Source organism: Rhea americana, unplaced genomic scaffold, assembly GCF_003343005.1.
Source record: "Rhea americana isolate MKP2758 unplaced genomic scaffold, rheAme1 scaffold_150, whole genome shotgun sequence".
Lineage (NCBI taxonomy): Eukaryota > Metazoa > Chordata > Aves > Rheiformes > Rheidae > Rhea > Rhea americana.
In genome coordinates this window covers 233,506-304,469 of record NW_028185595.1, presented here as the reverse complement: position 1 = coordinate 304,469, position 70,964 = coordinate 233,506, and the positions used below count along the sequence as shown (strand labels likewise).

Here is a 70,964-nt window from a genome sequence, read left to right as displayed (position 1 = left end):
TTCTGTGTTGTATTTATCGGCATAGCGTTGCTAAAGCAAAATACAGTTGTCTGAGAATTGGGCCCTGGGTGCACTGGCTACTAGCAGAAGAAATACTTCTTGAAGCAAGCCACGGTTGGGTGGTGTTTTCTTCTTTTCCCCCTAGACTGCTATAGGAAAACCCTGGAAGGTAAGTGGTAAGACCCCAAATGTCTTGTGATAAGACCCGAAATGAGAACCCCTGCGTGCGCTGCTGTCGCTGCAGGCAGTAGCTGCWGGTGGCCTGAGGAGCGTGCTCTGGTACAGCTTTGAGAACCAAGAGGCAGAAAACTCCTCTGGCGTAAGTATTACGGAATAAATCCTGATGGCATCGTATCCAGCTGTCTTGTGTGTGGCGTTGCAAGGCCTTTATCGTGGTCCCAGCCAGAAATGCTGTTGGAAAGGGGTCTGGAGTGTCTTTGTGTATCCGCAGGGATTGCCTAGCTGGTGTTGGGCAAGGGCCCTGCTTACGGTACAGCTGGGCTTTAAATTTCTGTGGCTCAACCAGTATTTAGGGTGCACTTTAACTGAAATTCCAAAATAGAAGTATGTTTCTGTGCAGCTGCAAAAGTGAGAATTGTTCCTTTTGCCCCAAGAGGGACCTGCTCCGTTCTGAGTGCGTTTTGGAACCAGTGAAGTGACTGGCTTTTAGACACTGCTCTAACAGCTGAGAATGCCCCCTTCGGTTACCTTCATCTGGAAACTTCAGTTCCTGCTGATGTGTGTTCTCTCCCTTTCTCTAATTCTCATTTAATCAACGATGGACGCCAACAATAACCTTGCTGCCAGAGAAGTATGTTTTTGTTTTGCCAAATCCATTCAAAAGCGAAGTGGTTTTGAACGATTTTCAGAATTCCTCTGCGGTGCTCTCACTACATCTGAAATTTTTTCTATTCTTTTCTCTTGCTTTGCTGGAATTCAAACCTGCCGTTTCTAACCCTGCAGAGACAACAGGTCTGGTCCACCTGGCCCGGAGCCCGGCAACTCTTCYGAGCAGCTCTGGCCGGCGTCGTCTTTCCTTATCCCGCATCCGGAGCGAGCCGTTGGCAGCGCGGGCTGGAGCACCCGCGCTCAGGCAGGGCTTCTCCCTGTTGTCATTGTCATCCTCCTCTTCCTCCTCCCTTGCCCCAGCCCAGCATGATGAGCCCATTTATTGCTATGTGCCTACTGAGTTCAAGCTCTGATTGCTTTTTGCTATTGCTTCTTGAGGGGGAAAAATATATGTATACGTGTATATAWATTTATGTAGAGTTTATGCAAAAGCTTGTCTTTAAGASAGCCCTTTTATTCTGCTGCATGGTCTATTTGCTGCTACAGTCTTGCTCTAAAATGAGATGAATTTGCTTCTCGCGCTCTCAGCGACGTGTGTCGGAACAGTTCTTCACACAAATACAGTATGTCCTTGCCCTGAAAGCTAAGGGAGTCGTCATTGCTAATCCGCTTATCTGCTTTTCTTGTGTCATGCCAGAGTTTGCTCCTGAAGAGTCTTTTGAAGAGCAAATAGAATTTGCAAATTCTATTTACTTTTTCACTCAAATGAGTAGCTTCCCAATGAAGTTAAGCCCTGTTATTGTTCAGAGGAGAATTTGTGGAGAGCTTGTGGGTTTTGCATTAGCTCCGCAAACAAAATGCTTGGCCGTGAGATACAAGCCTAATACTGCTTTCTCCTTTGGTGTTTGTTTTTCTTTCAGTGCTTCTGGGTTTTTTCCATTGTGTGTGTTCTAGGTTTTTTGTTGTTGTTGTTTTTTCCTTTTCCTTCTCTCTGTCTTTKCATCTCCAAAGCCAGAAAAATTTGTTTGTTATTTGCTTGAGTAAGAGCAAAGGACCTCAAGAACTGGCCAAAAAGCTGTAATGAGCTCTAGTGCACCTGCCTTGCTCCGAGTTTTGACTCCGAGAGCAGGGTCTGTTCAACACGATCGCAAATGGGATTGAGAACCTATTAGACCTCGCAGTGATATCCCTGAGAGTGCCAGATACTGGCCTCACCGTCTGTCTGTAATATCATCTGTGGAGGTGACAGARTTGCTCTTGTTGGGTAACTACAGATTTGAACCAGGGATAACTGACTCTAAACAGCAGTCCCTCATTTACCCCCAGAAGTATTTGGACGCAGATAAAGGCTTTGCATCTGTCCTGTTGTCTTCTGAGCTGCTTTTTGAGGCTGCGATRGGCAAACTCCTTGGTTTTAGTTTTCCTCTGTGACTTTGAAATGCGTTTTGTCYTCAAGATTGATCCAGCAGAATGACATATTTTTCCTACCAAAGGCAGGAATCTCTATTTAGGATGAAAAGAATAACCAAAATAACTTTGACTGGCACATGGTGTGAACAAAMTGACTTTTATCTGATGTTTCTCTCTCCTTTTTAGTCTTGGTTTATCGCTCTGTTTTCAGTGTTTCCTCCAGTCTTTTGTTGTTCTCGCTGCATGTTCCCTCAGTTTTGAGGCTTTCTGAAGGATAAGGTAATACAATAGTAGTCAAGGAACAGTGAAGTTCTTTAGCCTGTGGTTTTGAAGAGGGAGGGAAGAAAGCAAAACGCACTGTAACGAATGAGTCGTTCCAAACAGCATTGAAATAACCACTCTGAGGAGCGAATAAAACGAAGGTAGGTCCGTGGGTAAATCTGAGCCCAAACAACTTCCTTGAAGAGGTCGGGCAAGATTAATCGCTGTGCAGACAGCCGGAGTGTGCCCAGGTCAACCGCTCTAGACCTCAGCAAAGCTGACTGCTGGCACTGGCTTCCCTTCAGCCATCAAGGCAACGCTTTGTTTTTCTCTGTTTCCCTACTAGGATTTTTTTCTGTAAAAATATTCCAAAACCTGTGTGTGAAAGCTCTATGAGAGTAGTAGTGGTAATTATCTCTTGGCCTTTAGTTAATAAATAAATAAAAATTAAATCTTTGAGTTTTCCCACTTGTTATGTGCGTAGGCTTAAAAAAAAGCAAGTATTTCATAGGTTGTGTGGATGCTTTCTCCCATTTCTTAGCAGTTTGATAATCCTTTTTATGCCCTGTAGAAATTTAAAGCCCATTTATGCAACATCATCTACAAACTGTGTCATTTATCAGTGTGTGTGKGGGGGGAAATATCCCCAGACTTACCATGGGGAGGGGAGGTTCTCAGGGCTTATTTCCATTTCATTGTAGCTGGGAAATGGAGACCTTGGTGTCAGCTTTACTTCTTGTGAAGTAATCCTACAGTAGAAGAAAGAGTTGAAGTGCCTGTACAGAACATAGCAAGTAAATGCTTTCCTAGTTGATAAKTAGAGGCGAAGACAGATCTGTGGCTTGAATTCTAAGCAGAAACAAGAGCCAAAACCTCATTTTGCATTTTTCCCTCTCTTTAGTGAGAGGAAAGAGAAAAGAGACAGAGAGCGGAGCTGGTAACTCAAAAAGCAGTTAGCTGTGAAGCGGAATTCAGCATCCCTCCCTGCAGCCAGTGGTTTTATGGGGGAGTTGCAACATCGTTCTCCTTGTCTCTGAAAACCTCAGCCTTTAGTATTTGAGTCTGGATTGAGTGATACAAGGGTTGGGAGGTGTGACCAGCGGCTTCCTGTCCCATCCTCCCTGCTGATTTTGGCAAGTGTTGGCCACGCTGGCCAAACAGGGTCCTGGAGAAGCTCTTCAAGGCACCTCAAGATACTTGGGTATTGCTACATCCTGGATGCAGTGGGTTTCCTTGCCCAGAAGGCTCACGCTGCCGGGCGTTGACCTGATCACGGGTGTCTAGTACGGATTAACTAGCCTTGTTCAGGCCACTACTTAAAAGGCATCGCCGTTGTGGGTAACGGCGGCTGGCTCTGGGTGAGCCTGCAGCTGCCGAGCTCCCTTAGATTTTTTGGCGTGGGGACGGCCACGGGAGGGAGCTGGTTCTCAGCATGCAGGGCCCATGCAGCGGCTCCGTGGGACGTCGCTGCCGCCATTCTCACCCTTCTCGGGGCAGCCCCTTCTCGGGGCAGCCCCCAAAAGCCATAGCCCGAGGATGCTCTGGCTGAGGTCGGTAGCTTGTCATCTAATTGCGCTGCAAGTGGAATTAGTTGGAAGGGGAGGCTGGGAGCAGAAACGAATGAAATGAGAACGTGCAACTTCTTAATGAATTAGATTCAAGATAATTAATTGGCCAATTGCAGCGACTTGTTAGTTCCCCAGTACTGGAACTACCTTTCCCCCGGTGGCATCTTTCATAACCAATTTCTTTATTAAAATGAAAATGTTAGACTAGACCTCCCCTAAAGTGACAGCAAACCTGTATCGCAGCATGTCCAGCAACTGATGCCTTGCTGAGCAGCACTGCTATGTAAATAGGACCCCAGTTTGGGCAGTCTCTGAAACAGGGGAGCCAAAAAGGTATTTCCATCCTGGTGGAAGAAATGTGGGAACTGAGTGTGCAAGGGTGAAACTATTTTTCAAAAAAGCAAAGTTACACCAAGGAGACCTGGGGATGAGATCTAGCCTTATCCCAAACAGCTTCCTGAAAGTTGTTTTCTTGGATTAAGGCCACAGTTGATGGCAGTGTATGTTTAGTAGCTTCCATTTGTTGTGTTGTATATATTTCTCTTTCTTAATCCTGTTTTAAGACTCTAAATGTGCCTGTATTGTAACTTCCTAGTGTTTCACAGCATTTAACGCATTTATCCTCTTAAGAGCCCTCTGAGGAAGCACCACTAGTCCACTTGCAAAACGAAGGATGGAAGCTCAGAGTTGCTCATGGATATGTACCTTCTTTCTGGGCCCCAAAACTCCTTGGAGGATCTTGATCTCCTGTGGCTTGGCCATGCTTACACAGCTTCTCCCCAAAAGAGCAACCAGGTTTCCAAAGTCAGGTTAGCATCCTACTGTGGACTGTTTTTCCTGTCATCTTCTCACTTTGCCTGTCAGGAGAAAGCAAATTAGAGCTTCTGGCGTGGTGGAGCTTAACGCCAGTTAAATGTGGCCAGTGAGGTGGAGCAGAGAGAGAGCCCAGCAGTAACAGAGTAGAAGCCAGAACATGAGTGACCCAGAACATTTCAGCCAAGCAGGGCATGCTTATTGAGGAGAAAATGTCCACTTCAGTATCAAAGAGCTGCTGACTTAAATATGCCCAAGAGGAAAAAAGAGGACAAAATATGGCACTATCTTCAAAGCCAAACTATAGGTATTCTGTATAGGTATTCTGTGGCTCTTCAGGCAGAATACAGCTGTGCAGAAAAGGCCCTCGGGTATCTCCCAGTTCATGTTGCCAGTTCTGATGCATCTGTAGCCAGCCCTCACCGAGTACCCCCGAAGCCCTCCTGAGGGCTTCATCTGTTTCTGTTGGCGGGACTGAGCAGGAAGAGTTTATCCTGCCCTGCTGGTGCAGGGATATGCTGGTGGGGGTCAGCATCCTTCCCCTAACTCTGCTGRATGAATGAGATGCTAAAGAGACTGCTCCTGTGAAGGCCTGAGCTTAACTTTGGCAGTCTGCAAAGCAGGCTGCAGTCTTTCCCCTCTTCATGGCAGGGCTTTCCTTTCAAGTAAACCTCCTGTTTAAGGTTTGCAGGTTCAGGTTTTATAGCACAGTTAATTCCCCTGTCTCTGTGCTTCTGTGTGCTTTGAAATTCTAGCAAAGAAACCAAAACCAAAGCCTAGTCTTCCCGTGGCCTGGAATGGCGTTGTGCTGTTTGCAAAAGTGCTCTGCTGACTGGGTCAGCGCTGCCCTAAACAAGTGATAACCAGAGTCCTCAGCTGGCAGTTAAACTTACGGCTGTTGTATGGGATTTCCAAGCCTGTGCACTGTCTGCTTACCCCTTGGAGCAGAGTTATTGCATAGACTGAACAGATCGCATTGAATAAATACGCTAACTTCACCGTCRCTTTCTGGAGTAAAAAGAGGGATATTTTTAGTAGATTGGAGATGGTGCAGCAGGAAGATGCAATCACTCTCTTAACCGACTCTCAAGGTACTGTTCTGTTGTTTAGGAAGATATATTCCCCCCCCCCCACTGGAAAATAGTTTATGGCCAGGTCTGAAGAAACATAAATATTAATGCTTGCTGGTACTTAGATGTGTATGAGAGCTTTATGTCCTAACAGCTAGAGACTACCTACTTGGTATTCAGGAGAGAGAGGCAGGAAATGTATTTTGTGCRTGTTAGCACAAAAGATTTTTAGCTTTGCAATCTGGGCAATGAACTAAACGCTAGAAAATTCCTTCCTGTTCAGATCAATTATTTAGCAGAATCCATGCCAATTTGCCTATGTGCTTATGTGTGAAATTGAGTGTTTTTCCACTCTTTCCTGTCTTGATGATATTGGAGCAAGCAGCTGAACAGGGCTTAGTGTGCTGTGTGGAACTGGATGATTCGCAAATCTTGCAAGTAGTTTTYGGGCTCGTAAAGCTAGTTTGGATTCACATTTTCTTTTCATCCTCCCCCAAAGTAATCATGACGAATGCTTGAGATGCAGATAGGCGTGATTCTTTTAATCTGAAAACAATCTTTTTTTTATAACAAGCCTGTATAACAAGTTAGGCAAAGCTAGGTAGGAAGGTGCTAATCTTGCCAGCTGAGCCTTTGTTCAGCCTGTGCCCAGCCTGTAAAAACTGTTTTTTAGTAGGTGAATATCCTGCGGAAGAGAGGATGAGGAAGAAGAAAACAAACAACCAAAATGTTTTCTCAGTAGGGATCATCCTAGTTTCCTTATGCAAACTAAACCTTTACATAGTTGCTTTGAAGAAGAATCCTAACTTGTTTTGTTGGTTTTTCTCCCAAGTGGGAGAAGACCCCACAAGGTCTCTCCTGCTCTCTGCAGCAGAACATGGGTCAGCAGAAACCCCAAAGCATCTGGGGTAACTTCACATAAATGTACAGACAACTTATCAAACTCCTGTCCCAGAAGCCTTGTAGACCACTCCTAGAAGTCTGAACTGGCAGGATGATTTCATGAGCTGCCAGAACTTGAAGCGTTTTGTTGTTCTTTTACATCCTGAAAGTTTTCCTTGCCTGCTGCTTTTTTTCTGCAAACAGAGAAGAGGCCTTCAAATTGAAGGTAACTGTCAATGGTTTTGATACTTGCCTCTTGAGTAAAGAGTTAAACGCTTAGATGCTTTGCCATCTTTTTCTTCTCTGGAAACGGAGGAAAAGCGAGATTCAGCTCTAGAACTTACCAGTGCTTTCATTTACATTTTTTTAAGCTCTAACTGGAGGATAAGTCTTGTATCAAAATGAGTTTATTGTAGTACATGTTTTTCTAGTGATTAACAAAGTGATGATTGTAATTAGCTACTTCCTGTGAATGTAAAATGCTTAAGAACATAGAAAGCTTCAGCCAAGGATTTTTTCAATGTACTGAAGTGTTTTGTGTTTTAGATGAACTAAACGATCGTCTCCAATACCTCCAGACATAATTTGGCATCACTGCTAGATTTTGAGTTTGTTCCCTGCCTGAAAGAGTCTGAACTGAATAAGTACTGACAACTGAAATTCCTTTTCATTTCATCTAAAAGTATTTCCCTGCAGGCCTGAACTATGGTACATCTAAGCAGCAGTGAAGCTTTCACTGATTTATCTAAGCTGATATTTAGTTTAATAATGGAAATTGGGCATTGTACTTTTTTCACAAGAATGTGCCTTGCATTTAACAAGCTGGAGCTTAATTAAAACAGAGGATGGGGGCAGGGAGCAGTGTCCTCCAACACACTCTTTTCCTTTAATATGAATACGTTCCAATCAGTAAATTGACAGGAATGTTTAAGTAGAGGCAGAGATTTATTAAGATCTCCAGTGGATCCTAGGGATCRCCATGGAAATACCTAGTGAATTGGTACGTACGTATTTGCTAAGCTACTGCTTATGAGGATCTTCGGATAGTCCGTAGTGATGTTTTGAGGTGTAATGAACTTCGTATGCTTCAGTTGGTCAAGTTGGTGCTGATAATGGACCAGCATAATTCAGAATGGGATCTTGCCTTTCCTCTGAATACTTCGCATGTGGTTTATCTGATGTTTATTAAGACATAATATAGTACAAATGGTGCGTGTACAGTACATTACATGTACTAAATTTACTTTATATGAAAAAATCTCTATAAACRTACCCACAGAGCAAGCTGCCTGGCTCACAGTGCGGTATGAGCACTAAGGTTGTTCTGAATGAACTCTGCGGTAGGAAATCGAAACAACTGCTGTTGTCCTGCAGGCAGTGGGAGACGGGTGTCCAGCCAAGGCCAGCACCCCCAAAATGCCCTCGGCTCTGCCCGCCTCTTTCCTGGAGCCTGTTTTCCCACGTGCTTCAGCTGACGCCGGGGGTGGCCCCTGAGACGTGGCATGCAGTTGCTCCCGAGGATGGGTGCCTCTATGATAAGACCCGCCAAACCCTTCTGTGAACATTTCTTTTATCAAGGGGTGCTTTGCGAGYGTCACGTACTTTGCTGGAAGCCAGTCAGCACTGAGCTGTGCTAGCACAGGTCGTGGTGGAGCGCTGGGGCCGCTGCGGTGCCTGCGTGCTGCAGTGCCTCCCCGTTCTCTGGTGCTTCCTGGCGTGAGCTCTGTGCAGATCTGCTCCACCTGTGTTGCCCATTGATRTGTGACTTCGTAGTCATACATCTCCTTCAGTGTGCTCTTGCCCTTGCATTTCAGCTGAACTGCTGAGTGTAACTATACTACACAGGAACTATAGTTTGTCACATGCACCTATATTAAAACTCCTCTTTGAGCTCATTTTTCAGTCGGACCTTGGTGCCTCCATGAATGTCAGCTTACCTGAGCTCTGCCAAGGCAGAGCTTTAACAGCAGTGCTGCTAGAGAAACTGTCAGCCACGATTTGTAAATCAGAGGCAGTCCGGTAAACCCGCAAGYGTGACCCCTATAATGAGTGTAACTTAAATAAAACTGCTGTCATGCTCCTAGGAGAATAGTTGGAGCCCTTCTGGAGGGTGCAAAGCGGTCCAGCTTCTTGGGGTCCTCTAAATCTTCTGCTGGTTTTCTACGTATGTAGAGATGCAGTGTAAAATTCTGGCTGCTTTTCAAGTCTTTGTTGCCCACGCTGTACTGTACCAACTTGAGATTATTTTCTGAGAAAGCTTAATTTTTGACACTGGCTTAGTAAGTTTACTGTCCTTTAATTGGTTTCTAGTTCATTGCAAAGTGTTAATTGTTGAGAGTTTTGGTATGTGGCCCAGGATTCCAAATATTTTAGGAAGATAGTTTGAAACTATGACAAATCTAAAATACAGTTTATCTTGTACGCTTTCATAATTCCTCGTATGTTACTCTGATCTCCTAGAAGTAGTCTTATTTTTGTGCTGCTTTTTCAGAATAATTATGCAAATATCCAATTAAACCTTCTTTCAAGCTGGGGGGAAAAACAGTGATACAAATTAGAGATAAAAAAAAAAAAAGATGCATAGGTGGTACAATGAARATAAGATGCCAGTGAAGAAGAGCCAGTGACAGTATTTATAGGTAATTCTTATGATAGACCAATAGGTGAAAGAAATGTGGCATGATTGAGAGGTGTGTGTGCATTTGTTGCTTGAGTCCATTTAAAAATAGGAAGTCCAGAACAGTTCAAAAAGCGCTGAGAAAACATGATTTAATATMCTAGGCAAAGGAACAATATTTTGCAAGCGGAGAGTGTTTTCAGTATTCAAGTCAGTAATGCGTGTATACTGTAACTAAGAAAAATCTATAACTGCAGTATTTTGCATAATTCTCATTTAAAAAGTTCTATATTCTGCTAGAGAATGAGGAAAATAACCTTTCATAGGAATGTATCATACAGACTGATTCTTCAGTTCACTGCTTAAAAACAAAGGAGAACAGGTAAATCATGGGGTGAGAAGTCAGTGTCTTGAGAGGCTTAGGTTGGACATAGGAGAAACCCTTTCATTCGGAGAGGTGTGCAGCATTGGAGCAGCTAACTCAGAGACCCGGTGGGGCCACCATGCTTGGYCTTCAAGACTGGGCCAGTCTGGCAAGTGTTGGGCTGGCAGCAAGGTAGCTCCGGCTCCAAGCAGGAGGGTGGAGCAGATAACATCCAGGGCTCCTTCCAGCTAATGTTTTGGTGAGATTATGAAATGCCRAGAGACGCTAGGAGATCAACATAACTTTAGTGAAACCACCAAGTAACTGTCTRTTCCTCTTGCTATGACTGATGTTAAGATCCTGAGGGATTTTCTGGATGGAAGAAGAGTGCAAGAATAAAGCGTACRGAGGGCTGGGTGGTTTCACAAGTTTTATCCCTCAGGAATTTTTCCTATAAAGTAAAGGACTGGAATGAGCAAAAGACTTGGTCAGAAGGAGTATCTTAYCAGTTGTCAGCAAGCTGACGTGCATTGGAAAGGTGAGATAACTGCATCTATTATTTACAATTTCTGGTATGTTAAATAACTGGGTATAACTGATAAGCAAGTTTTRTTTTTGTTTTCTTTTGTAACCTGTGAGTTGTCCCATGTCAGTTTGCCCTTGCTGTGAACTTTTGATCTTCTGAGTCTTTGGGGGGCAGGGAAACACTACCTGTTTGTTCTCATTCTCATACACCTAATTTCATCTGAGGCTGGAAAAATGCAGTTTATTAGAAAGTAGTCTGAGACCAGAGGTTCTACATTGTTAATCACCTTTTTATTAAAACTCAGAATGAAGCTGTGACAGTCTGATGCCCATGGGAAATATGTAATATGGGGAAAAATCTGCCTGTAATGAGAAAGTCACTGCAGSCAGACTCGATGGCTCTTAGCCTCATGCCTCAACTGCTTCATGACCCCGGACAGTRATTGCTGGGGCCACAAGCAGGAGGTCAGGTCGTCTTTTGCTTGTGGCAGAAATCCAGTAAGTACAAAACTGCAGGTGCAAAGCATGTCTGTCTTCTGGGGAGCACTGCTTTTGGCTGCTGCTAGCTGCARGCAGTTGTGCTTATTTGTCACCAAGAAGAGTGCCCATCACCTCGCATGGGTTCCCGTAGGAAACATTCAGCTGGGATGCAGAGCCCAGTAGCAGGTCAGCRGGATGGGACAGTGTGGTGGCATTTTCACTGTGTGTGGAGTAAACACCAAGTCCAAATTAAGTGTCAAGTTCTTCTGTTGTGCCTACACTTTCAATTCTACATAGCCCAGTCCCTCCTAGAATCCGCTCTTCTCGTTATATTGCCTTGCTCATTGTTCCTTACTTCACACTCCTATACCCTACTGTGCTATTTCTCCTTTCAGCTTTTCTCCTATCCTCCCCCTGCTCGTCTTTTCCCGACAGCATGTATCCTTCTCAACTTCTGTTGTCTGTCAAAAAGCAGGACAAAAACGTCCTGAAGCCCTTCCCTGTATCACACCTTCATCTAACAGCACTGAAAACAAAACGTTCAGTGCTGGAGAACTTCCTTGGGCCRTTCCTGAGGGCACCTGGTGCCCTCCTGCGAGGAAGAAGCTAGCATAGATSTTGGGGAGCCAGCTGGCTTTGGTTTTGCTGCTATGGTTCATGCACCTGTGTTGGTTTATAAACAAAAATTTAGAAAACCAGTGAAAACTAGTAAATGGCGCGGGGGTGGGGGGGGGAATATAACAGAGCCTGGTTGAATTCCTTTTAATGGTATTTTAATAATTGGCAGAGGTTCTTATTACTCTTGCATTAATTACATATGCTTTGGCCCAATTTCAGATAGTGTATAATCCGTGGCTCAAGTTAATCCTTCAAGGTTACATGATTTTTTCCTCTATTGCTGGTCATCATACAATTTGTAGCTTCATGGGAGKCTTCCCGTAACTTTGACATCTCTAACACCGGCTTTTGCTGTTAGGGTGGTGCAGGGTAAAGCCAAGTCCTCTTGCCACAYGTGGTAGCTGCAAGGTAGGGCTTAGTTGTTTGTGCTTCAGGTTGGCTGTGGCCTTGAGAAAGGTCAATGATGTCTTMCCGAGTTTCTGGAATCTCTCTTTCAAAGATAACTTCTGTGTTTTCCAAAGTTGGCCAGTTCGCATTGCTAATTGCCTTAACAGAAGGCTTGCAGAAGGCTGAAGATTGCTAGCTCCAGACTCGACTTAGGGGAAGGAAGTGTGGGCTCCTCCTGTTCCTGCGCAGAACTTGTCTGTGCTTCCTCGGCTTTGTGCTATTGCCAGGAAGCAGGGAGATGTTGATAGAAGCACAGTATTGGCTCCTTTGCGTGGATTGGAAGGACTGAACTGAGGGGGACGCTTCTGGTGGAACTACAGCTTTGTTCCGTTACAGCAGAACGGTTCAATAACGTCAGGACGAGGGTTTGTCTGCTGGTTGCTTTAGGGTGATGACACAGCGAGGCAATGGTAGACTGAGGAACTGAACTCCTTATTCCCAGCTCCCTGTGCAGCACTACCAGAAAGCATCCAAATTTCTCTATTATCCAAACCGAACTAATGAGACCTTTGTGGTTCACTTAACGTTATGCAGAATGCATCTCTAGTGACAAAACTAATAACGGGTAATTAGCCAGGACTTCTAAAAAGACTCTGGACTGGTGAATAAGTGCTGGAAAACACAAGTGAGATATGAAGCCGAATTAATTTGCAGGCAGAGGGGTCGGGATGGGATTGTAGCCGTGCAAATGGGGATGGAGCTGAGCCTGTTTCACCAAATAGCCATTAGTTTAATGGGAAATGGCTTCTAATTTAGACTGGGACCCTAAACAGTCAATTACTTAGAAGAGACCAGATTTGCTAATTTGCTCATAGCATATTTTTTTCAAAATTGTGAACAGGCGTTATCAGTCAATGGCTTTCTTGTTACACCGTTTGCAGATGGCACAAATTATTTAGGGCTAGTCAGAGCCAGAAAAACTTGAGAAATGCAGAGAAGACCCTAAGCCCATGTGGCAAATAGGGCAGATGAATGATTGTTGACCAAGGCAGGTTGATTAAAAAGTTGAAATTTAAGCTGTTAATATYGTTGAGCGAGTCCAGACAAGTTAAAATCGCTCATGAGAAAAGGACCGGTTTGGTTTACTTGGTTTAAAATCAAAGCAATAACAATCCCCTGACCTGTTTATGTGCACAGAAAATATCATATTGGATAAATACATATGGAATAGTAAGTTTTTGATATAGTTGCCTGCAATACTGTGAATGATCTCATTATGCCATTTTTAAAATGCAACAGAAATGAAAGGGCTTCAGAGACCTGTAATGAAAATGGTTGGATTTATGGACAGTAGCCATGGGAAAAGACTGTAGGTTGATTAAATATCAAAAAAGATCCAAAAGCAGAAATGTTCTGGAGATGTAGGAAATAATGAACTGTACAAGAAGAGTCAATCAGATGGTCCTATTTATCCTTTACCATAATACAAGAGCAAAAGAATATTCAATCACAATGTCAAAAATTTAATATTGAGGGGTCTTATACCAGGCTAATAATAGACTATCTTTGGAGGTTTTTTATTACGGGAATATGAGAACATGTCATGCTATGTTTGTTTTAAAACACAGTGAGGAAAATGTGAAAGTTTTCCAAGAGCTTGGACACCGAGAGAAACTTCTGCTACAGGAAGGTTGTGCTGTATTTTACTATAACTTTTGCACCTTTATATTATTTTTTTTTTTTTTTTTTTTTTACTCAACCAATTACAAAGGAAGATTACAGACTACATAAATCATCCATCGGATTTGTCATAGCAATGCTTTTATTACTCCCAACTCCTTTTCGCTATGTGTTATTTTGATTGATCTTTATGAAGTTCCTACTTATGTTCCCAAAGGGTGTGTATTGTGCAAACCCAGCATAAACCTTTTTTGTAGTTAGAGGCATTCAACCCCTTTGCTACGTGCAAGAGAGATGTACACTAGGTATTAGCAAGACCATCTATCTTTATTATCGAAGCATTTGATATTTTAAACAACTGTGGGTTWACGTTCCTCTTTTTGGTGTTTGGCAAACATAAAGCTTTTATTATTGTTTCGCTAGGGAACTTAACATTGTGTATAACTAGAAAAATCTGTATTTTCCAGTTGCTGTTCTACAAAAACTACTATTCCGTAGTTGTGGTAGAAAATGAGGCCTTCTTCAGTTCTAGTTTTCGCTATTTATTTTGCGTGTAATTATAGATAAAATCATTTAGTCCCTTGAGTTATCTACCTCTCTGAGTATACCACTATGTATCTGTATACTGAATATAACAGTATGCATCTTACAACGGAATTACTGTGCGTTTGAGAAGCGTTGATCCAAAAGCTGCTGTAGATCTACAAAATGTTTTCTGGGCTCCTGTATATTTATTCCTGGGAACTCAAAAACTTTGACCCTCTGTTTGGCATTGATTTGGTTCAGAGCTTTGTGTCTGGTCCAGGAGTGGTTCAGATAAAACACCTAATAAATTCTTGATTAATGTTTCTACCTTGTCAAGAGACACCGTATTTCTGTGCAGATTTATACGGGTACACAACACTGAGTAGCCTTTCTTTGGTTTAAATCACAGAGCCAGTATCTGTAACTGATGGGCTAAGATGCAGACTTTTGAGGAAAGCTGGTGTTTCTTGATGTTTCTTTACTTGAGTTCCTGCAGCGGGGAGAACCTAGGTGGTCTTTCTGGGCACACGTGCTCACCTTGCGGAGTGCGTTCCCAACCAACTCCCTGGTCAGTCACTCCTGATGATGTGAATGTACAAATAGCAGCAGAAAGCTGGTCTGTTTTGATGAATTACTCACTGTGTGGTTTGCCAAACTGGTGGGGTGGAGGGACTTGGTGCTCTGTCTACCCTGCTCTAGCAGGTAGCCAGCAGCACCTTCCGTGAAAAGTTAGCACCACCTGACACTGTGTATGTAGGTCCCTAATGCAATGAAATCGTCATTTTGGGGCTGGTGAATGCTAGCTCAAATGACTGGAAGCGAGCAAGCAAGCTCGAGGAACTGAGGAAGCAGCACATAGGGGAGACTGCTGGAGACGAGGAGTGAAGGTCCTGAATGGAAGAAGCTTTTCCTTCTCCGTTTCGTTCCCCTTCTCCCCCCACGCCTGTTCAAAAACTCTGGGTTGGGCTTTCATGACATTAGATACGCTGTCAAATGGATTCTGAGCTTGTGGCRTGAGTGAGGGTTGCAGCTGCAAGGCCTTCATGCAACCAGGTTTTTAGAAATGAAACCCAGTATTCTCTTGCAGTTGCTTATTTTAGGAACAGGGGGTCCACCTGAAACATCAAAAATGTTGGACTTGGCATAAATTATGGTAACAGAAATGATGCAATCGTAAGCTTCTCTTGCTCTCCCCTGTGCCTCTTGCTGAGGGTGCTGCTGCAGGGCTTTAGGTGATACAGAAATGTGACATTGTGCTGGGGTCTGGAGAATTGCAAAGCACATCTGCAGGAAATCGGGTCTTTTATGTTTCACTGCTCATCATAGGTCACTTGTGGTTTGCTTTTTTGAGGAAATTAGTAGACTGAGGGGTTTCGTGCRTTGCTGGGAAGAAGCTTTCTTAGTCTGCAAAAGCTAATATGCATCTTGTGGATAAGTATTCGTGCAAGTAAGCCATGTATGTGGGAATAAGTGGATGAGTGAGGAGGGTAGTTTCCTGCTGTGCACTCTGAGATCAGTTAACACAGGGAATCTGAGAAAACAGTGCAGAGTCCACAGGCAGCTGATAAATCTGTCGGATCTCTCCCTTCCTCAGACAGGAGGGAGCCTGGCTATTTTTGTGGTCAATATCCCTGGCCAAATATAATGTTCTTTATGTTTTTTAATTTTTTTTATACAAAGGGGACATGATAACACTTAGAAACTGAATGCTTTTAGGCCTCTCTATCATATATGATTTTTCTTYCAAATTCTGCTCTCTGTATATGGGGGAGAGACAACGCTGCAGTGATCTGAGTTGCTCTGCAGTTTGAAAGCTGAGCGTGTTCACCTGGGGAACAGCAACCATAACATAACATCACAGCCAGACACACAGGACAATAAAACGTAGAGTGGCAGATGCTGCRCAGTGCCAAACCCCCCGAACAAACAGCTTCGCTTAAAGCGTTCATCARTAGCGGTGGCTTTGATACCGTGCCTTTGAGCTCTGGCTAGGTAGGTACCAGTGAGAGAACCCTTACAGATAACACTTTTGCAGGTGTGACCTGTTCATTGGCCACCTGCACACAGCAGCAAAGCTCAAATTCAATTAAAGTGTTCATTACTTGGTGACTTGATCGCTGAAGTAGCTACGAATTCTCTGCAACTCCAACTTGGCTTCATAGGCATGTCTCAAAAGTGCTTCCAGAGCATCGCTTGGTGAACGTGGTGTATGAAACCCCTTGGTGCTTCTGCACCTGGTGGTGTTACGCAGCTAAGTCAAGGGCAGAGGAGGTGCTGGAATCCATGTGGAGGGGTGAAAGCCAGCCTGCTCTGTTGAGGGCTGAGGAGCAAAGTGCTGCTGCTTGCTCAGGGGCTGGGAGCCCTGGCACTGCAGGGGGACAGGACAGCCTCTGACTCCTGGGAGATGTGAGATTAAGCACCCTGTCCTTGCTGTAAAATGGAAGGAATTGGCCATCTCTGTTCTTCTCAGCATCCCACATGGGGCATACCAGCACCTTCCACTAGCAGCATGCTTGAAAAGTCTGGTCTTTACTGGCGTTGCAACCTTGCACCCATCATCCCGACAAAGCACCCAGCCTGCCAGGTGCTTACTCATCCACGGTGATGGTGAAGAAGTACATGAACGTCTGTCTTCACTACATGATTTTTCTTACRTTAGCGTGTGAGACCGACCCACATGTTTACCCGCTGTAAGCAGCCCCGTGAAGTGCTGCAGGGGTGAGCAGTGTCCGCCGCGTCTGCGTGTCCTTGCCTCCAGCGGGTGCTCCATGGAGTGGTCCCCCCGAACTCCGCGTGTGCGTTAAATCACTGCGTATTGTCAGGCRGCTAAACCCAGCGGGACAGCGCGTGGGGCTGTTGCTTGCCAGCAGATCTGCTGGATGAAGGTGGCCTTGAGGTGCTGGGCTCTACGCTGGCASGTGCGTGGAGGTCGGAAGTGCCTGTGGGTACAGCGTGTGGCGGTGGTACACGCTTCCCCCTCGGTGGCTTGGCAAGCCGTGGAGAAAGGGTGGTGGGTGGTGGGGTTAAGAGGGAAAGATCCTTCACTCCCACCCCTACAGTGCGCCGCGTTCGCTGGTGCAGAAGAGGGATYGACAGAAAGCATCTGCGTTGGCAGAGTCACTGGAAAAATCCCAGCTGCAGAAACTGGATGGTATCAGAGAAAATTAAAATCAAAAAAAAAAAAAAAAAAAAGCGCTGCTGGGGCCAGCAGCGCAGCGTTAAGTTTGCGAGCAGAGTAAACTCTTGGGAGAATTACCCTGAAGTGAAAGAAAATAAAACCATAGATTACTGCTAAACACAGAAATTGCTTGCGTGCTCAAAAAAAAAAAAAAGCCCAAACCAGAAAGGCAGAGCGAGCGAGCGAGCACGAGACGGGGGAAGAGGGAAAGGAGAAATGGGGGGAGCGCGAGGGGGAGAGGGCAGAGCGCCGGGCGCTGCGCGGAGCCGCAGGAAGGAGAGCTTCAAGCCGCCCGCCGGGGGCTTCGCTCGCGGCGCCGCGGAGGATGTGCACGGAGGGCGAGTCGGAGGGGCTGCAGACCCTAGGGATTGTGGTGGTGGTGTGCTCCTCCCTGAAACTCTTGCACTACCTGGGGCTGATTGACCTGTCGGATGGTAAGGAACTCCCCAGTTTGCCAGCTCCTSTTTACTTCGGTTGCAGTGTGTTTCGGTAAAGCCCCTGCAAGAGAGGCTGTGGGAAGTATTTTCTTTTTTAGTGCACTGACTTCTCAGTATCGTCTTCATCTCTTAGTAAGAATCGTACAGGCTGCACGGGTGCAATTTTGCTTTACGCTTTACTGAGGGTTTTTGGTATATTACTATAGCTGGAGAGAATCTTATGCTGTGGTTTTTTAATTTAACTTTTTTTGCCACATGCATTTTATCTCCTTTGATTAGTTTTAATTAATTTTATCTTATTATTAATGCTTCCCCCTCCCCCCCAAAAAAAAAGTTAATCCCAACCTAGGAAAAAGAGAAGTCTCTCTCGGGATAATAGAAGCTGATAATTACATCCATGGTTCCAAAGGGTTACCTAAAACAGCCGTGATGTGACACTTGCGGATTAAAGACGTAGTGGAAGTAAAGTGTTTGAATGGGAATAAAATGAAGGAAACTTTTCTGCATTTGTTATTCCAGACACTTCAGCAAAGTAACCAGAAGCAAAATAACATAGGGAGAAATGTTTCTGTTTTCGAGTATGGATCTGGAGGATTTGATGTCTCTCCGTTTTCCAATATAATGATTTTTTTTCCCCCTAAAGGTTTTCCTGGGGATGTAAGGCGTATATATTTTAACAGTGAAGTCAGCTTCAGCAGCAGTGTTCTCTGTTCTTACAGGGGCATGTGGAACACTGAGAAACTTCAAAAGAAAAGAACTCCTGGGTGAAACAAATGGTATTTTTGAAACAAAATTGATCCACAAGTCACTRACTTTATTCTTACTTAAATTATTAATTGTACTAAGCTTGCCTAGGAAGGGAATAACAAATATGAAGTAAAGTAACGTGAGTGTTTAGAATATAGTAAAGCTGACTTAAAGATTGAATAAAAGTAGAGGAAATACGTGTGTGTGTGTGTATACATATACGTGTATACACACACACATTATATATAAAATATATCTTAAAATACAAGGTTTTACTAGATAATGTTAAAAACAAGGAAAAATGGAATTCTAGCCTTGCCACTATAATATCTGTGCTATCAGAGAATCCTGGAAGGATCAAATAAGAAAACTGTGGTCGGAGTAAGAGTTACTTTGTTTAGGCTTAGAGAAGATGTAAATTTACCATTAGGGGCATGTTGCTATTCCTTATTATGAAAGGAGTATCTTGGGAGCGTTTAGTTTACTCTGACGTAACTGGGCTCTGGTGACGGTCTAACTGTAAATAAAGGTATGTTACAACGGGTTTYCAGTAATGGCAACGGAAGCGCTCACCTTAAAACTGAGCCGTCGAGTCAAACGCGGAGGCAGCTGCGTTGCTGCCTGTTTAGCTGCGAGAACGTTTCTGTACCTTCTTTGCAGAACTAATTACAGTAATTGCAGTGTAACAGCAGTGCCTGCGCTCCTCAGAGAGGAGCCTCCGCCGTGCTTCTCCAGCGAAGTCGCGCAGTGACAGGTGAGACAGTTGTCTACTCGCAGACAAAATGAGCCAAAGTGAGCATAAAATCCTCARTTATATTCAGTGAACAACTCCGGATGCGTTTGTTTGCAAGCCGCAGTCCRTAATCGTTAAATCCATCCAAGTGTAGAGCGTGCCGGTGTTTCCTCTCAAATCCGCGTGGGTGAACGCTGCAGGAATTACTGATCTGCATAATTCCTGATCGCTGATGGATTGGCTGACAGCACGGTGCTATAAACCTTCTCGGCAATTCTTTTTTTTTTTTTTTTTTTTTTTTTTCCTCCTGCCTGCAAAATTGCTGACTTGGATACCAAGCCGTATTTCTGTACTATTCATTTAAATTATATAAGCTTGTGTGTTTCTTCCTTTGTGACTCTACTTGTGCTGGGTATTACTTACATGTATAAGTTGTGTGTTAATAGAATGCAAGCAATAATATTGTGCAGTGCAGATTTCAATCACTTGGGAATCTTTAAAGGTAGCATTAAACTTCTTCCATCTGGTGGGTGACAGCAGTGGGAAGGGTACACTGAGTGTGCATATTACACCATAAATATGGTTAGCATCTCTATATTCACTAGAAATGATCACTGCTTTTATTTATAAAGATCTAGAAATGCCATATGTTTTCTCATGGCTGTGTGCAATAACATTAGACACTGAAACTGGCTATATTCTTGCTCCTTTTTAAAATTAGTATTGTTCTGTTTCCTGTAGATAAGTAGGCTTACTGAAGTGTACCTTTGTACTGCTTAAAAGAAAAAAGAAAAGAAAAACCTGTTAAGTGCTAATTCCTCACTAGTCTAATATAAGAAGCAAGATTTACGGAGAGGGAAAAAGTGTAGAAGGTAGTTCAGTAAATGTGGAATTTTAGAATTTGCTACAGCTGAAGGCATGTTTCCCTAATCCCACATTTTTAGTTAGTTGTATTCCAGAGGTGAGGCCTTGTTCTCAGTTAATTCATGCAGGTAACTGCAAAAGACGGAAACCAGAGCCATTAGTAGGAATTTTAAGATTACAGCCTAGTAACAGAAATTAATCTCGGAGCATGACCTGAACTTGTGTTAAGCATTTTTTACTGGGGGGAAGAGGGTTTTGAGTCCTTTGGTTTCGCCTGAAATGCAAGGAGAGCAACTCCATGAGAACCGATCCCCTAAAACTTCTCCAACCAGGAGCGCTCTGGTGAGATCAGTGCTGGCCCAGCTGCACTGTCTGTGTTTTCCCGCGTTCTTCATTAGTGTTCCCATTTGCTAAGTGCTCGTAGCAGGGAAATCCAACCACTGTGAGAAGAAACTTTGCTTAACTAGAGAGAAAACAAGTTCTGCGCAGTGTGGGTTGACTTGTTTGAACTTAACCAAGAAAGGTTTAACTCAGCTTTTCTATTCCTGTTGTTTTATGCCCCTCTCCCGTTGCCTTGTCTCGGGGGTGGGGGGTGGCTTAGTCTCAGCCCTGCCCTGGCTGCCCTCCTGTGCTTTAACGGGGAGCTGGTGAAGTCCCGCTGTATCAGGTCTCAGCTCCGGTGGTTGCTCCTGCGGAACTGCGCCCAACTACGTCCCAAAGAACGGGCTAAGAGTCAAAGATGGGTTTCCTTAAGTGCAGTGATGCGTCTATGTATAATTGTGYGTATTTAGTGGCATTCAGGGAAACATCTGATGAAATTATATATTAATCTATGGTTGAAGACAGCAAAGCTTCTCTRTAAGGCAAGAGTAAATTCTGGCTGCACTAGAACTGGTTGATGAGTTTGACTTTAACTCAACTCTTTTGCTGAATATTCATCCTTCTTCCAAGGTACCCTTGATGTATTTATAAGTCATTCTTCTTGAAACTGGATGGATCCAGGGCAAATATGAACTGTGCTCTTGGACTAGTCTCAGTCAGATTAGCTAAGACCTATGGCAGGGTCCAAAATCCTGAAAATAAGCAGATTAAATAAAAATATACTACCAAATACATTGTCAGAGATTTAACTTCTTAATGCAAGAAAGCCTATTTTCTCTAGTTCTACTCACTTATTTTCTAACAGAGGATTAGATACAGATGCCAGATATTTTTCCTGAGTGAATGGATTGCTGACTTGTAAATCTATCTCAGATACTTAAGAGCAACATACAACAACCACCATATACATCTGTGTAATTCAGTAGTATGTAGACAATACATTGCCAACCTGTAGAATTCATTGCCACTGAAACAGTTTAATGCAATTGCCAGTGGACTCCAAGTATGTTTTCTGAGTATATCTTTTTTTATTATGCCATATTCAGCCATTCTTTGGAGCTGTTCATAATGAAACAGAGAAATTGTGCAAAACKGGAAGGCAGCTACGTTTTGGCCTGTGCCCATGAACTGCAGTCTCAAGATGCTTCGGGGTTGATGCTGTTCGTGAGGACACCGGGAGATCCCCCTCCCAGGTTCTGCTCCTGTTTCCTCTGGAGCCGAGGARTAGGTGTGGGACCTGTCCTCCGTATCCCCTAAGGAGGGGGAGCTGCCTCATGACCTGTGCCGTGTGGGGGGAATTATGCTCTTACCTTGTGTCTGCAGGAGCTGTCGAGCCCCGGCTCTGGGCAGCAGAGGCCATGAAACAACTTGGTCTTTGTGAGCTATCCCAGTGGATTCGTGTAAAAGGCAATGTCAGGAATTTTAGGATGGGATGTGACCTTAACTTCTACATGAAATGACTCTCTAGCGAGGAGAGGTACTTGGCCTGCAGGTACCTCTGGCAAGTGACCTGTGGGATTTCTTGAGTTATGTCATCAGCCCAGATGCTCCCCATTGCAAATCTGTCCCCWGTTACATTGAGATACAACTTGCCTCCTTCTCTTCTGGCATCTTGCATGCTTTCTGGAATAGGTGGGATAGCAAGTTCAGGTACCTTAGCATTGTTTGTCAAAGCAAGTATGGAAATGCAGTTCCACCCAACTTCACTAGGACAAGTGCTTGCTTGGTCTCTGTTGCGACAAGCATCACCTCTTTGCCCAGTGGAAGTGTCTCCACACGGTGTATTCACCGCATGTTAAATGTAGAGATGTGATAGATACAACTCCCTGTCATACCAAGTAACCTTTAATGTAGTTAGAACTTGAACTGGGAGACTTGTTCCTCGCAGTGCCTGTAGTTGTCACCTCTGATTTGTACAGCATTGCATATGGTACCGTTGTAAGTATTGCAACTGGAGCAGCCCAAGACAAACTTGCCTGTTTGCTGACTTGATTCATGAGGAAGTGTATGGTTTTAAGCAACAGCATGTAAAGGTTAAAACCTTTAAAGAAGAGATCAGTTCACCAAAAAATCTATGAAATAGATATGGCAGAACCAATATGTTTTGCAGGAATGTTACTATAAATTTGAACAAATTTGGAAACTCTAGACAAAATCAGAGACCTTGAAAAAGAGRGAGGAAGGAAGGGAGAGAGTTACCTGATGTGGAGTAGCTGCAAGTCTGGTGATGAGAGCACTTGGGGCACACGTGGAAGACCAGGGCTCTTGCTACCACCCCTTGGGCCCAGCTCTGCAAAAGCATTCATTGCGTAACTCCTGTAGGTACTAGCTGTTCTGCACCAAGGTGTGTATTCTCGTTTTCATCCCCTTATAAGGTCTTGTTTCATCTTGATGTGGAATAGGGATGTCCTTTTAAAAAAAAAAAAAAAAAAAACTAGTGAGAACGTGTTCTTTTCTCCAGTTTCAGATAGAAATTTCAGATCCACTAGAGAGGGAAAGAAGGGAGAGATTTGAATGGACTGAAAACTGGAATCCTTTTCTTTAAGGGATCCACTTATGAAGGAATCAGGTAATAGATATCAAACACGTTGTATTCGGCCTATTGATGCTGCATGGTGCAAAGGCTGTGTCACAGCTCAATCGGCACAGTTTCCTTCCTTCCTTCACTCTGAATTTTTTTTCCAGCTCTTTTTGACCCCCACATAGATTTTTTTTTTTTTTTTTCCCTCAGTCCAAAGCAGAAACTGTATTTGCTGTCTGCTATTTGCAGAGCCAGAGCAAACCTCACTGGTCAGCCAGGGGCAATAAATTTGGCTGCCTCAAGCAGCATGGGCAGCCTGGCTAGGACACCGTGCTGGGAGGAGCTTCCGAAATGCTGTTGAAATGTCCGTGCTGGTTAGGTTTTTCGTTCTGCTCACTCAGATGAGCAGAAAAATACAAGGCAAATTAAACATTGAAGTACAAAGGAGAGTAAATAACACAAGCCATTTTCCAGGAATTTCCACAAATTTTATTTCATGCAGAAAGCACCTGTCATGATGACATGCAGTTGCATACATGCATGAAACAGCTCGACCTTTCACTSTATGAGAAAGACAAGGGCTGATAAAATTTTAAAGCATATGACTTATTATATTTTAAAGAAAAAAAATGTTAGACTAAGGATTGCTGTATCACACTTTTGAATATCCCAGTTAATCATATAATAGATCATAATATTTAGCAGTGTGCCACTTAAGTAAGGTCAAATACATGCTTAATCTGGGTTGGTTAGCTTGGTAGTGGTCCTGCTGTTATGAGTGGAGTATCAGTATTTTATGGACTGTTATTTGCAAGGAAAAGTGGATGTTTTGTGCATGTTTTAGTACAGACCGATAGAAAATGTGTAGTCTAATTAGCAGTGGAAGTTCTGGTTTTGTTACTCCTTGATGAATTTTCCTTTTGCTCTTCTATGCATGGGTATAAGTGTACTGGGCACATTCCTTTYGTCTCATACACAAGGTCATGCAACAAATCACGTTACAGGTTTCCATGTTTTTGTGCAATTTTTAGCAAGGCCATCCCAGATCATTTCCCGTTTATAAGAGTTTTGGGGGTGCGCTAACCTCCCCCTCCACACACAGTCCTCCTAACCCACCCTGCTAGATCTTGTGCAAGTGGGAATTTGAAGGCTTCAGCACTCCGAAGCTGGGTGTAAGCTGTGGTGTTGTACTTGCACAGGCCCTTGCGTTCGTGACTCGGAGCAAAATTAAATGGCTTCCCCACCCTCCCCCTTTTGAGAGTCTGGGGAAATGAATCACTTTGATCAGAATTTTGGGCTTCAGCTTTTATTGCAATTACTAAATCCCAGCATCTCTGCTGTATCTCCCGTTTTTTTCATGGCATGTTGGTGTGAATGAGCTAATGCAGTTATTTACTGTTCAACTGGAAACGATGAGAATCTGGCTCCGAGATAGGTCTGTCAGTAGTAAATTGTGATGAATCGTCATTTTCAGAACTTTATTTTTTTTTGTGGCCAGGCAYGTATCTTGATAGCACTGCGTTCGTGCGTGCCGGTTTGCATAGGCATACCACATTTCTGAGCRCTCGGCTTGTTCAGACTCTTGGTAACTAGCAAGACAAAGTCCCAAGCCCTGAAGGGAAGCCGTCAGAAGATGGGAGAATACCAAAATTATTGCTGCCTGCAAAGTCTTCAGTTCTCCCATACGTGGGCTTGTTTCAGGATGATATTATGCATGTCCATACCATAAAACAACATCAGACACCCATGGGGGCAGGACTAAGGCTGTGCAGCTGGCCTCGACTTGGATGGTTCCTGGTGATTGATGTCTCCTGCATGCTCTTCTCYCACAGGGACACAGTCTGTGTCAACCGGGGGGGGGTACATATGTGCATTTGTAATCTTTCTATTTAGCTTTTTTAAAGTGAGCTAATCACCACAGGTTTCCTGTAACAATCTTTGAATTTCTTGCAGCACTTAACCGCTTTCAAGGTTTCCTCACTCACCTAATTAGATGGCTYCCAGACTTCATTATGCAGCCACCGGCAGAAGCTGCTAACGCTCGGTAACCTCACAGCCGCCCGAGCTGTCGGCTCCCGAGCGGGGAGGGAGCGGGTTTGCTAGCTGCTCGTCGTCTTCTGGTTTCCCAGACCGGGTGACATTTGCTGTGTTAGCTTCTGCCAGTTGCTGCAGACGTCTGGTGGCTTTTCTTTTCACGTCAGCCCTGCTAGGGAGAGGGCTTGACAGGGTGGACTAACTGCAGTCATACCAAACCTGGGGAGCCTGGAGTCTGTCGTGCCCTGCCGTCTCGGTGACGCGGCAGCGTTTCGCGCCCGGCGCCCCTTCAGACAGCGATCCGGGCCTCTTCTCCCGAAGGGGTTTGTTCGGGCGGCAGAGATCCTGCTTCTGCCCTCCGGACCCGCGGCGCTTCGCTCGGCAGCGCTGGACGCTCGTCGYGCCGTGTTTCCACGAGCGTACCGCGCTACAGCCTTTTTTATTTTGAGTTTGTAGTTGCCCCACTGTTAACCTGCCCGCTGAAGCGCCGTTGTAATGCGGCGTCCCGAGTCTCCCAGCTCCGTCAGCTCTGCGCGAGACTGCCGCGCGTGCTCGTGTGCCATCTCCCTCTGCCTTCCACCTCTTCTTTTAGCTCYRATCCCTGCGCGTACGCCGTTTCCCYCGCGGCTGCTCTTGCCGTTGCTGTTCTGCTTCCCTTCTAGCCCTCTCGCGCGTTGGGTTTGTGGCCCCGCGTCCTCGCGCGCTGACGGCCCGCCGCAGAGGGAAGCGCAGCCGGCTACCTCCGTCCTCCCGCCCCGAGACTTCGCCTTGCTAAAGCCCGTCCTCGCGCCTGCTCGTGCTAGTGTTCCTCTGCTTTTCATCAAAAGGTCATAAACTACTTTTCTTTGCACACATCTGCAAACGGGATTTTSCTCTCTYTCGTCYCTCTCCCTGGGACAATTCTGCCTTTCTTGCTTGAACAAGAAAAGTAGATTTTTGCACTGCTTGAATTTCTACATTCAAGCAAGACTAGCGCAAGCCAGCTGCACCAAACGGGTGATGTTGAAATCCCACRTGCCTTTCTCGTGTTGAATTTCCTTAAGGTTTCCTTTGTCCTTAGCACATGGTCTCGGCYGTTGACTCCCCTGTAACTGTTTAGTTACCCTGATTGGCATTTTTTGGCTTTAGCAATCAGGAACTTCTTTTTATTTCTTCATTTGTTGTTAGAGGTGGAATGAAGAYGGTACCCCTTTCCTAGCTCTGTTAAAGCTTGCCTTGGCTGCCTCTCTAGAGGGGAGGATTAAGTACTCAGAACTGGAAAAAGGGAGATTATTGTGTCTCCTAGACTAAATCAAGTAGACCTTGATCTTTATCAAAAAGATTTTCAAAGCTGTTGCCAAAAATTGTAATACTTGTGCAGCTGAAATCATACTTTTCCAATTACTGAGTAATGGTATTGAATTTTTTCTCTCTCAGGCAGAGGGGGAGGAGGCAAAGGGATAAACTGCAGTAGTGATTCTGAGTTAGAGACTAGCAGCTTCTTCCATACCGACCTATGCAGAGAACTATGTAGGAAACAGCTCTAAGTGTTGCAATGGTTCAGTAAGAACATCTTTATTTGGGGTTATTTAATAGTACTGAAACAGTGAAACTCTTAAGGTTGTTATCTAATAAATTTCTCGAGAGAGACATAACAATTCAGTTACTCAGAAGTGTCTGTTTTCCACATTGAAGGTCAGAATCAACAGGTACAAATATCCCCCGAGCACCCTATCAGTTGCACAGGCACAAAACTGAAGCTTGGTTTGAGGCATTTTACTTATCTTGCCATAACCGAGTTTGGTAAAGCTGCAGGTATTAGCTGTTGTTCTTGAGGGGAAAAGTGTGATGGGGAGAAGTATGGAAATGCTCCCTAATGTTACAAGAATGCAGAGACAGGAAAAGAGGTGCTTGTTTTTAAGTGAAGCCAACGTGAATTAATAAAGAAGGAAGATGCATAGCACTTTCTAAACAAAATGGAGTTTGTCCCAGTGCAAAACTTATTTCGGAAAGGCTGCTGAAGCAGAGCTAATTCACCACCTACAAGTGCTGTAAGCTAAAGATTACCCCAGTGCTWCCGAACCGGGGATCGGAGCACTTGTCAGACACGGTGTCTGTGATCAACAGCTACAGACCGGCTTGGATACATCTGGTAAGGTTGGTCTTCTGCTTTCTCGTCGCCCGTTGAGAGCTCTCGCTGGCGTGYTTGGGGATGAGCAGCTCTAGTGGGTGGCGGGAGGTCCAGGCTGGGCTGTRCATTGGTCCCGCGCAGGTTGCTTGGTGCTGCAGGGAGCATGCTTTTGGAGCAGCGCAGTTGCAAGAAGTCCTCCACAGGGTTGAAGCGGGGATAGGAAGCGTGCCCAGGAGGGATTTCATTTTCTCGGATTTTTGTTTTCTCCCTTCTTGATTTATCAGAGCAGCAAAGTTGCATGGTATCAACAGATGCGAGGGCTGTGCTTCCATCTAAGCTCTAATTGTGCTTATCTACTAATCCTCACAGGTATGGATACAATCTTCTGTGAAGCACGTCTTTGCTGATAAATTTAATTAAAAAGAATCAGCAAGTTAGAGAAGCAAGTTGAAGACTTTCTAACAAAAGCTAAGTCTAACCGGATGYCCGCAGATCTGACTTGCTTGCTGTAAGATAGCTTGTCCTATTGTAGGGAGCTAGAAATGGACATTTGAGTTTTGAGCCRCTCCTAAGTCTGGCTGTCCCCTGGCTGGTGGAGCTCAGCAGGAAGGTGGTGGAGAGCACCAGGGTGARGAGAAGCTTTCCAAGAAGCGTCCTGTGACACTGCATCTGTCTGATCCATCTCAAAACTCTTTTAGATAGAACTGGTGTCAGAGAAGATTTCTGAACATTTTCTGGAGGGGTTCAAATGGCAACTGGTTCTGTTTAGAAGGAATTCAGATACCTTTGATCCTTCAAGCTTTATCAGCTACTTCAGATTTTGCAATACATGTAGACTCTGGCAGGGTGCAATCACTTCTCTCTTCTTTTCTGTTAACATTGGGCACTGGTTTATAAGTTGCAGAGGTTCTTGTAACAATACACTGATCTTATTAAGGTTTATTTTGGAGGTAGCTTACTGCGTGTGCTGATGGTACGATATTGTGTTGTGCCTGTTGCAATCTAGCTAATGTGGCTGATTTCCTCTGGTGCAGCAGGGTTTAGAGGACCRCAACCACTCTGTCCGTGAGGGAATAATAAAATCTTCTTAATAAAATCCGAAAATCCAAACAAAATATCACAATAAAYGTGCTCTAGCTACTTCTGGTGTTTGCCTTCCTGCTACTGGGATGTAGCTTGGGAACCGTTGTCTGAGAAATGAAACTCTGGGTAAGGCTTGAAGATCTGGGTTTTAATCCTGGCCTGGTCACTGTCCTGCTGGGTGACTTTCCATGAAGTCAGTCTCATCAGCAAGATATGAGTAATGAAGGTGAATTTCTAATGCGGCTTCTTTATGTGCTGAAAGTATTCATGGAGTTATTTGTCTGAAGCTAGAACAACACTTACTTTTATTTCCCTTTTCATCCTATTCTGGACATAGTACTTAAATATTATCTCTCAGCTTGATCATTTTATTTGGCAATGGCTAACTTTTTTCCTTCTCAAAATACTATTTACATAACTGTTTCTTTGCCTTATGTCAACAGCCTTACMGAAGCGATAGTAAATTTAAAATAGATCTTATCTGTACAAGGCCTGCAACATATAAGCCTTTGCTGACAGATGCTCTTAAATTCTGCTGGGCTCAAGTATGTCTCTATTTAGTGAATGGAAAGACACAAATCCAGAGTTTCCTCATGGAACTGAAGCATAACAGAATTTGGGGGGGATATGAGTGCCATGCAGATTGGGTATGAAGTACAAAAAGAGCTAGTGTTGTGTTCMAGGTTAATGTACAAGTAATGAAAATGTAATTTCCATAATCTTTAATAGTGTCATGATGTTGGCATAGGCTACATGTGACCACGTACATATCTTTTCCTCTAGACTCCTAATTTTTTAATCTGCTCTTGCTGATAACGTAATTCATACTCCATAGTAATTCAAATAATTTATATATACCAATTTACTGTCTAGAAGGTGCCGAGAGCCTTTTGTTTSACCAACCCAGAAATTGTGGCTCCTTCAGAATAAGGTCAAAGCACTCTGCAGTGTTAAAAATATTTTGAACTTTATAGGATAGTTAGTAACGCAGAAAATGGATTCTATATGCACTGCTGTGCGCTGAGGGCCTACCGTCATTTTTGCGCTGTGCGCAGTACGTGTGTAGGCTTTATCCCTCTTGAATTGCACCTGCTCTTTCCACTGGATGCATAAATTGTTAGACTAGTGAATAATGCTGTGCCCCTGAGGAAAAAGGGGTTACGGTGTTGGAATGCCTACTTTTCATTTTGCTGCCTTTCAGAAAATAACGTTATGCTTACGCAGCAACACTGCGATTCCTAAAATGATGTGGTCTTATTTTAAAACYCACTTTGCATTTCATTCACACTAGTTGAACTCCTCTAACTTTTACTTGTTCCGTGTTTACACTACTGAGAAGAGAATCTGGCCCTTTGAGCTATTTGTGTACCTCATAAATTTGCTTTTTTCTGCTCGAGAGAGATGCCAGAGAGCATCAGCTAGGGTGGTGCTGAGCTGTATTTGACACTGYGTAGTGAAGCCTGGGCAAAGCTCACTGCTGATCTGTTCTCAAAATCTTTTGCTTTCTCAGTCATTAAACCTGCCCATTGATCACTGAGGTAGAAAATATCTGGATGATCTTTCTAAAATACCCTCATGGGTGGCACRTTGTCACCACCCCAGTGGCCAAAGAGCGCGTGCAGTTAAGAGGGATGAGGAAGAAACAAGCCTATAAAATGTCTCCTTCAAGAGCTCACTTAGCCTCAAAASATTTTCATCTTCAGCTTTTCCCATACTGAAGGTGAGCTCCAAGTACATGCTAACCCTCAGTGGATTTCTCTTTGGCTGTTGTGGAAGAGCTCARTCCTTCCATCAGAGAAGGAGAGAGCAACTTGGCTTGGCCAGTATAGTAAGCCTCATAAAAAAGTGTAAGTACTGATGGAGGCTCAGCCTCCTTTTGTTTTGGGAAGGTGTGCATTGGAAAGGTTGTAGTGCACTGCGCAAAATGAAGTGGACTCCGGTTGCCACGTGTCTTGTAGGAGCTGTTCTCACAGAAGCTGAAGGAACATGGAAGTAATGACTTGGGTGTCAGCGTATCTTTTTAAAATAGTGTTTAATTGAAATAGTTAGAAGGTTCTGTGTTAACCAAGCGTTTCAGGCTGGGGTAGTGTGATCCTAATTACCAGGAACCAAATTACATCTCAGTGGACCACCTCAAAGTAAGGACTACTTGTGACAGCAGTCTGCAAATTCAGACTATTTGCATTTCTAGAAACAGTCAGGAAAGCCCTTCTGAGCAGCGCTCAGGAACAATAATAGCATTGCTTCTGTGTCCCGGTGACCGGTGAACCTCATTTTACAAGAGGTGCTTTGTGTATAGTTCCTTCCTGGTGGGAGCATTATGAGGTCCAGGTAAAGAAGTGAGGAAGGGACTTTGTACTGGCAGAAGCAGRGGGTTTGTCACCACTCTCCCTACCAGACCTGTTTTAGGCCTGCAAGGTGTGGGATCCACCGGCTGCCCTTACTCTATTGCAGACAGAAGCGAAGGACATTCCTATATTGGAGGAAGCATTTGGTTTGGCTGCATCAAGGATGTGAGATACAAAGGAAGTGGAAGGGGAAGCTCTGTCATGGCACTTAGATCTGTATGTTTTTCTTTCCACATTATGAATACAGGTCTTTAGAGTTTTTATTTCATGTTTCATTCCTTTAGATTCTGGGGGWAAATTCAAAATCTATGAATGATGTTGGCTCCTTACCTTGTATCTTGCTTTTGGAAAACATAGARTAATTCCTACTGGTACTAGGTGACAGGTTTGGGTTATTTCTATCCATGTCAACATTCACATCTGAGCTATGTGGCAGATCAAATGCAAATAGCTAATATTCKAATTAAGAATTAGGAAAGGGAACGCAGCCTGTCTTGGACAACRTTAGGATCCAGGCTGGTCTTGGTGATAAGTGAATGTCCTGGCAACAACAGTCTGAATCAGTTCTGCTTGCACGTAATTGTGCTGTAGTATCATGCGCCAAGTTTCATCACGAAGTAGTAACGTGTATTTTCTTCAAGCCCACTGTACTTTGAACATTGTACTACCAGCACTGGCTCTATCGCTTTTGGGGGGGTTGCTGAAATTCATATGCAGGATCCATACTTTATTTTTAATTTATCTACTGTGAACCTCAGCAGTTTTCCATAGGGAAAGAGTGAAGAAAAAAAAGAATTACTTAGGGAGCAGAAATGTAAAAGCACGGAGATTCTATCTAGCGAATCTTTGTTATTAATTTATAACTCAGCTGCATGGATTTAGTTCAGTATGAAGTTTGGCAGCTTATCTTTCCCCCTCAGAGGGTGCTCCTACATATGAGTTCAATAAAGCAAAACTCTGATTAGCTGCTCTGGAGGGGCCAAACTAGAAATTAGCRATTTGCTGAGTCTTTTGGAGTCACATCCTGTATTAAAAGTGTATTTTGGTGTCTGTAGTGCTAGAGGACTCTAGTGATGTGAATTCTGTGTATTAGAAAGGTGGYGATGAAGAACCCTGGCCAGGGTTGGACTGTCACTGCTCTGTTTCTCTCTCCAGCTGTAAACCTTAAACGTAAAGGTGAGAAGAAAACTTGCCTTTGCTCTCATATGAGGAACTAAGCAGAAAGAGCAGGTAATATGTTTGTGATTTTTCAAAAACAAACAAACAAACAAAAACAAAACCCAGACCCACTTCCTTTATCCTTCTGGCCTTACCCCCTTCTTTTAAAGTGATACTATGAGGCTCTTTGAACCAATTTCATTATAGTTAATTCCCTCTCTCCTCAGGCAGCTTCAGTTTTATGGAGCAAATTCTTATTATACCCAGAAGCTTTCTGCTTGCTAATAAATAATGATGGTAGATTTTTCTATGAAATAAATGTGGTCCCTCATTGCAGCAGAAAGGAAATTAATTCTAAGAGTGTTTTTTGTTTGTTTTTTTTTCTCTCCATAGAGATAAAAACTAGATAGCATAAAAATTATTTTCGTTTTAAAGAGAAGTGGGCCAGGTTAAAAAGTTTTTTTCCATTTCCTTTTTTTATAGTTCCTTGACTTGTGTTATTAAAAATAATTTATGTCCTCATTACATAAAAGATGTTTTTAATCCTACTTGTTTTGAATCTTATAGCTTCCCTCCTCCGTAGCTTTTAATACGGTTTGTGAAATGCAGTCGGTTCTGCTTCCCGTTGAGGGTCTGGCTCCTGGAGCGAGTGTTGGTCCTGACCCAGCTACGTCGGCCCAGTTGTCCCCTCGCTCTTGCAGTCTTGCAAGAAGCACTGTCCTGAACTAACAGCCCATGTTTTTGAAACCCAGAATCATTCTACTTGGCGTGAATAAATTTACAGATGTAGGGGGAAACATTTCTTTTGGCTGAAGAACATCCTTGAGAATTTGATGGTAAGGCTGCTTTTCTTGAGTAAATTGAGTTAGGGAGGTTCGTAATTGGAAAAGGATCGCTATTTAAATAGTCAATATAAATGGAAAATAATTAACATTACTTTAATCCCTCTCCTATGATTCTTAAACCCACACATGGGAACTCTGAATTGAGGATACATGTCCAAACGTGTCTTAATTAAGTCTTAATTAATTCAACCACTTGAGCAGTTAATCCTTTCCTTTTCCAAATGAGATTTTTGCRCTGTGTGAGAAGCTTCCCGTGTCCACCGACTCCGCAGGCTCGGCGGCAGGGGGTGCCCGTGCCTCGGCTGCCRGCCTTTGCACGGTGGCCGTCTCCCTTGCGGGCCTTTGCGCAWAGGGCCTACATACGTATTTTGAAAGGCTCTAACTCCATGGTTTTTCATTGCGTAGGATTAGGCCAGAGATCCCGGACAACCTGCTCTAGGTGACCTTGCTGGAGCTGGGAGGTTGGACTAGGTGATCTGCAGAGGTCCATCCCAACCTCAACCGTTTTGCGAGTCTGATTTATTCAATTTCTTGTAGGCAATTAAAAGGGGGATTGAAATTATAAGGTGAAATCTGAAACATTCAGAAAAGAGAACAAAAAAATTGTTTTAATCTTCTGCGCTGCTCCTACACACTATTAAAATATTTCAAGCTAGATGGTCCCTTCTCCTTTGAAGAAGCAGGAGCGAGCACTTGCACAGACAAGTCCGACTTCGCCAGGTAGGTCCACGGCACGCAGTTGCCGTCAGCCGTCAGGTTATGGGTTTTGGTGCTCGTGGCCTTGACCGTGGTCCCCAGCACCCTGAAGTCGGAGCTCGGAGGGAAACGTGAAGAGCCAGAGGCACTTGTGCACAAAGCTCCGTGTCCGTGATGCTCTGGGGATAAAACTGTGATGAGTTTAGCCGTGGTGGCCCGACCGTTTAAAACCAAAGCTAGCTCTTCTGCCTCTTGCTCTGTTGCACGATTTTCCTGACACAGAGTAGATTAGAGTTGCTCAGCATATGCTGTTGACTTTTCAGACAAAATATCCTAATTTAATACTGATCATGTGTGAGATGGGTCTTTTTCCGGTGTGTGTGGAGGGAGGGGGCAGTTGGGTGGGGTTTTTCTACTGTTCTGTTCTTAGCTGTATTCTTCTATCGCTCTTTCACTTCTCATTTGTGGACTATTATGTGGCTTCCTTGAAACAGAATGGAAGAAATAAAATCACAAAAATCTAATAAATATTTTCACGGATTCTTTAAAACCAAGTCGCTGGTAAGAGCTGATAAATGCAAATGTGAGCAGCACTTGCTCTGAGTGATTTCCAAATCTTGCTCGCACTGCTAGCTGTTTCCCACTACTCGTGGGCATTATCTTTCCTAATCCTCGTTCTGCATCTGTGTTGCTAAATGAAAGTACTCTGAGCCAGCATGAAAATTTTAATAAGATGCATTTTGGTATTGGTCATATCTTCAACTGTGTATTTGTTTTCCGCCTACACAAGTCCTCAGACAACGTCAACTAGAATAGCTCTGGTGTTGACGAGCTTTGATGTTTTACTCTCAAAACATCTCTGCTGGCAGCTTTCTGAATACAGACCAGATCTCTGATTTTGCCAGTATTTTTAGAGGTCTTGATTGAAGGTCAGCAGCCAAATGGGGAGCCGTCCTGTTGTCTCAGGTGCTGCACAGACCCTCTGGCCTTCTCTTCCTGTCCACAGGTTACTGTGTTTCGGGAGCAGGTGGCTCCTCAGATAAGTTAGCGAGATGAAGAGTTCCTAACTTACTTTAACAGGGTGAAGTTTAAATAATTACTTGGTTTTGAGCTGATGGCAATTCGAGTTTATTGGTGGCTACGTTTCCATCCTAAGCAAGGTGTGTGCCAAGAAATCGTGTTGTGCGGTTGTTGTGCAATCTGCTTCTCCTGGTGGCAGCCCCCATTGCCCTCCCAGRAGAAGCAGAGTGAGGAAATCGAGAGATGGGGCTGAGTTCCTAATGCTGTGAGCAAAAGCCCGTCGTCTTGGCAAGGTGTGTGCGTTTCTGTCCTCTTGCTTAGGAGAGGTACTGTTTAGGCTGTCTCTGGAAGAGATCCCCGAAGTACGCTGAGCAGCTCAGCGGGCAACTTTGGGGTCGTAAGCGACCGCTGCAGCCTGGCTGAAGGACGGGAGGGATTGGAAACCCTGGCCGAGAGGGAAGGTGTMGCTAGAAGCCGGCCGCTTTCTTCAGCCCTTCTGTGTAGCCTCCTCTTGATCGAAGGAGAGAAATCACTTTTTAGTAACTGTTAGAAAAACTTCTTAGGGGAAATGTTTAATGGTCTTTTAGTCATTCTCCAAACACTTAAAACTGGATCAAAACACTCCAGTGAGCTTTGTTCTGGCCTCCGTATAAAATTTTAAGCAGCCTGCTGCGTACTTGGCTGCGGGTGAAGTAGCTTCTGCATAACAACCCGCTGTTGGGCAGTGGCTCTCTGGGGGGACTTTGAGTTCTGGTCCTTCGTTTGGAGTCTGACTCGTTTCCTTTCTGTAGAGCAGCTCAAAGCTGAGTTAGGACAGGGAAGGGACTTCGCTGAGCCGTAGACATGGAGCGCAGGGGGGAAGGCGGCTGAGCTCAGCRACTGAAATAACCGACCTTGGGGAAGCCTCCGTGGGCGAGAGGAGAAAAGTAATTGTGCATAAGGAAATCTTTGTTAGATGTCCTGAAACAAATAATTGCTTTCAGGCTGGAAAAGAACCACCAACTGAAAAGAACGACTGGCAACGCAGGAGTGGCTTAGGTGCAGTCGAGTTGCACTGCTGCTTTAGAAACATACTTCTTGCTCATCGTCTTGGCAAAGCAGAAATTAGGGCGCTACCATTTCCTATGAACGCGTAGCCTGTGCAGTATTGGTTGCTTCCATATGTTAGTTGAGATCAGACCTACTTTAATGCGTGTGATGGTAAGCCTTGCTCTCTTAATACCCTACCTACAAAAGCATAACCTGTGCCTGCTGCTGGTTCTCAGTACCTTGAACTGGAACAGTGTTTGATGCTGTTAGCTCTTCTGCAATTAACTACTGTGTGTTTGTGCAAACAGCCTTTTTAAGTGAGCAAATGCATTTTGGTGAAATTCCTCCTATCCTTTTGAAAAATCTGGATGTATATTGGAACAGTATTTTTGAGCAATTTCTTCTTTGCAAATAGATCTTAACAGGTACTTGTATTGTGCTTAATTACKCTTCACATTTTGGAGCAATCCGCCTAACTTAAACACCAGCTTTGTGAAATGGAAAGAATGAATCTTTTGGGTGATGCTGTCTCATTTGGATGTGACCTATAGCATGCTTGTTTAATGACAGTGTTTCATAGCTAAATTCTCTCCTGGTGCCACAGGGCCATGTGAAGGTGCAGGGCACTTTGGCAGCCTGTCTCCCTTGGGTCCCCACAGACTGCTGTCCATACGGCACTAGCTGTGTGCTGCAGTGTCTAGACAAGCTCTGTTCAATCTTCTCACCTAGACCTCTGAGCAGAGGATGATATGGTCTATGCAGTGCTGACTACTGAGGTATTGATCCCAAAGGAGCCTCTTGGGAGGCTCCAGGAYCAGCTTCCCAAGGAGCAGGGGTTAATGAGGTGCTCTGGAGTCACAGCTCTTCAGTCCCTGGCACTGCTGGTGCTCCTGGAAGCAGCAGTGGTCAACAGGGGTTGTGATCCAGCTGATAACTGAATAGGGAGAAAAGGATTGTTACGTTGCTGCTTCATGTCTTACCTTTTGGTGCATGCAGAGCTGCAGTCGCCACGTGTGCTCCCATTGCCCTTCCAGGATAGTTGCGCATCTGCTTTTAAACCAGCTGCCAGGGATCAAATCAATTGTCAGAAAAACGTTTGTGGGTAACAGCCCTAATTAAAATCTGTATTTTCRTCAGCATTTTCTTCCTGTCTGTTATATGAACTCTGGAAGAGTGACACCTTCCATTAAATAGTCTGAAACCAAAGTAGCTTCTGTGTCGCATCTGGAGACTGGGTTCCAGTTCCCAGCCCACTGTCTTCTCTGGGCCCTTCCTGCAACGCCCCAGCTRTGGAGGTGCTCACCAGCAGTGCGTGGGTCTGTTGTGAGGCCAGGTCSTCAGAGGAGCCAAGCATACTTCAGCTTGCCTTGCTTTAGAGGCTGCCGCAGGGCTCTGCCTGTCTGGCTGCACGTAGATACTCCCGTTGGCAGGCTGCAGCAAGGAAGCCCGCCGCAGAGGTGATGGACCTGAGCCGCAGGGGCTGGACCCCGTGCAGAGGTGGCTGTTCCCGCGGGCGATGCGTGCAGGGTGCCAACCCGCAAAGGAGCTGGGGGCAGCTTGAGAGATGCACGTCTGTATTTCTTGCCTGTTCTGCTCAGGAAGCTCTTTAGGTGAAAATCTTGTTTGTGCTCRTTGCTCTTTATGTTTTTCCTTTGGTCACATTCACCACTACCCGGCCGGTACCTTCCTGWTTTCTGTTCAGGAAGATAAATGTTWCTGTCCTGTGCTGGCAACGTTTTACAAACAAGGTGCTGAAAAAAATCAGTGCCAGACGTGTGGATTAGGACRCTTTGGCTGCCCTCGGTTCGGACGTCTGGCAGGGAGCTCTGAAGCCAGGGCGGCCGCCCGCAGCTTGCGGGCTGCTCTGTGCGGGGCTTTGGGGAATGGCACCGCGTGGCAGCCGAGGAGAAAATAGCGCAGGAGCAAACTCTGCCGGGGAAGGGTCCCAGTCATGAATGAAGTCACCTCCGATGAGGCTGCAGCTTGTGATTCCCCACAGCAGTGACCTGGAGCGAAGGTAGATTTGATTGAGAATTGCCTGTGGTTTAGCTTAGATGTTTGGCCTTGCCCCGCTGTCCCGTGTGCGCGTGACCCTACCCGTTCAAAGGGTGCCTCGGAGCGCCGAAGCTCGAGAGGGGAAAGCGTTTGGTCGCTAGACTGCGGTTGAAACCCATCTGAATGCACAAACACAAAATCGCATTCTTTCCAGAATAACCCACAGATAACTCATCCTTGAATTAGGCACTGCACTAATTGTTACTTCCGATTGCTTGATCCTCCTCCGTTGTATGTTCATTGATTATTGTTCTGCCAAAAGCTTTTGTCTGACTGGAAGCTAAAACAGACCAATGTTCGTGGAAATCAGTGTGGTAATAAATCAGAAACTTGAAGTGTCTGATTTGCTTTTCAATGAGCAAAAACTTTTGGCAGCAACAGTTCTTCTCCGAGAGAGTAAGTCCATTTGCATTGGCTCATCAGAGGTTTTTGAATAACTTATTCTAAGAAAGAAAATTAAGTTCAGTTATTCAATTTGTAATTCAGAGCTCTTCTTTAACTATTTCATCTTTTCAGTGCACTGTGAAGAGTTTCTGATATTCCTTCTGAAAAACATCACAGTTAGATGGCTTGATGTATTCTTGCTATTTTCCTTTTTATCTGCTGCTTTAGAAACCAAATCTTGACTCARCCCCAATTTACCCTATATTTCCTAAGCTGAAGGGCTTCTGCCAGAAGACCCTGATTAGGTTAGTTGCTTACTGCTGGTTTTTGAGGAGGTTGCTTTCTTTATTTCTTTTCACCCACATCTTTCCATCTTACCAAAATACCTGCAAAAGAGTCCTACAACTTTCGTCTGTATCCAGGACCGACTTTGAAAAAAATAAATAAATAAATAAATAAAAAATCACAAATGATGGCTTTTAACAGCTGGCTTTCTTTTTTACCTAGCTGGTTGTGATTGAGGATGTCTGTGTAACCTCAGGTCCAGGCCAGGTCCCTGGTGTAACTATGAGCAAATCTCCTGGATCGTGGAGCGTAAGTAAATCAAGTGCACATGAACTGGGCTTGCCCAGGCAGGTGGCACCCGTGGCATGACAGATGAGCACCGTTTGTCCCTGCTGAGCGCTGCTTGACATGTGAACTGGGGGGAGAGGGGGGAACCTCTTAATGCATTATTTGCTGCGGAGATGACAAGCCGTTAGTGCAGGAACTGGCCTTACTGTGTATTTGTGCAGTGGTAGGGCCCTGATGCCAGCGTCACTGCCGTCGCTGGCGGGAGCAGGATGATTCTAAGCTCAGAAGGGAATTGCCCTCTGAGAGCCGAGCTTGGTGGTGCAGAAGCCTCCACTGTGACCGTTGTTTCCTGTGACTATACCAAGAGCTATCCAGATTTCTTCTGATTAAATGAAGACTAAAATYTGTGGAGAAGAATCTTGCTACAAAATACCTTCTATGAGAATGAGAAGTGCATTATTTTTGCTTTATATAATCTGCTTATTTGACTTGGGCAAGAGGAGCAAATGGAYAGAAGCACTTTGCAGAGCAAATAAGCTTGTGATATTATACTTGTGGAGACTAAGGRAGCGTGTGGCTCAAAAATTCACGGAAGAGCTATCTATGCCTTGACTACAAGGGTATCAGCTGTGGATTGGGAAGTCCCACTGAGATTGCTGGGCACCAGGACAGGGTTCCCAGGAGTATTGTCTGTTCATCTTGTTCTCACTTTCTTCCCCGGGTTCAATGAATCTTTGACATTGACCAAGATAGCTCTTTTTAGGTCTGTCCTCTTTTCAAAGAGGAAAATCCTACAAAGTGTGGTTTGATAGAAAAAAGGAGTACTGATTAGCTGAGAATAATGCTGGAAAGCTGTTCCCGGAGCGCAGTGCGGTGGACTGTGAAGTGCCAAGAATTGCAGCTTTTTGGAATACTGTTCCCCACCACCACCACCACCACCTCCTGTCTGCAGACAGTACTTGGCTTTAGTTTTACTGTGGGGTTTGCATAGCAAAGGATTTTTGCTAGCTGAAGTTAAGCACTTGTAGGATATCTGGAGAAAGCCAGTCTTCTGCAGCATCGGAACAGCTCTGTGATCGGAGCCCTCTTAGAGCTGCCTTTAGAGCCCCTGAAGTAACCTTGTCACAGAACAAGCATGCCACAGTCACGAATATTTGTCTTGCTTTTGGAAATCTCCCTGGGTTACTCAGCTTGCTCTGTGAAGTACTACACACATCTTGGGATGAGGTAGTGGTGTTACGTTTGCATAGAAGATTTGTGACTGCTTCAGGTGTTAGTTTGTAACTGGGTTTTTTTTCCTTTTTTTTTTTTTTTTCTGTAGTAGTGGTAGTAGCAGTAGTAGTGGTAGTAGATGCTGGCAGGGTGGACTGTGAGGGAGTTGCCATCCAGTATGTACTGCAAGTAGCTCTGGGTGTATGACAAAAAAAATTGGTGCAGCTCCTTCATGTAGGTGACTATCTTCTCCTTTATTTTATCAAATTCACACTTGCCTTCAGCTCTTCTGTTAGTCATCTTCTGACCTTATCACTCTGTTAGTCTTGGTTGCATTTCTTAGATTGCTCTTTGTGATGCTTTGAGTCGGTTACAAGTAACTACTGCGTACCTCAAGCACTACCTGGAGTTTGACCTGGAAGAGAAATGAAGTCTTGGTCGAGTCCTTGCCATAACTGGAGTGGAACTTTGTCTCGTGAAACAGTGCGAGACCCGAGTACAGAAGTCAGGCCCGTTTGTAACGGGGAGCTGCGTTAGCTGAGGGCGAATGAAGTTCGGGGGACTTGTGTGGAGCGCTGGCAGTACGTGCCTGGAGGCACAAGCCTCGTTATTCCCATTTTACCGCTTGCGACTTCATGCGTTGCCTCAGCACCGCTTGTTCTTCCAGGGCACTGCTGAGGCGTAACTCGCTTCTCCAGCCGGGTTGGAGATAGGTGCCGAAGTGTTCGAACGCTGTGAAATGGCGCTGCCGGGTTGTAATGTGTTACTGCGAGCGGGAACRCTGCTGACGCTGCTGATAACCGTGACTTCGTAAGCTAAAAGAAGCGATCGGAGCTATCAAGCAAGCTGGCTTTTAGGTTGCATTGCAATTCATGTTAGACGTTTCTCTTTTCAAATGCCTGGGCTCTGCAGTTCAAATCTTGCTAAGGATATGAACTGAAATGATGTTTTCACATAAGAACTGATTTGCATAAACCATTTTGTGTGTCCAGTGAAATACTGCAAGTTCTGCAAAACTCCTTTTTTCAGAAGAGCAGTATATTTTAATGTTGGCTTCTTTGATACCCCTAAAGAGAAATGAGGTTACTGTGAGTTCTGCTGCTAGGCCAATAGTGCACTATGAGGATTTTCTTGCAGGGCTTAAAGTTTCCTGCTGGAGGGTACATGAGAAATAGAGAGCAGAGCAAGATGACTTTTCTTTTTCTTTTTTCTCCCACCCTGGCAGTGGTCTTTATTCTCTCTTCTCTCGCAATTCCTTCAGTTTAATTAGAACCATGATTTATTAAGTGCCACTTACAGGCTTTGAAAGAGATTGATTATGGATGCTTGTCCTTGGAGTAATTCTTCAGACTGAGGTTTTCGCAGGGCCTCTGTGGAAGAGAGAGGATCTTCTCTTCAGTGAAGTTCATCACTGGTGACTGGGAAAAAATTCCATGAATTAAATGCTGGGTAGTTTTGAGGGCATGAAAAGAATTTCTAGAAAGTGGTGGAAAATATTGCAAAATACACAAATAGTGTTAGCAGTGGTTTGGACAGAGCACCTTCTAGAGGCGAGAAGGGGGTAGCCCCATCTCCGCTTTAGGGAGCGGAGCTCAATTAGGGCTCGAGATTGGAGGGTCTCGGAGCTGGGATAGCGCTGAAGCCTCTTCCGGTTAGTGCCATGTTTTTACCTGATCTAGGCTTGTTTTATGGTGCTTGAGCTCCACGRTGTAGTAGGCTGCTGTTTTCCTGAAATGCCGAGCGTGTACATACTGCCTTGCACGTAGCGTACGAGTCCTTTTTCGTGCGCCCGTTTGGCCACCCACAGGAGGAGGGTCTTTAAGAAAAGGCTCCAAGGTTTTTACTGTGGGAACGAGCAGTTCTCTTAACAGCCACCGAAGGCTGGAAACTATACCCCTATATTGAACTGAAATTGTATGTATTTAGGAGAAATGGCCTTCGATACCCCCGACAAAACAGACAATTATTTTCTGAATGGGACYGGATATCAGCCTGAGCCGTCTTTTGTGGAAAGATCCTTTAAGCTGAATTAAAGAAGCGATGTTGAGTGAGTAAAACTGAAATTACTGCCAGGCTCCATGGCCTGTAAAATGTATGCATTGCAGGAAATACATTTGTTTAATAAAGCATACAAAAATTGTTCAACAATATAAAATTTGGTATGTAAATATTTTTCTACCACTTTTCTGCAGGGATTCAGGATGTTGCTAAATGGCGCTTCAACGCGTTGTTTGAATTCAGAGTAACGTGCTATGTTCCACAAGAAGCCGGGAAACGAGAGCGCGCTTCCCGCGTTACGCCGTCAGTAGAGTAAAACGCAGCTCCGTTTGTGCCGTGCCTTGCTGYGTTGCGGCAGCGTGGGGAAATAGGACGTTTAAACAACGCGGAGTAACAAGGAGACGCGGGCCGCACTCACGCTCCGGAGAGCGGGTGCCGAGCGCCCGGGGCTGCGGGCTGCGGTCTGATGCTGCCTGGCTGTTACATCCGAGGTCTTTTTTGCCCTTGGCTACTCAGAGAAGCAGCAAATCTGCTCTGTAATTTGAGGGGGTTTTTCACCTCCTTTTCACCCAACCGGAGCCTGCCGAGGGGAGAGCTCTGGCCGTTGGCCTTTTTGTCCTTCCTTCGTGCTGGACGCGACACAGCCGTGGGGTTTTGAGCTTCCACTGGCCACGTCGTGTTTCTGAAACTTGTATTTCTTGCTGAAGTTAATCCAACCCCTCTGTCTCGCGTCAGAGACCAGCCCTGGGGCTATGAGGTGGACTGTTAAACTAGACCAGGTACCCGCAGAATGCGGGAACTTTCTATCTTCTTGTCACTGAAGTGAGGTTTTTTTAACCTCCTTATTCTTACCCCAGTTTTTTTGATAGGCCAAAAATGATTCATTAGAAGAAAAAAAACTCTCCTTTGCTTGAATTATCAAAGTATTTAGCCTGCTTGGGTCCAAGAGGTCAGGAAACAGATAGAAAGAAGATGGGAGAAAGCCAGCACAGGAGCAGCTTGCTCCTTCAAGAGCAGCCCTTAGCTTGCCCCTGTGAGCAAAGACCCTGCTTCTCCCATGCCAACGAGATTTGGACATCTAAGTATTTTGGATGGTTCAACAGATCCAAACCAGGTCAGGCATGGACTCACACCTTCATAGTGTGAATACCAGTTGATGAGCTCAAACATGAGACACTTGGAGGAGGCACGTCTCTCTGCAAAACCGCTTAGGAGTCCTCCTCCCTCTGGGGCCGCGGCTAGCTCTTCACTAYGGGGTGGTGTTTCCTTGGTGGGGACCTGCTGCCATGCTGGAGAGGAGGGATTTCAGATGCAGAGACTTCAAGGCAGCTTCCAGGGAGCACTGGAATCCAGGAAGCGGGAGAGGGCACATTGGATCAAACTCATGACTTAACCACGCTGAATTTGTGCTGTTCTCTACGATCTCTGAATATGGAAGCACACAACTGGCGCCTGGTTTGGGTGGCAGATGCCTTGCTCCCTGGTGGAAGTCATTGCAGCGGCCTGGTGCTGCGGGTACCAGTAGACATGGATGGTTGCTGCTGCCCGTGAGGTCCGTGTGCCCGAGTCTGGGCAGTCTTCAGGGGAATTTGGCAACCTAAAGCATCAGGCAGGTCTGACAGCCTGCTGAGCCGGGGATATGTCTGGGCGGTGGCATCCAGCGGGTGCATTAACACCAGCTCCTCTTTTGGCAGCAGCACACCAGGGTGTTGGTGGGTGGCACGGCGTCGCCAAGAGTTGGGCTCGTCCTCTGCAGCTTACGTTTGTTTGCGGCTCTTCCCTTGCCTGTGTGGCTGCTCTTTACAAGTACAACCCACGCTGTGAAACGTGTCGCGGCTTTTCTGACAAAAGTGAGTCTGCTGTTGAGATATCGCTGACTTGGGAGAGGCTATTCAGGAGGAAATAAACTTCTTTCAAATTAACAGACCCATCTAGAGTCTAGGGCAGGCCTGGCTGTAGTTTGTCGCACCTGAGGAAACAACCGAGCTGGCCCACAAAAAGGGATGGACCCATCCCACGAGGTATGTTTGGCAGTGGGAAACTTGTTTAGAGACCATTTCATATCTATTCTGTTGAGTTCCTTTGAGTTCTTAAAGTCGGTAATTCTTGTTTACAGTCTAATAAAGAAGTGTCTTCTGAGCTTCGGAGCCCTCTTTGGGGAGCTTGTGATAAAGCGGAGGTCTGGGCAGATCCCCCGCGGGGCCAGCTCGCGCTGTCGTCSCGCGCTATAGCCCTCTAATGCTCTGCTTTCCGAAAAGCCAGACAAAAGAATAAATATCCCATTTTCCCGTGTACCGGAGCTCTRCTGTTCAACAGAACTGATTATCGGAATGAAATAAATTCTATAGGCCATGTTCATTTGCTTAGAGAATAGGGTCATAGCCAAGCATAGGCACCGCCGGCTGTTTGTAAACAGACCACCAGCACGTTAGAAATAGTCTTCAAAWTGATCAGTTGAACTTTTTCAAAATTTTTTTTCCTTTTGATTGATCCGTAGTTGCTCAGAGCTGATGCCATTGCTCTGTTTTCTCTGTCCAGAGAGTAATCCGTATCATGGGTGTCATTTTAGGAGCAAAAAAAAAAAAAAAAAATCAGACTCTTTGGAAGAAGTGAGAAAAATACTCAAGTCCTCAAACTGTTTTTGTCTGCTTTAAGAGCAGCTTTGGAAGTGTTGGTAGCAACATTCTGGTTTCTTTTATTTATCCTATTCAATCTGCTAAGTAGACATAAGCACATGAACTTGGATGATTAAGATGTTTTCTGTTGAGCTCATTGAAAAAGTGCAGGTTTTCAAAAGAAGAGCAAATCAGTGTTGAGCAAAAAATAGATTCTGAACCAAAAACTATTCTAATATTCAGGAAGGGAATTAATTTTCAGTTCAGTCATTGCAAGCTGACTTCTGTGAAGTTTTTCAGCTAATGAAGAAAAATGTATTGTTAAATGAGATTTTTAATCTCTTAAGAGTTTTTTTCCCTATGTCTGTAAAGAAAGAAAATATTTGTTATATTCAGAATGCTATCTTCATTCTAAGCTTCAATAACCCCCAAAGTTTCCCAATACAGAAAAGCAGATTGTCCTTTTTATTTTTTTTTAGCACAGCTGTTGTCTTTCTGCTATCTGTTGATCATCTCCGAGTCTTCATCTTTTAAAACCCAATATTTGCAGAGGGACCCTTCCATAGCACTAGCTCTTCTTTTATTCATAGATTTCACCCTTGCTAAATCGGGACGCTATTATCTTGCTTTCTCTAATGAATGGTTGCATTTACATTTCTTTGTTCTTCATGGATGGAAATTAGTTTACAGCTAGTGTTAGAATGCAAATTTAGAACTGTACTTATTAGACTTTAAATGGGAGATTTTTCTCCCTTTCCTTCCTGTCCTTGGACTGTCCTGTAAAGCAGGTTTTTCCAGACAGCAGGTGATCTGATTGCTAATGTTTAATGTTCCATCCCAAAGATTTTTCATTTAATTCAGCTGTTCCTCCATTAAGAAGAAGCAAATTTTCCAACAATAACACTTGAACTGAGAATAATGAAAGAGGAACGAAGTTTTGCTGCTGCAAGACTTGCCCAGAAGGGTGGGGTCTCGAGGTTCTCCATCCACCTGGAGAAAAGCAGAGACAGGTACGGCGYGTGCGGTGTGAGCCCAAGCTGCCCCCACATACATCTTTTCCTTTAGCCTCCAGCTACAGAGAAAACACACATCTCAATGAGAACTGCACAGTTTGAGGGGCTTTGGAGCCTTTTTAGTGCTCAGGAGGCAATGACACTCCTTGCCCAGTAGGTTAATGCGTCAGTAGGGTGAAGTAGGGTAAGGTCCTGTGCTTTGCCAGYGTTGGCAGGGAGGGCTAAGATACTGAAGAAGAAGCGGTACGGTGAGAAGGAGTTTAGGAAGGCTTAGAGGCGTCTGGTGGCACTGACTGCATGGTAAGTAAGGAAATAGTTGAAGCTGGACTGTTGGAAGGCAGGAGCTGCGTAGAGTGGAGGTTGGGCTAGGAGAGCTGCAGGTAGCGGTGGACCAGCCAGCGCTCTTGCACCTTTTGCAGATGGTTGCACATCAAATTGTGTGCTGAATTCTCCAGTAAGAAGAAATGGATGCCAAGAGAAGCCATGTCCATACCTTGAAAATGCAATTAATTCAGTTATTTTTAATCTAACTTGCTAATGAAATTTTCTCCCAGGGATTATGAGGATAGTGTGAAATCACCATGTTGCAAGTGAAGTGGCTCCAAAGAGCAGAGGTTGCACAGACATGCAGACCACCTGGGACTTCTTTGCCTGTACTAATAGTTTTTTATTTCTCCAGCTGCTGAAGAGCTAAGCTATGGCGAGGAAGCAGAAGGTTGTGGGTGCCTCTTGTTGTCAGAGAAACACCTCTGTCGAGACTTCAAAAATTGCATGCCAAGTGCTCCTTATCAGAGCTTCTGGAGTGACTGCTGCACYGCTGTCTTGCCGTACGCATGGGTGATTGCATGGGTGCATGGCTGTGTGCACGCTGCCCTTCACACGGTACCCCAAGTTTCATGGTCACGCAGGGGAAAGGGACTGCTGGTTTCCTTTCCTGCTATTTGGGGTAAGAGACACAGTTCGGGAAAGAAACGCGGGTAAAATACACGTTGAAGCAATCCTACCATCACTGGGAAAGGGCACCCTATGGCACTTACAGATTCCATCCACTGTCACCGTAAAATTGAAGGAAAAAAAGACAAAGTTGTATGTGGTTGTTGCTTTCTTTTTGTTTAAATTTTTTTCTTACTTTTTCCTAGACCCCACCCGATGGTTTTACGTGTATCAGAGAGGTAAAAYTTAAACCAGTTTGACTACATTGGTGATATGATTTCTGTAGCGAGTTTGTTTATTTTAAGATGGGAATTTTAGTATGGGAAACAGCCCCTGTCTCCCCGCGGCCGAGTTTATTCTCGCTCTCCATGCTGGCAGCAAACAAAATGAAAACCTGCTGAAAACTGCCCGAGTCGCAGGGTAGGTGTCCAGCCCGGGGAAAGGCTGAGCACCTCCGGCTGGGTCAGCAATAACGTGCTGGAGATGAAGGTCGTCCCTGCTCTCGCTCAACGAGCAGGCGCGACACCCTGTTGTGTGACCGTGCTAAGGCAAGCGCTTGGCAGTTCAGGTACTCAGTATTACTGGGAGTTTCTAAAATATCATCAGGGATAAAGCAGTTTTCTAATCCGTTTAGTTAGGCTTATTTGCAASTGAAAGTTTCAGCTCTGAACGGCAGCTTGGAGGGAAGCGCTTGTCCCAGAAGAATGTTTTCTGCAGCCTCCCGATGGAAACGCAGCCGAGCACCCAGCCAGATTTCCAGCCCCTTCGACAGAAAAACAGGGTTCCTGTTGCACCCATTGCTACAGAAAGGAGGGGATGCGCAAGGCAAGCAAGGGAGGAAGTACTGTCCCAAGCGAGTTCCACTAGCGTCTCTTACCTTGGGAATGGCCAAAAGAATGCTATCTCCGGCGATCCTGCGAGTTAATACGGTGTCTGCGAAATCATCTGAAGTCGTATTTCACACCGGAGGAAAAGGGCTATACGGATTATTCAGCTAGTGCTAGACCAGAAAGACGTTTTGGAGGTACCCATGGCCTTGGACTACTCCCGTACTGACAGCTGGTCCCTGTGCTACCTTCCCAGTGCTCAATACAGTGAAATCAATTAAAGGAGTAAAGAGGCAGGAGGAAATACTTATGCRTAACTGTTTTGCGTAGCTGATTGCAAGGATTAGCTGAGAAAATCTTAAAATTCTGCTGCTTTTAATCTCAGAATTGTGTTCAAAATCAGGTTTTAACACAGCTTTTCTCCATGGCTGGTGCTGCTCTGGGTTCAGGCGGGCATATCACCCTTGCTAAGCACGGCTGCTTGTGTAATTAATTTGACGTGGGTGATTTAGTGGGGAAGATGGAGCTGAAAGAGTCAAAGGATAACTTCAAGGAAAGGGAGCGGATGTGCAGAGACATCAATTCCTTTTTGTTTCTTTATCAGCTGGAGAAGTCCCTTTGGTGTGGAAATTGATCTCTCCGGCAGGCAATAATAATAATAATAATTTATTAATAAAGGGCTGTTCAGGTTTAATTAAATGTGTTTAATATTTGATATTTCAGTAGGTATTTCAATGCCCTTTTTTATTAACGTTTGCCATGAGCGGATTTGACTTAACCCTTTGTTAGACTTCATGGAGGTGCAGATATACGTTTCCAAGCTGTTTCTGAGCTGCCATTCTGGGAATATTGGTGGCTCAAGCGCACAGTTTTCTCATTATCTGCCCTGCTAGGCTTGTTGTTTGTAAGCACTTGCAGGAATAGGATGTATAAAGACTAAGGTTTAGCTTCTGTCTTGAGGACAGCACRTTAAAGTGCACAGAGATTTTGTTAATGGGTGGACTCCCTTAATCTAGAAGGACCRTTTGGGTTAGTGGAGTTGTGCTTTCTACCAGCCTTCCCCCCAGGCATCTCCAACCACAGAMCTCAAAGGACTTTACAGAAGTGCACATCCTCTCAGTCCTCAAGGGACTCAGGCCTGTACTTATTTCTCTTTATGAAACTTCCAAAAATTTGCAATTTGCCCTATTTCCTGCAGGATTTGGCCCGGTGAGTATCCTTCTTGGAGATTAATTTTGAGGATGTCGTAGATAAACTAGAGTTAATTTTTTCTTCAGGTCATTACTCCTAAAATATAGCTAATGTTTTTTTAATAACAATAAGATGCAGCCTAATAAGTCTTGMACATAATTTAATCCCCTTCTGCTGTACTTGTAAAATTACCCATTTCATCTAATGGTTGTCAGTTTTACAATTAACATCCRACATTAGCCATATTTTACATCTTGATTTTTTTCTTTAAACGAAAAATGAATTTATTATAAGCAGAATGTTTTCTAAAACCCTCCCCTGTTAACTGTGCAGTGTAGCAGGACAGTGCTTCRTCTCACCGCTTTCAGAAGCAGCAGACGGGGGGATGGTTGTGTTTTTAAGTCATTGCTTACGCCCTCCCGTGTTTGGGACCTGAACTGTCCTTGGCCAGCCCCGATGATACGATGAAGCATCTCCATTGCTAGCTAGTCTATAAGGCACGTGGGTTCAGTGCTGAAAACGCTGGGTGTTTTTGCAGGTGACACCATGGGGAAGGGGTTTGGTGGCTTTTAAGCTTCACAGGAGGTTAATGGGTCTGGCCCACCGAGGAGAACCTGTGCTTTTGGGTAAGATCATCTATTTTATAGTATGGAGATATGATGTCGGTGCCTTCTGCGATTGATTTGATCTACTAGCTTATGAAGGAAGGACTGTTGGATCTGTAGAACATTGATCAGGCGTTTTGATATGGAGCTATGGAGGTGAAGCAGGTAGTAGGAGATCGAGTGAGGACGGGGGATCCGAGAAGCACTTCGCCTGTGTGTTGCCAGCAGCACCTTGTCTGCCCTCGACCGCTAGCGCTGGCCAGCGACTGAATGGGTCCGTGGCAGATGTTGCGTGTCTAGTAACCCGCCCTGAGGCTGGGTGTCCTTTGGGCAGCTGACTCGTGTCTGTGCGTTATGTTACCCCTGTGTTTTTGAGACAAGCTGATAACATCTTTGTGYATAACGAGACCAAAAAAATGTGTCCCCATTGCAATGGAATGGAAAGATTTGGCAGGTGAAATGTTGGAGCAGGTCATCTGTCTTTTTAAAATCAATCAAATTACTGTCTTCAACATGGGAAGGAGAAGGAGCGAGTCCCTCTGCCCAGCTCCGTGGTGGACAGCAGCTTTCAGTGGTGGCTGAAAAGCTGTTTTCCTCCCTGATGAAACAATTTTCTCTGTAGGAATGTAGTTGTACAAGCCAGCTTTTACATGAGTATCTTAAATTACTCTGTTTTATCACTGGGAGGAACGTAAATTTTTTCAAKGTTGTTTACTATGCTGAAGCAGAAGACCATTTGTGAGCAGTCTAAGTATGGAAGTTTTCAAGCTGTAAAGATAACAAGATAAAATTAGAACAAATATGAAAAGATGCATAAATCAAGCCTTGTCAAGTAATTTCCAAAGCGTACGTTCAGTTAAAGTATTGATCTGCTTCAACAAAAATTTATTCTCTGCTCTCAAGCAAGCAGCAAACAAATGAAATACAATATCTTTCATTAGTAGCAATCCATAAAATATGCATGTGCGTACAAGCGTTAGGCATATTTTACTTTGTACAGTGAAGCCACTATTTATTTTGATTGATATACAAWATGCGCATATCCTCTGGGCTAAGCAAATAGAGATGATCTGCACAAAAATGTAAAACRAAATAATTCCTACAACCTGGACAGACTGGGGAATAAGATCATCAGAGCTGCTTCTACCAGCCCCAAGAGTTCGTACCCTGTTGACAAAGCAGCTATAAAAATGTGGCCAGAGGCAAATTCTGAGCTGGGGAGAAGTGTTTGCCGTTCCTCCGTTTTTGAGCAGATGGCAAGAAAAACGGCCGAGCAAGGCACGAGGCTCCTCGGCAGCGCCTGCCGAAAGGCCCGGGGGGTCGGCAGAGCTGCCACCGTCCGATATGGAAGTGAGCAAGCCATGGCYGATTTCAGCAAGTGTTGAGCCAAAAAAAAGTCAAGCATCACTTGTGCATGCAAGCAGGAGAAGCCTCTCACTTTAGTTACTGAGCGTATCTGATCAGGAAGCACGGACGGTCCAACAGAATCCTGTTTAGAGATGGGTAACGATCAGTCTGGGCGTATTTGGGAAGGTTCAGGGCTCGCTAAGGCAACGGTGCAGCGCCCAGGCCCTGAGCTTGGCATCTCCGCGTGCCAGCACGTACCTTATCCCAGCACGAAGCGGCTGCTGAAAGCACAGGCTCTGTTTGGTTGCGTCTGTCYGCCCGCATCCCTTGGGTCGTCTCCCAGCAAACCTTAGCTCTGCTCATGCAGTTGCAAACTGGAGGAGGAGGAGGTGACTACTTTAAACTGGTAGTGTGCCTGTTTCCCAGATCCAGATTGCTTAGGGACAGGCAGGCTGTAAACTAGGAAAAAACTGAAGAGAGCATGACATTTGATAAGATATTTTAAGGCCGTGCTTTCCTAGTGAAAACATGTGCTTGTGTGTATATATGTATATGTACTTTTATTTTCACTCATGCACTTCATTCACTTAAATGAGCTTCCGTTTAAGAAAAAWAATGCAGTGTCGGAGGGACTGAGCCAGAGTGTGATGATGCAAATGTATACAAGAAGGAATACGATATGCATGAGAAAAGTTAATGTTAGACAAGGAAGCAACCGTCTCTTTTTGTGGTGTTGGGGCCACTGTGGTTAATTCAGAGTGTGTCAGAGAATGGAGGAAAAGTTTAAAAGAGCTGATGCAAGAGAAAACGGTGAAAGGCAAATAACAGCCAAGAATCTATAGGGGGAAAAGAGACTGGAGACATTGTGCGTGAGAGTTGTGCGTCGAAGACCTTGTCCTTCGGTACCCACTTACAGGTCTTGCCCTTGTGCTACGCCTGCYGCAGGCTTTTACTGGAAAGGGAGAAGGGATGAAAAGAGATGTTGTTGGAGGAAAGTCTTTGAATGTTAGATATCTAAAGTTTTTTCAGTACCTATGTGATGGACATTAGGGAGGGAACATTTGAATGGCGAGGCCTGTTACTTTGGAATRGTCCTAAAAAAACCCAAAGTGATCGTGAGACGCCGCACAAAATAGCTCTTTGTTGGGAAGCGATAGGCAGAACGAGCTCGTAAGGCTTCCGCGCGCTTGTTTACTCAAGTGGAAGCGGGACGAAGGGGTTAACTCACCGGGAAGCGTCAGGTTGGCGGCAGAGGGGTTCTGGGACAGAGGAGGGAAGAACAGAGCGTCCTTTTGGAAGGGCTGAATTTTCCCTAATTTCCGTTCCGCAGTCTGCTCTAAAGGGAAGAGCAGCAGTTTCTCAGCGTGGGGAGCAGAAGGGAATCCACAACAGTCATCTGGCTTATTTTTAACATGAAAAAATGTTCAATCTGCCCTGCGGGACCAAAGCTCGTGACCCGTCTGTTGGAAAAACCACTGCTTGCAGGACCAACTGCAGAAGATGAATGGCACCCTTTTGAAATAGTGATTCACTGGATGAGGCAGCATTATTAAAAGGCAATATATCATTATTAAATTACAGTGTTTCCCCAAGTAATGATTTATGCAAGTATATTGAAGGGGAAAAAAATAATTCCAGGACCCTGTTCGTCTGGATAAGCAAAAGATATAYGAGCTACAGTTCTGTAGCTATTTAAAAGTACCAGGGAGTTAAAGCAATTTTTCCATGAGCAAGAGCTTTGCTTTACTTGTTTTTACACTAGGAACGCTAAATTCCACTGAGTGTTACAGAAAACTRGTTGCTTAAGAAGCACGTTTGTGGGGATTTATGTGCCAAATAATTTCTTTTTTGATGGTTTATCTCAGCTCATCTTTTCCTGCCTCTGCAGGAACCACGCGAACAGGCGCTTTGCGAACACCAGCTCTAAGTGTGACCCAGCAGGCTTTGCTCCGCTGAACATGAGGTTGCATAGGTTGCTCGCTCGCTCTCCTTGTTCAGTTACTTTATATGATATCAAAACTAGGTAGCCAATATTTTGCGCTTACATGTTGTGTTGCCTGAATCTGTAAATGCTTTTGGAGTAGCTCAGTCAACAGGAAGGATCAGACAAAAGCCGGGGATGTTGGCTGGCCGCAAACCAGCRGAAGACTCGGAGCTTGACTTGTGTGTGTACTGCAGAGCCCAAAAGGCATGGCCGTCTGCGAGGTGGGGGAGAAAGAAACACRTGGCAAGAACCACGCRTAAACTGTTCGCTGTTTTGTGGGATGGCAGGGAAACGTAGGGAAAGGAGTTTGGATTTGCATGCTTTTCTTGGAGTTTCAGRTAACTTGTGGTTAACTGAAGGTAAACAAAAAGGTGCTGCTTATACAATGCATGGATTAGCGATGGGTCTCCCTAACCTGGCTGCCTTATAAATTGATTTCCTCTCTCCTTGTTTCCACCACTCATTCTCCTCTCCTCTTTTTAAGGAGTTTCTTCCCCAGTTGTTTCTCTCTCTACAGCTTCTTCTCCTTCCTTTCTTTTGTGACATTTGTACTCTTTCAAAGAAAGCACCTTTTCCCCATTACTTACCCGTTCTTTTTCCTCTAAGAGATATCCTTTTCCATCCGCTTCCTTCTAACAGGATCTGTAATTTYTAGCTTCTCCATGTTCCCTTCAGGTGGTGAAGAAGGTGCCTCCTTCAGATCTCTTCCTGCCATTTGCCAACTTTCAGCTGTTTTTCTACATCATAAATGARTTTTGATACTCTCATTCTGTCCAACGCTGTTACAGAGTCCCTCACCTTTATTCCCTTACACTTTTCATAACCCCCCTCACCCCCAAAAAAGGCATTTCTCCTGGCAGATATCTCAAAAACTGATCCCCATAAATCTCCATGAAGTACTATCTGAGCCGTAGGTAGTTTCCCTAACTTTAGTCTTTCCATTGCCATGAGAAAGTGTTTGAAACCACAGTGGTGAACAGCTTGAAAAGGTTTGTGCTGATCATGCCAGTATGACTGTGGGAACCAGGCTGTGGTGTGACTGAGATGCCTCAAGTCACCACACTAGTGTTTCCTGATAGAAGCATGCAAAGGTGGTTCTTGTGAATTGGACAAGCATGAAGAGGAGGGTTTCTTTTTGTTTTGTTTTCTTTTTCCCTCCATCTCCCCTTTCTGATTAATAAGAAGGAAGTAATTTCTGTCTCACTGGATATCTTTAGAAAAAATTCCTGGGAGGAGAGCCTTTGGTTTTGCCTTTACTCAGCCGTGCAGTTTCTGCTCCGGTTTTTCAGAACTGTGCGGAATCACTGATTGCCACTTCTCCRCTTTGGTGTTGACTCCATAATTGTTGGCTGATGGCAGAGTCTTAAATTTTGCTACTGAAAGTACTGAAATATAGTATTGCTGCAAACCCAGGATCTATTGCTGGCCTATTTGAATCCTATGTATTTCATTCGTATTTAGGCTATGGTCTGTCTCTATGCTCTGAGCTCTTTGACTAGGCTTAAGTTGTTGTTCCAAGAGTGAGTGCCAGCTAAAAGAGTAAGCTGAAGTGAACTTACCGTTTTGCCCAGCCTCCCAAAGCTTTTAATGAGAAGAGCCCTGGAAGGGCATAGTTAAATGCATTGAGCTGCCCAATGCCTTGCGAGGGACCTTGAGCACAATGTTTAGGCCTGGACATTCAGTGCTCAAGGCCACCGCAGATGCTGCCCTGTGAGACTCTCAAACACAGAGGATGGGAGGGTAGACCATGGTGTCTTGAGTATTTTTCTCCCTTGTRGGAGATCTCTCTCTTGAATAAAATACACATTTCACTGCTTATCTTTTTTCCCTAAAGCCTGTACAAACGTAGGTTGGATTCGTTCCAGCTTCAGCAACTTTGGACATCGTTTGAATTTCTCCTAGGATGAAGGTGACCTTTAGGGTCTCCAGAGTGAGCTCTTCGGTTGGCGTACAGAAGAGTTTCTGACACTGTCTGCCCTCGGTGTAATGTCGTTGTCTAATATGCTCAGGCATGGTCTGCGCTCTCACTTACGTTTGCACACCCGCCTTTAAAGCTAGTACTTTGAGATGCCTGTTCCTCCGCGCTGGTTCAGTGTTAGATGAGAGATGCCCGCTGCTGGCTTCTGGAGCACCGTACCTGCTGCCTGCCCGTCTGTTCGTACCAGCAGCTTCTGCTCCGGGGATAGAGGGGTAATGGGGCAGCCCTGCTGCCAAGTGCGAGACACTGCTCTACTCATCTGGCTTTTACTTTACCTTCAAGGGGTTAAAACTATAATGTTGATCAGTTCATCACAGTTTTTTTTTCTCTATTGCTCTTGAAATCCGATTTGTACTATCTATCATATTAACAGAGCAAAAGTAACAAGCTACATAAATATTTTCCTATTTTTTCTTTCAGATAAAATTGAAGATGAATTAGAAATGACTACAGTGTGCCATAGACCCGAAGGACTGGAACAGCTTGAAGCACAGACAAATTTTACTAAAAGAGAACTCCAGGTGCTTTACAGAGGATTCAAAAATGTAAGGGCCCTACTGCAGTGAAGCAACTCGTGCGGACACCCCCACTAGCCTCTCCTGCCTAGATGAGAGCTGCTCAGCTGCATTTCATATCGTTCCCCTGCTAAACATCATGGGCAAGGGGAGCTTGTGCTAGATCTCCTCCTTTCACAACAAAATGAGCTTCAGCCTCCCTCTCCATCCAATATTTGTAACACCATAATGTGCCTAAAACTGAGTTTGGATGGATATTCAGCACATAATATGCCTATCAAATTGCTCCCCAAATGTCAGTAAATACATTGCAATCTCCTCAGCTGTACCTGTAGTTCAAGATAACTTGATTTGTGGTTTTGTGGGGAGTTAGGGTGTGGGTTTTCTGTGGTTTTTGTTGTTTTAACTCTTGTTCTTAACTTGTTGTATTCAAATATAAACTGTGCTATTTGCCTGTGATTAGCTGCCCAGGATGTTTGGTTTTTTCTTTTCTCTCTCTCTCTCTTTTTTCTTTTTCTTTTTTTTCTTTTCTTTTCTTTTTGTAGCTAGAGAAGTCTTGTCCTCATAGGAGATTGCTAGAGCACATTGGGAACATGAAACCCGATGTAAGTAGGGAGCAAGACTGGAATGGCAGAAGCCGCAAAGAAATCAGAAATAAATGGGTATCAAGACTGAGGAGGCAGGAGAGAGACTCTAGCCRTAGGTGAGAGCAGGGAACAGCCAGTTGGTGTGACTGCAGGCTGAGAACCACACCAGACTGGTCTTCGCGAGCATCTCTGCAGCTCCCTGAACCTCTGCTTGTAGACCACCTGTTGCTGCCTTTTGGGGAGTCATCAGAAATAAATAGAAACAGATAGGAGATGTTAAGGCTACAGGGAGCAGATGTTTTATGGACACAGAAGAATGATTACTCATTATGTGGTTGCCTGAGGGTTGGGATTTAGTGACCCAGGTGGTTTGTGCTAGCTGATGCTTTTATGATGATTAATAGATCAGTACTGGGCTAGCCCAATAAACACAGTGAGTTTTTTTTTTAAAAAAAAAAAAAAAGAAAGAAAAGAAAAAAGCTGTCTCACAGGACAGCCCCAACATTTCAGCGCTTTCAGATACCATCACAGTGAAATACTGAGATTTCTTTGAAAGAGCAAATCAAGTGAGCACATAGTGAGCACATTGTCAAAAAAAGCTGAGCTTTGTTTTGTGAGCATCGGATATAGTCGGTGTGGAGGGAAGCCTGTTGGACATTGAGGAGGGCCTCTCTCTTCGACAAGTTCTTGCATTGGTTGAATCGTGGCTCCAGTATATGCTTTGCATCCCTGARGAGTCCAGCGATCTGATCCTTTCTTTCGCTGCTTGGCTAAGCAGACTGTGGCACAGCTCAACTTTGGGGACTTCTCTGTTCAGCGCCTGTGTTCAGRCTTCTTGCACTTCAGTTGCTGACCCTCACATCTACCCTTTGCCCCTCCTGATCTTGCTATCGCTTTGCATTACCTCCCAGGGAAAGAATAGTGATAGGCAACGTCATTCAACTTGTCACCTAAACCATTTCCTAAGACCTCAGTGAAGGCCTTGGGATTAATYTATGGTGCTATCAGGGTCTCATTTTATGTCAGACTGTTCGGCTTGTTACTGTGCTTTTCTTCAGCTRCTACGCACACAGTATGTGTAATGCTTTAAAATTTGAGCTTTAAATTGAAACAAAAGGGCAGCTCTAGCATTTGTAGCCTGTAAATGGTGGTTTCAATGGGATGAGTAATTATGCACAGCAGGCAGGCTGACTCAGCTGCCACCACGCTTGCTTTTGTATCGAACCGTCTGCTTTTGGGCATGATGTTGCAGTGCCATCTGGAGATTCAAATCCCCACGGGAACAGAGCTGTTCTTCCTCTCACTAGCTCGTAGCTGCTGCCTGCTCTTGAGTGATTGCTYGGGCTCCATTTAATTACGAGGCAGCACCCGGATTATTGCAAGGGACGCTCAGCCGCGCGCTCGGTCCCGAGTGCCGTACGTGGGAGCTGGATGCTGCGGCTGAGCCCTGGGTGCATCGGCCGCGGTTGGCCCAGGGCCAGYGGAGCGCAGGCCGGGGGAGCCTCGGAGCGGCGCCGGGCCGGCCGGGGGCACGAGGTGTGCTGGTGCTCGGAGGTGTTTGCACGCACGAGCGCGTGCTCAGCTGGAGCAGCGTAAAGCAGATGAGGGAGGAAGGAACCTGTCTAAAATTACTGGTAAAATGGATTGAGCTGGTCACAGCAAAACCCCCCAAAAAGTTGCTCAGGCGGAAGCAAGCTCTAAAAAACTGTGATTCTGGGACAGAAGAGTTATTTATAGCTTGAGGGTTTTGGAGAAATTCAGAGTCTTTGATCAAGTTTTTCTCCTCATTCAAAGTTACTGCTAGACTTCTGTGCTCTCAGCTGGGTTTCCGTAGCCAGCAAGCTGCTCCGGCAAAGAACTGGAAGACTGACACGTATTTGCCAGCTTTTCTTTCTTCATGTTAATAAAAATAGATAGTGACCATTCACGTGGCTCAGATAGCCCAAATTCTGCAATTCAAAAYGGCAAAAACTAAATCACGGCGTTTTGGCTGGTTCACGCAGGACTCCAAGCTGAGAGTAAGGGCTGCTTCTGGAAGGTGGCAGGATGCGTGGATGGACACAGAGGAGGGTAAAACCTGCTTGGATGGCAGCCGGCACTTCAGCTCTAATAAACCCCAGCCTCACTCGCTTCCCAGGGTGTCAGTGGTCAGGTGTCACGTTCCTGCACCGGACCATTGGAGGCTCCCACCAAACTCAGATCCATCGCGCTCCGGAGAAGCAGAGCCTGCTAACCAAGCTGTTGTCCTTGCTGGCTGCCCAGAGGTCCTCTCTCCGTCTTCAGCCTTCTTTACAGCTGTGAAATAGTGCTGTCCTCTAGCATCCTCTCCAGCTGCCAGGACAAAAGGCTTTGTWTATTTGCGCAGTTATCTCTGCCCCCAAGGTGCAGTCTGCGTTATGCGGAGTAGTCTGTTTTGCACCTGAAGGTAGCTGGTTCTCAGACTGGCAGCTGGGATAAACTCGAGGCGTTTTGTCCGATTGCTGTTGCTGCAATTCTGTAAAAGCAAGATAACAKCGACTGCAAAAACCAGCAGAGCTTCTGGTAGATCTTGCCTTGGTTTAGCTTAGCAAAATAAAATGTGACGCTTACTGTCTGTAAGTACATAAGAAGAAAACTGTTTGAGCTGAAAGGCAGGATTGGCACAGGAACAAAATGGCCATGAGCAAAAACATAGGCTGGAATTAGATGTTTCTGCCCCRCAGAGGAGTGAAGTTTGGGGAACAGTTTTGGAACAGAGGGGAGGAGAGTGAGAAACTAGCCACTTTTAACATGAAATTTGATAAATTGATGGCTAAAGGAGTGACTATAACAGTGACAGAGCTTTGAGCTCAGTAGTCCAACACATCTGTTTTAGACCATGTTTTTAATGACATATTTTCTTCAGAATTCATTGCACGGGTATAAAAATTGGAATTCTTAGGGGGCTGTTTGCCTGTTTCTGGGGGCCTTGTGCAGTTAGGAGAAACAGCTGTTGACTGCAGAGGATTCTTCTCTAATGCTAAACAAGAAGCGTGACCCCACTTTAGTGCAAATGTTTTGGCAAATCTGGACTGACAGTGCATGTAGGACGTGAAGCAATCAGTTAAACCAAAGCAGGTTTGGGGGAGACTAGAGCAGCACGAGCGAGGTGGGGATGTTGTGATGTTTTTGTGATCCTCAAACATACCTGYGTGCGTGGGGGGACCTAGGAAGGGCTGCAGCACGTGCAGTGTTGGGGGGCAGGGGGGCTCGGAGATTTGAATCTGGGTTGCAGAGCCATGCTGAGAGGGAATACACCGGAGCCAGTCGGTACTCCGACCACTTAGCAATAGAAAACGCTTCCAAATTAGCAAAACGCGAGCCCCGAGGACTCCTTTCCGTTTGCTGGCCGACTTACATGACAACGGTCGGATGGGCAGGTAGCAAYACCTTTAGGTTCAGTTGCACGGATAGTCCCTGTTTGTGTGCATTGCACTTCTTTGAAGTAATCAATAAAGCTGATTTCTGATTCCAGCTGAAGAAAAGAACAGCAAGCTCAATTTTTGTTTGCTTTCATGTGGATTCAGCTCCTTTGTGGTTTGGCATTTTAAAAGAAGCCTGAGAAAGACTCATGTAATGCCAGTGCTTGAGAGGTGGTTTTTTGAAAGCGAGGGGTGGTTTGAGTGCTTGACAGTTCCTCCCCCCCCCCCCCAAAAAAAAAATCCAATTTTCTTGTTTGACATTTAAAAAGAATTTGTAGGTTAAAGAAAAGAACACTATTACCTGAAATCTAACCCAGAGCCTTGTAACTGTGGAGGAGGAGGAGGGCTGCACTTCCTTGCAGGTAACGTGTTTGGGTTGAAGGAGTAAAGCTTTGCTGTCTTTGGTGGAATTTATCCTGATGCTAAGCTTACCTGCTTAGGGATTTCTTTGGTGTCAGCTGTATTAAGTCGTGCTGCAGCACTAATGAGGTCTCCTGGGCATTATTTGATTCTTATGAAACAGCATTGTGATCAATTAAGTCCAAATGAATTGGTACTAACATATGTGTCTGAAAGCAATCCAGTTACAGCGAGCTAAGCAGGGCRATCGATGGCAGCGCCGCCTTTCCCCCGCGCTCCTGGAGGCCTGATGCAAAGTTTCCTTTGGCTTCTAAACAGAGCATCAGAAGCAATAAGGATCACGTGGAAATTCAGGAAGTTTAATGGGGGTACCACGGCCAGAAGTGCGAGGGCAGCATTGCCCTGCGAGGAGAGCGCGGCAGCCGCCGTCTCTGCTCTTCGCCTGCCCTTCTCGGACCTTCCCTTCAGTGTTTCGGTCGCGAGGGTCTTAACGGCCGTGGGTTGTTAGGATAGCTTGGAGAGATCGGGGGGTACTACAACTGGGGAAAGCATAGGGAAAACGACGAGTCTCTGCATTTAAGCATGGGAAATGATGGTGGTTAGTGAGTTTAATAGTTGTCTGTCTTAAGATACAGYTTCACGTAGTGTGGCCGGCCAGTGAACGTTGCTGGAAAATGTGATTAGGAGCTGTGCTGTGCTTGGATTTTAAAAAGAATGGCCAACTGGCTGGGTTGAAACTGATTTCACTAACACAGAGAGCAATGTGGACATGACGGAGACTTCTCCCAGTAACTGTACGCTTCAGTTACTTCAAATGGCTTCTAGACCTTTAGGAGTGGCAGAAAGCCCCCGAGAGCCCAGCTCCTCTTAGCTTCTGCCTCCCTCTGCGTGTTGGTGCTGTGCAGTGAGTGACTCCKGCAAACTCCTGCCCCACATTACCCCCCTGGCTTTAGATTTTCCTGGGCTGCAGCGGAGCAAGCGCAACCTCATTGAAATGCACTGTGTTTTAGTACYGGAGCTGAAAAATCAAATAATCCCATGGGTTTCCGGGTGGAACGTTTGTACAGCCACAGTCCAGCTTCACGGAAGTRTGCAGGAGACTGTGACCAGCCAAACAAGTGGAAAAGGAGCTCGCCTTTTTGAGGTGAACACTAGTGCTTGTTGGTGATGACTTGCTGGTGAGTTCTGTGAGCCTCGGTGGAGCTGGTATCGGTTATCTAGCTACGGTCTCCTGCCGAGGATTAATGGATTAATATATGCAGAGGCACAGAAAGGGGATGTGTTAGCTGGCAGTAAGATTATTTGTAATTATTAGATAAAGGCTCCATATGACAGAAGATGAGCTGCCTTTCCAGCTCACCCTGTAAAACAGAGATTAAACACTGAAAACACCGGTCAAAACAGTAATAATGCTGAACCAAGCCTATGAGATGCTTAATGTGGAATTCCAGTCTGAATTACTTAATTTCTTCAGCGCATCCASTGCACTGTTTGAACAGGAATGTGGCTTGTGTAATTGCTCTCTTTGGGCTTGTAGTGTTTTGAAAATGAATCTCAAGAGCAGTGTTTTTTTTTTCTTGATTCGTATTTATTTTTTTCCAACAGGAATGTCCTAGTGGGGTTGTTAATGAAGAGACGTTCAAACAGATCTATGCGCAGTTCTTTCCACATGGAGGTGAGCGGAGTACTTTGCATCTGTCAGGTTTCTTGAAGCATACCTTAACATTCATTATTGCCAGCTGGCTGCAAAACTGCTTCTGATAATCTGTGCTAGGAATTTGAATTGTGCTTAGGCYCTGCAAAATGTTAAACAAAAATATAAGTAGCAAGGCAAGGAAATAATTTTAGGTGCCCTTTGAATAGTTATTTCTTAAGAATACAGACAAACTCACATTGAAGATTGCTACTAGCTGTCTGCCCTTTTCTCTCCAGTAAACAGTGCAAKACTGGAATAGAAATTGGGAATTAATTCTCTTGCCTGCTACTGTCTTTCTGGATGGCAGAGAATTAAATCAGTTCCCTCAGTGCATCTTGGTTTCCCCCGTTGCTGGACTGCAGTACATTTAGGATCTAGTGCAGAAGCATCTCAGACCTATTTTTGTCCTATAAATAAATTGAAATGTTCCTAAAAGTTGTAGAGCTGTTCCCAGTTGGCCCATGAATGCCTGGGCAGCTGAAATAATTTKGGGTGTTTTTGTGACTGACTGAGGCAGCATCACTTCATGCGTTACAGTGTTRTATTAAACTTCTCAAATAGCTTACATTGTTAAAACATCTCCTAAAACATCCTCAGCTTCTGAAAACATCARGAATCTATATGCTCTTGTAAATGGATATGTTCTATAGGGATTTTTTTTTACAAATATGAAAGAAGTCATGATTGTAAGGCTTTTTTTTTTTTTTTTTTTAAATAAAAGATGCAAAGTTTGAGGCTTCCCAAATATATCCTGTTCTGTAATAGCTGCAGAATAGTGTCATTGTGGGAAGATGATGAGGCTTCTGCGTGTGTGTGCAGGTCGTTAATAGGTGACTTCTGAACTAAATATTAGGATGAAAAATGCTGTGCTTCTGTATGTTTTACACGGCATGTGACCTCAAGGATGTACACCTACAGAAAGTTCTGTAGCAGGTAGATTCCTTGTTTCCCTTCTACGGAGGTTGACAAAGATTTGCCGTTATTCTGTTTTGCGTCCCATTCCCTCAAAATACGGCTCTCCCTCGGTTAATGATGCTAGTAGTGCAGCCGTGCCTAACAGTAAGTCGCTTTAACAGCAGAGGTATTTTCATGTTTTCCACTGTTTTGCTTCACTTGGTTTCCAAACTGTTTGTATAACCTTAGTGTCATAAATTATGGGATTTCAGATTCCTCAGAGGTTTTTCTCACTTTTATGGCTCTCCATACAGATAAACTTGTGCATCTCAGGTGTAGTGACGTATCTCCAAATTACAGTGCACATGCAGGGTCATCCTAGGCTCTGGTATTTCTGTTACACCAGGCTTATATGCTTGACAGGTTTTCATTTTTGCTGATTTGCCATCAGATATTACTAGTGAACTAGTATTTCTTCATGTATATTATCTGCTACTGAAATAAAACATTTAGCTTGATGTTCCGAGTCTCTTACGTTAGCTTAGTAAGACTTTTTGTAGGCATGTCCCACTAATAATTTCATATTTTTCTTGTGGAAATACTTTCTTTCTGAATCCTTCTCTTAAAAATGAAGCAGCCAGTTTTTTATCCGGGAGTCCAGCAGATTCTATGCGTACAAATGACAGGAACTTGAGCATTTTTCTGCATGATTTTTCTGCATGTCGCTACTCTTCCCTAGATTTAAATAATGTGGGGAAAAAAATTCATTGTTTCATGAGATTCAGACCAAAAAGATGCTGAGGTCGTTCCATGTGGGTGCCTGCCTAGCACAGGTCATTAAGTGTCACCAGGCGCCCAAGCACTGAGTACGAAGACTCAAGCTAGACTAACTCTGTGTGCCAGAGGCAAAGAACAGAGGAGGGGAGAAACAAAATRCATGGTTCCTTGAATAGCAATGAAATAATTAGGTAATAGTAATGCYAGTTGCTTCCGTTTTCTAAAAGTTGGCTCTAGCAACCTGGAGAAAAGTGTGAATTGTCTCCGGAGCAGAGGCAGGCCAATGAAGGTCCKGAGGCCAAACACTCATTTGATTTTTCTGCATATTGTTATTGTTTTTCACTGTTAACAGCTGTCTTTCACATGGCCAACAGAGGCTGTTCTTCTCAATAGACAAGATATGTGTGTGTGTGTGTGTATATTCATATAATATATATATATATCATATATATATTTTAAAGACCAGCAGTTTAAAATTCAAAAGGATGAAAATATATTTTGGATGAGATTGCTCTTTAACAGTCAGTGGAAATGTGTCTAACACTCTTCTCAAGCTTGCTTCCCTCTGCCCTGGCCGTTCCCTCGCATCCTGGTGCCACTGAGATTCCCACCAAGACCAGCACATCCAGCTTTCCTCGGTTGCTCTCCGTGAACCTCACGTGGCTAATGCTGGAGGACTTAGCCCGGCAAAGCTGAAGTTTGGATGCCTTGCCTGATTTGGCAAGCAGAGATGTTCGAAGTACGGTCCCATAATCCAGATCATTACCACTGTGATGAAAGTTTTGGCATGTGAAGGCTGCTTTTTGAGGTGGAGGGGGAGGAGGGAGAGTTATATAATTCCACGGTAATTTTTACTGGTTTATAGAATATCTGAAGAAGCTACAACATTGTTTTCTTTTGCTCCTGAAAGAAAATGTGGTTATGAGCGCTGTTTAGAGCCATTAGCGTATAGCGAAGTGCTGCATCAATTCGTGCCGTTTTTGTCTTTCAGATGCTAGCATGTATGCACATTATCTCTTTAATGCATTTGACACCGCACAGAATGGCTCAGTGAAGTTTGAGGTAATTGTTTTGTATCCTATTTTGATACCTTTTTCTCAGCTTTGTGTTTTGATACTTCTCCATCCATCTTCTGTTAGAAATGGGCAAGATTTGCTGGATTACAGTTTAGAGGTCTCAAGACTAAAATCACTAGGTATTTTAAAATCTGATTGATTTTGGTTAAGGTTTTTTGGGCAGTTGCACGTTTCCCTTGACTAGAGAAACACGCGATTCACGTTAGACAGTATCACAGGCGACGCTGATCTTGGAGGGCGAAACCATGGCGAGTTTCGCAGCAAAGAGGAGAGGCTGAGGACAGAGGTGTACAAAAAGAAAGCAGCGAGTGGCACGGGTGATTTGGAGGTAGGAGGAAGGCAGCACATCTTATGCCTTCTGTGGTCATCCAAAAATGCGTAGCAGGATTACACGTGTATTTTTGGAGTTTGTTTAGAGCTTACTTATTTAATATATTGAACAAACATCTCATATACTTGGCTCCTAGGAGAAGGCAAGCCTATCTGTTAACCAAAAAGGCCTGTTGCTGTGGCCATGAGTAGCCACCCTTAAAGCTCTCGCGTGCAGGTGACAGCAAAAGGAGATGTTGAGTAGGTGGTTTTGGAGATAATTTTCTGGCTGACGGTAAAACTAGAAGTAATATGCAGTCCCTCCTTTGCCATCAAATGCCAAGAGTCCCAGTAAGTCCTGGGTGAGACTYGGAAATTACTTCATTTATCAGATGGAAAAGGGAAATATTAGCCTATCTGTACAGGTTTCTCTTTGGTGGCAGCTACGGTGGAGTTAGGCGTATGGTAAGTGCTCAGTATAACATTAGAGGTTTCCAGAAACCTAAATAGACCAAAATGTGGCAAAATGCTTAGGTAAGTGGGTTTTTTTAAAAAAAGGGGGGGGGGGGGAGAGAGAGAAAAGGAAAAAGCTTTCCTTCCTGGCAAACTCGTCTCTGTAGTACTTGTTGGACGTAAGTGTTTTGCCCCCCCCCCTTTTTTTGTATTGTTCAGTAAATTCAGGTTCTTCTGAGCCCGGGGAGAAGGAGCGAAGGTTTCGGAGAGGCGGCGTGCTGCCCGCGCAGTGCTGGGGAGCCGGGAGGGGGGCCGGGGTCCAGGAGCTGGAGCGGTATCGCTGGGTCAGCTCTGCCCCCGCTGCCAAACCCCTGCAGCGATGCTGCTGTCAGCCCCGAGCCCTTAGGCAGCGTAACCAGTAGATCAGTGTATTGGAAGCAATAACTGTATGGTAAGCAGAAGACAATTAGAAAGCTGTACGCCAGCCTGGGTAATCAGTGGTGAGGATTGTATCCGACAGACGTGTCGGAGGCATTGCTGGAGGAGGAGGAGGAGGGAGGCTGAGGCCATGCGGTGGCACGGAGAGCCCCGGCTCTCCCGGTCCCTCTCAGCCGCCGCGGTCCCCGTCTGCCTGGCTCGGGCCGGACCTTTGGTTACGCCGCGGTCTGCTGGCGCCTCGGGACGCGATCCCAGAGAGGGGTTAGAAAGTTAGCAAGAAAACCCGGCAGTGAGCGGCAAAAACGGGTCCCTCGCAGGTGGCCGAGCGCCGGCCCCCGGGGCGGCCCCCGTCCCCCTCGGCAGCACTGCTGCTCGGGTCCTCGCAGCCCTGCGCTGGGGCGGCTGAGCTCCCGCGGAGCGCGGGCGGCGATGGGGCCGGGGGCGCAGGGGTTGGCGGCTGCGTGTCGTGCCCTAAAAAGGAAGGTCGTCTGAGCGGTCTTGTGGTGACGGTGGCTCGGGGAAGGACGGTGTTAAAACTCGCGTCTCTCTCTGTGCCTTGAACCAGGATTTTGTGATGGCGCTGTCGATTCTGTTGCGAGGAACGGTCCACGAGAAGCTAAGGTGGACGTTTAACCTGTACGACATAAATAAGGATGGCTATATAAACAAGGAGGTAAGGCTGTTTCTGACACACGTTTGATTTTACGGTTAATTTTACATGCAGCTAATTAAACACAGATCAGACAGGACTTAAGCATTTACCTGTGTCCCAATAAAGTGCCTGGTGACCTTGTATTGCACATTTTTGTAGCCATATTTTACAGTGCCTTTAATGGATTGCTTTAGCTGGGAGCAAAACCCTAGTTATAGCTATCCACAAAAAYAACCCCTGCGAAGGGGAAGGTAGCAGGGACATTGGGTGCTCGGTGACCAAGGTGCAGGGATCGTGCCGATGTCTGCGTGCAGGATCGTCCAGGTACATCCGGCCGCATGGGGGTGGTGGTGTGGGCTTACCCGAGGTGCTGCGCCCCCGCAGCACCGCTCCCAATTCAGTGTCGTTATTTAGTGTTACTGTATTACCTAGCATTTTTTTGTTTTCTCTGTGGAAACTTTGGTTTTGAGCATGGTAAACTTGACCACTGCTGAACTTTTGCGTGAAGGCACGCATGGGAGTAGGCCTGCTCTGACCGGCCACATGTAGGACGTGGTCTATCACCCTGAAGCTGCCGTGGGCACCTGCTGTGCTTGCGGGTCCAATGCTGTTTGCTGAGCCACGCACTAGCTTTGCAAGGCACAGAGAGGGACCCTGACCGGCCCCCCRGGGCTGGAACGGAGCGCCTGGCCCTGGCAGAGCTCTGGAGACGAGCGGTCACTGCGGCAGCACCATCCGCAGCGATGGCCCCGACTGCCCTGGCCCATTTGGCACAGCAGCAGCTGTAGCGCTGCACGGCCAGACCCTGAAACGGGGGCATAGGACCCTCATGAAGAGCTGCTGCCAAGTCATGRCACAGAGAGAAAGATGTACTTGGTTTTCTAGATTAACTCACAGCTGGTGAGACATCTGTCTGCATGCATGTGTCTAGGCTTCCTCTGGGTTTGACAGTAGGTATGAGCCTGAGGTCTGCTCTGCTTTGTAATAGAGAGTGAAAAAAGGGCAATAAAACAAATAAATGCTCTATCATTTTTATTAACTTCCCTATTGTCACTACTGCAGGAAATGATGGATATAGTAAAGGCAATTTATGATATGATGGGAAAGTACACGTATCCTGTGCTCAAGGAAGATGCTCCGAGGCAGCATGTAGAAGTATTCTTCCAGGTATTTATTTGATTTCTGGTGTGTTTTTCTTAGTGTTTGAGCTGTGCACCGATATACTTCACTGTTAGGTTAGTCCCAAGGTCATTGCTGCCCTATGCTACGCGTCCCAAACCAAACCCTAGCAGCCATCCAGCCAAACACTGCGGTGTCTGCTGAGTTCCTGGATCTGAGGTGTCCCGTTTGTCTCTTGGCCCGACCCCTTCTCCATGTCCATGTGGCATGTCCAGCAAGCCTAGAGATGTCCCATCTCAGCCCACAGGTGCTTCTGCTTGCAGCTGCCCATAAGAATAGAGACAGGAATATGGGTGCCAATTAGTGAGGTACTGAAGAAGTAAGTGGTGTAAGATGGACAGAGGCTGCTGTGTACGCTGTGGAGGGAATAGTTGGAGATGACCTCAAAAACGCTCCAAATATCAGAGTAAGCAAGTCCTTAGCTGCCAGCAGGTTTAATCAATGGCACTCCACCTTCAATCTAAGCTTGTAAAGCATCCTAGATTTATTCAAACTGAATCAAATATGATACTATACTACAACTGCAGGGTTACATATGGAAACCAAAGATGTTTGTTTTTGTTTTGCAGAAAATGGATAAAAACAAAGATGGCGTTGTAACTTTAGATGAGTTTATTGAATCCTGTCAAGAGGTAAGGCCAAAATTATAACCGCGGTGAGAGGACTAGCTTGAGCCACAGTGTTTGTGTTCACTTTGTGAACTCTGCTTGAAGCGAGCTGCTGCTCTGGACGCCAGGTTTCCTTTATGCTGTGTGAAAACCAGCCGCAGGATTTGGTCTGCGGTTAGGATCTGGGAGTGCGGGGTCAGGCTGTGGGTGCTGGGGGGAGCCTCTCCGTGGCCAGTGCTTTTGTTTGCCTGAGTGAACTGCAATACCTGATTCTGTGACAAATACGTAACTCTTGAGAAAGCTAAGAAAGCCCTTAACCTTCCTCAGGATTTTTTCCAAGAGGCTGGCAACGTCTCTGTGACCTGTCCCTGGTTGTCCTTTAACAGGTACCATGTTGCTGAAACAGTCCAGAGCCGAAGGTCTCAATAGGACCTTTGTAGTTAGAGCAGTCTTCTGAAACCCGCTGGTGGTTTCAAGGTCAAACAATAAAATAAATGCTGTAATCATCGCAATGATTTTCTATTTTGACAATGAACTCCCTCTCGCAAATTCCATACCTTAAATTGGTTGTGATAGATATTTGCTGGTATTTTTTAGCACTGGCACAAAGACAAGCATCTGCACAAATCAGCCAAATATCTGTTGTCTGAGACTAATTAACTGTGTGACTGTTTGTTCGGAGGTGTGCATACTGCATACCAGCCATCCTGTGCTTTCTGCTTTCCCTGGGAAATCTGTCCTGTGCTGCAGTCAGACAACCCAAGCCTGTCCCTGAATGACGGGAAGACCCTCACCCTGGAGGGGCTGGCTCCCGTCCCACCCCTTGTGCGTAAAGGCTGGGTCTGGTAACAGGCAGAACTTTCTCAGACAGATTTCAGGGGGAAAATGCTGTATGAGCAGATACACGATGGAACGCTGACGTTTTTGATTGCAGCGTTTCTGATATCTCCCGCTTATTGGTTTATTTCTGGCCTCTTCTATAATTTGAGTATTTGCCTCTAGGTTGTGTTTTATTTTGCAAATTCATTGTTTGTCCTCAAGCTGGATCTGTGTGATAAATGCTGTGAATAGCAGTGCTGGTACTGAAGCAGCTTCACATCACTTGGAAATGCTGAAGCRTCTTTAATGCTCTGTCCTAGTTTTGGTTTGGTTGGTTGCCATCGACATACTTGCAATAGAAGCTGGGCAGGTTGATATGCTGTAATGTGTGCTTTCCTTGCAGGTAGGAGCCCTGCAACACTAAGGCTTTTTCTTTTCTTTATGCAAAACAAACAAATGTGCATTATAGTGTATGTCTTTGCCCATTTTGAACGTATGGCTCATGGACAATGAACTCCAAGCTTTGTTTTAGAAAAGATGGTTGATTTTCCATGCAAGGTGCTACCTGGTACTAGTACCTGCAAAACCACATTAGAGGTGAGATACTGCTGCTTTTGGMAGGTATAAGGATGGCCACATTTCCAACACCTCTAAAGCAGATAGGGGAATGAAATGCCGTAATAAATTGCATTACAGCCAAGCAGTTATTCTGGCTATTTGAATAACTGAGCTCCTGCGGGGGGGGGAGAAGAGAGAAACATACCATATTTTTTGAATGTTACTCAGGTGATTACCTCAAAGTAACATTTCAAGTCACTTCATAAGAAACAGTCTGGTATTTCCCTTGTATCTATCCAACTTTCTTGGCTGGAGCTAAGAACCTCAGAGACATTGAGATTTCATGTGTTTGAATTTTTAGTTGATTGTGTTTCTGGGATCAAGTGGTCTTCAGGACAGCTTACTCTTCAGTTCAAAGCCTGCAATTTTATTTGGACTGTTTGAGCATATTAAGTGCACATTTTTGTGTTTAGAATTGATGAGGTTCTGTGTGGGCACTCAGGTCTGAGGGCTCAGCATAGTCACCAGCTCAGAAAAGAGTTTAAATGCTGATATCTCGTGTTCTTTAGTGAAGCACAGCACACACCGTATATGAGAAAATCCTGTGCTTGCATGCTGCAAAAGGACTAAGGTGCCAAAGTGCAAGGGGGCTGCTTTGCAAGACCTAGACCTGAATCAATTTAAGCTCATCAAGGATGAAAAGCGATGCAAAAGCGAGGCAGTTGCACGTTGTAGCACTGCAGAGCACCTGCTGGGCCAAACAAGGTTGTGAACAGGGCTTTGTCAGTATTGTTTTTGTGACAATATCTTCTTGTTGCTTCCAGGATGACAATATCATGCGATCCTTACAGCTCTTTGAGAACGTCATGTAACCGCCTTGGGAGAGCACTGTAGGAGTCAGAGACTTTGTGTGTAACGAAGACTTCCTTTCTGGGTGAAAGCTTTTTACGATTCAGTCATGTCCAGTGCGTAAGGGTTTTGTATGACATCTCCAACCAAATGGCAACTGAACGTGACCCATCCCATCTCTCCTTCTCAGAGACGCTGATGGAACTTTATTTCATTTTGGAAGCATGCGAATGTTTTAATGAAGCCTGACGAGAGAGAGCTGCTGCTCGGAGTTCAATGAATAATATACAGCATTCCGTTTGCTAGGCGCAAGTCCCGCTTTTAATCTAGCAAGCTTGATTACATATGATAGCACATGTCGATAGCTTACTTGGCCATCTATTATGAGTGAAAAGCTCAGTCCATAGCACCATACGGCAAAATGCTTTATGAATGCCATGCCATTATTTTGTTTTGACAAAAGTCTGATCTACTGGGGCGATCTGTGAGGTTGTAAAAACAGATGCTGAAYGTACGCTAGTATGTTAAGCAGAGAGCCCACGTAGCCAGTAGTCCCATTTCCACCTCTCACCTGTACTGGGTTGGGTGGAGTTATCCCTGAACACATTAACTGGAGCAGTTTCAAGCCAGTGTGAGCCAGAAGGGAGCAAAGCAAGTGTTGCACATGCAAATTCTAAACTACAGAACAAATCTTGCTGAATGACGGTAAGTTCTCGGAAGACCCAACAGGCTGATGAGGGCTGGCACGTGAAGATGTGTGCTGGTGATATTCTCTGCCACCAGCTATATCCCCAGCATGTAGGGGGACGCCAAGCGGGTCTCCAGGGAATAGGGTGCCTCTCTCAGCAGCACTGTGGCCACAGGCCATAGTCCTGTCCTTGTGGTTGAGCACACACTGCATGGATGCACCATTTGAATGTTTGTTTTATTTTCCAGTGGAGGTTAAAGCATTTCCCACTTTATGAATTTGTTTCAGCTTTCCAGTTTTACTTAGTTGCTCAAGGTCCAAGTGAGGCAGCTATGTTTCCTCATGCAGACCTTGGCACCTTCAGAGTATCCTGTAGGCTTAAATGAGGGTTGCTCAGAGCTGCCAAGCCTAGGTGTCCCTTTGTGTAATCTAATGTTTCGTACTGCAAAATCTTTCTCTCACAAGGCAGTGTCTTGGGACATGACTTGTACTCGTTCCATATCCTTACTAATGTCAAGCAGAGCATTGGTTTGGGGAGTTTGTTTTTTTAAGTAGTAAAACAGAAAGAATCACGTCGTGAAATTGGATTTTGCCCAGTAATTGTCAGCTAAGGCGTATTCATTATGCCTTACGCCTCATCCTAGCCTGCTCTGCAGAGGACTCCAAGAAAGCTAACGTTACCAGAGCACCGTTGTAATCTCCTGGCAGCTGGTGGCTGAGAAACCAAGGAGAGGAGAGAACAACCAGCTTTTTCAGCTGCTTGAACCACACGCAATGCATAGTCCCCTGCTGTGGTCCAAGATCATTGCCATCCAGTATGCATATATTTTTATTGTATCAGATACTATATTACAAATATACTGTTGGCACTGAAAATATATTTTAAATATTGTGTAGGCGGAAGCTTTTTATAACACAATATATAAATGCCTCATTTCTGTAGCCCTGTATTTTATAAAAAATGGAAAATTAATCTATTGAAGTATTCCTGATTGTAGAAATAGATCTGATCAGTAGTAGTGTGATGCTGTGCTTATTCCTCAAGAGGGGAAGTTTCCCCTTTTACTGTGCTCTTGCATACACTCCTGCATGGTCAACTTTATTTCCTTGAGTTGCCTGTTTGTCCACAAAAGTGCTATTCAAKGGAGGGAAGTTATGTGTGGGCAGGAGTGATACCC

The 70,964-nt window shown here is 44.9% G+C and overlaps 1 protein-coding gene across 1 annotated transcript; it reads left to right on the top strand.

Annotated features, from left to right (window-relative positions):
* Positions 1 to 38,190: 38,190 nt before the first annotated feature.
* On the top strand, positions 38,191 to 70,400 carry KCNIP1 (potassium voltage-gated channel interacting protein 1). Its single transcript, XM_085299571.1, has 8 exons — positions 38,191 to 38,206; positions 54,309 to 54,433; positions 60,396 to 60,465; positions 63,149 to 63,219; positions 64,999 to 65,106; positions 66,148 to 66,252; positions 66,834 to 66,896; positions 69,074 to 70,400. The coding sequence occupies exons 2-8, from the start codon at positions 54,332 to 54,334 to the stop codon at positions 69,119 to 69,121; spliced, it is 567 nt and encodes a 188-aa protein (XP_085155697.1). The 5' UTR covers positions 38,191 to 38,206; positions 54,309 to 54,331; the 3' UTR covers positions 69,122 to 70,400.
* Positions 70,401 to 70,964: the final 564 nt, after the last annotated feature.

Coding starts and splice junctions, on each gene's coding strand:
- KCNIP1 (XM_085299571.1), top strand. CDS start 54,332: ATGACTACAGTGTGCCATAGACCCGAAGGACTGGAACAGCTTGAAGCA. Junction 65,107..66,147: donor ATGGCTATATAAACAAGGAG/GTAAGGCTGTTT, acceptor TCACTACTGCAG/GAAATGATGGATATAGTAAA. Junction 66,253..66,833: donor ATGTAGAAGTATTCTTCCAG/GTATTTATTTGA, acceptor TTTGTTTTGCAG/AAAATGGATAAAAACAAAGA.